The sequence below is a fragment of the Electrophorus electricus genome, chromosome 9, assembly GCF_041902795.1.
Source record: "Electrophorus electricus isolate QZ-2024a chromosome 9, ASM4190279v1, whole genome shotgun sequence".
Taxonomy (NCBI): Eukaryota; Metazoa; Chordata; class Actinopteri; order Gymnotiformes; family Gymnotidae; genus Electrophorus; species Electrophorus electricus.
Genome location: NC_137505.1, coordinates 13,689,426 through 13,761,514, shown reverse-complemented (window position 1 = coordinate 13,761,514; position 72,089 = coordinate 13,689,426). Strand labels below are relative to the sequence as shown.

Genomic DNA, 72,089 nt, shown 5'->3' with positions numbered 1-72,089 from the left:
ACTTGTAGCTCACCTTTAAGAGCAGATAGAGCTTTGTGCTGACACCACCAGTCTTTGGTTTGATTAACAGGGAGCGTGTTCACTCTGAGATGTGTTGCTCTGGATTATGGTATTTGCTTTAAAGGTATACTTATTTCTCTTCCTCCCTCAGGTTAGTCCTCCTCCTCTTCAGCCTTCAAAATAGATTCTCTCAGGAGTAAGGTTGAACTGCTGCAGCTGCCGCTGGCTCTATCCTCTAAATCTATCTCAGAGCGCAAAACTCAACTGCGCAGAGCAACAGAACGTTCCAGGGGCGGAGCTGGGGTCCACAAACCCCAGGCACTGGCCCCAGACATGGACAACGAGTCACAGTACTCAGGCTACTCCTACAAGTCCTCCCATTCCCGTAGCTCTCGCAAGCACAGGTGCGTATGCCATTTCCCGACATTCTTCCCTTTTGCCTAAATGTGGGCGGTCATTGATGTTTTGTCTAGAACATACAAATGTGAATGTACACTACTGCAAACACTGAGGGTACCACCGTATCGTTATTTAACGATTATCCATTTTATGTTGCTTTATGTACCAACTTGGAGTATACTGTGTATATAAATGTTTATATACATCTGTGTGCGCATGTGTGTGTGGTGGTGTTTCAGGGATCGGAGAGACAGGCACCGCTCTAAGAGCAGGGACAGCAGAGGGGACAAATCGGTCACTATCCAGGCTCCTGGAGAGGCCCTGCTGGATACAGAGTCCACACGTGGAGATGATCGAGTCCGTGTTTTCACTTCATACCTCCTCCAGCCTGGAAAACCATTCCACTATAGCTTCAGACCATAAAAAGTCTATAGTGCTTCAAAATATGAATGATTGACTTTTTTTTTTTTTTTTTTTTTTTTACTGAAATGTTGGACTGGGCATCTCATGTCTCCTCATGCAGTGTCAGAAATTTTGCTCTAAAATCTCGCAGTACACATATACGCAACACGCGTATAAAAACAACCAATAGGGAACAGCCTGCCATAGCTCACATGCCAACTACAAATAACAGCGGTATAGTGAAATGAGCATGAAGTATGTGGGACACAAAAATATTTTGTGCAGTTGTGGCAGCAGATAGAATGCCTTTTTGATTTCACATTTGTTGTGACAAAAGCACAATATCTTAATGATCTAGCATGATAGTTTCCAGAAAATCTGTATCATGTAGTCCAATATTGAGAACAACTATTGATGGAGCACTGTGCCATGGAGTTTGGTCAAGGTTTCAGATGCATCGTCTTGTACAGTTTGAAATGCAAAACAATGTTTAAGACTGCTGGAATTGCACAGTGCAAAGGCAGGTTGGGGTGAGTACCAATGTTAGCTGGCATGCTTTTGTTGTAGACTTGATGGCCAATTCATTGTCTTTTTTCCAAGTCAAGCTTCCACACATTCACACTTGACACTGTAACCTCATCAGCATGGTATGTTACTCTACAAGTCAAGTTTTCAAAACCAGGTGAATGACATCTCAAAACTATTCTTGAACGTCCTTTTTCAGATTTGAATTCCTTACTGAGAAGTTTGAAAGAACTTAGGAGTTGTTGTTGAGTTACGAAAAAATGTGTCTGGATTGTGAATGGCCATCATAACTTGCGTTATTCATCGGAGCCTTGCTCACTAAAGCTGTTATTTTAACTAAGCCTACTCGCTGGTTGAGTTACCTAGAGAGGCAAGCTTGTTAAGGTTTAATTTCCGAAGTTTGGGCCCTGCTGTCGGCTTGTATGTCAACACGTAGCCCCCAGGAGAGAGAGTTTCGCCTGGTTTGGGTTCCTACGTGACAGCAAGGATTGTATTTTGCACTCGAAAACTGGAATCAGATTGTGAGCTAAGAAAGGGGGAGAGAGACAATTACTCATGCATGTGAGCACACAGCTAGACAACATGGAAAAAAGACACCCAACATGCAGCAGGAGTGGCTAAAGCCATACAGAAAACATGAGTACATGAGAAAGTGTTTTTCATGAATATAGTGGAGTGTTCTGATAACAATTTGGTTTGTTTATTTCATAGAGCTTCAAATATTGCATTGATGGAACCATATAGACATTTAGGAGGAATTTGCCATACTTGCCATATGTCCACCACTCTGCACCTGTTGCAGAGAGCTTCAAAGCCTATTATAATTAGATCACAGATCGCCTCATGAAAATACCTTTACCCCAAAACATTTTATTACCTCAGGTGGAACAGTGTGTATAGGCCTAGACCTCTTTAGATGTAACTTAGAACCGCCGGTGACCGCTGTATGCGTTTCTTTGGTTGTACAAGCTCCACTGGAGGACTCGATGAATAGTTGATGATGGAAGAGGGGTATATCAGATTCACCCCTTCTGCCTCCATGTGACAAATTAACACACTGCATAAACTTTTAGAAATAAATCAGTCTTTTAACAAATGGTAAACATTCTCTAGAAAAGATTATCTTGTAACAATTCATTGAGTATATGAACTGTTTTTGTGTCCTTATATCTATAAATGAAAAGTAATAAAACATTATAGATGATAAATAAATTACATAAAATGTATAAAAGTTCACAAATAAGAAAGTACCTGAGTCTGCACTTTTCTCCACAGATTCAAGAAACTCGTGAAAGTTGGAAGCTATAGAAACACATAGTACAGAATTCTAGACTGACTGAGGTGTGAGCAGAAAGATCGCCATGATGTCCTTATATCTAAAGCACTCAAAGCATTGATGTTATGTAAATAAACTGTGATCCGATTGGTTCAATCTAAGTAAATAGATTCACCTACTTTGAAGTTAAAGTTTTTCTCAAAAGGTTAGAACTGGTTGACTATACTTTGCCGTGTTCTGTAATAGAAAATGTAAACATTTATATCTAAAATATTGCACGACAGAAATCAATTCAAGACTAACCTCTAATGACTGCTAGATGGGGGAAGATATTAAGTAATAAATGAGTCCAGATCCTCCTGCCCGACAATACGGTGAGACTCTGTTTTTACGTGTGATGGAAAATGATACGAAACTATGTATTATGTGATTCATATAAAATCACACTGATCCTTTTGTTCTTAAATTAATAATGCTGTTTGCACATTTGTATCCGCCTGTTGCTGATTAAGTTGAACATGTATCAGGAACTGTTAACATCAAGGTCAACTTGACACACAACCCACACTGTTTGGAGACAGTTTGGGTTGGTTTGTGGAAAAAACCAAGCTGAGAGCTGATTGGCTTATAGCCACAGCAACAAAGGAAAGAAGAGCTGCTTAAGAAAAGATGATTGGTTAAAGACAGCACAGGAGTAGTATAACTAGCCACGGTTTTGTATACTCGGGGCTCCCTACCTGAGGAGAGCCAAACATTTATTTTATTCTTTTTCTTATTAAATTACTCTCTTAATCACATCTGACTTGCTGTTTGTTCAAAATTCCACAACATATGTCATTACTACGCCGCACAAAAAAGACCGCCATATTTGTACTTCCACAATGTGAAAAGGCGTCATTTTCTATGCAAACGAATGAATAAACACCATGCCATGCCTTGCTGTATCCCCTCTTTGCACCGCTGGACAGACACACTCATGACACTGTACTCATCAAAAGCAGCACCAGAGACGCACTGAGTCATATCCCGCTACACACCTCTCAGGCCAGCTTGTTTGCACGTTTTGTCATAAAACTCAAAATGTCATTTGTTGCCATTATATATAAAATTACCTATTTAAAAAAAACAAATAAATCAAAAAGTACTTGTGGCTAGAGAGACACGTGGCTAATCACCTACAAGAAATAATGTCAGTGATGTTTGGGGCAGGTGTTTCAAACTTGCCCAGACTCTTGAGAAGCACCTAAACGCTCACACAAGGGTGTCCGCTTGCCATAGTGCTGCAAATACTGCAGGAAGGGCTTTGGTGAAACAGGCCACATGGAGGAGCAGAAGACAATCCACACAACTGAAGAAGCCCATAGCTGCCCAGTATGTCAGAATCCACACGCGAGAAGAACCCTGTAGCTGCCCAGTATGTCAGAAGCAATTTGTGCAGCTGGGTAATGAACCATATTTGTACCCATTCGTATGTTGGGAGCAAATCAGTTGAAGACTTGAACAGTATGTTAACAATCAGTTAAAATTACTGTTGATGACAAGAAAACAATGGCTAATATGTTCCTTCACAGCTATGTCATTGGTTGATCTATTTTTGTCAGATTTAGTGCTTGTTTGGGCAAGTGTGTTAAAGTCTTCCTTTGTTTTTGGTTTTGTTCCTTTTCATATAGTTGTTTATTCCTTTTTGTCTAGTGATATCCATTATCCATTTAAAATCTGTCAAATTAAACAAATGTGAAACGAATTCCATAGTATTCAGATTTGATTGCAAAAGAGACCAACCACTCCCCGTATTTTGAATTTTGCATATACAGTATATGTGCAGTTCCAGCCTAGTCCACTGATCCAAAATCTGGCCCAGATGTATCTGTTGACTGCAAATTTGAATGATTTCTGTGCTCTGCAGCAAAGGAGCGTTTGGTTACTATCTGATGGATTAAAATAGGCTTGTTGGTAGCAAAGACATCACTAAAGTGTACAGAGCAAAGGTACTCCAGGACCAGGATGGGTAAGTAGCAGCTTGATCAGTGGAATCTTCTGTGAGACGTAACAGGACGTCGGTCTTAAATGTAATGTTAGATCAAATGAAAAACTTTAGTGGATTGAAATACAGATAAATAAATCCACTAAAAGTGCATCTGCATCATTGGTTAAAAAGTTGTTCTGCTAGTTGTCTGATTTTGTTCCAGTAATCTAATGTTTCCTGGCACTAGGTGGTTCAAGATTATATTGGTGTTTGCTTTATTTCTGTGTTTTTTTTAACCATAGTCTGCTTGTTTATACTGTCTAACAAATGCAATACTGAGTAGTGAAACACTGACACAATCCCTTTTGGAAGTCAGACATTTGTAATAATTTCAATAATCTACAGTTGTAAGTCAAGAGGGCAGCACCATTTTAAAGTCTAGTTTCCTTTCTCTGTCTCACTTTCTGGAATTTTTCCGTCTGTGTTTTTATTAAAAATAAAAATGGATAGGGTATTAAAACTCCCTTTCACTGACGTCTCTTCCACTGAACTTGTAGAGAAAGTGATGATATGAAGATGATTATGTTTATCACATTCACTCAGAGATCATTGTCTGAGGGTCATGTTGTACAGTTCACGATGCCCCGGGTTGCAATCAGGAGGTTTAACAGTGATGTGCCAAACAGTTGTCTGTGGTGTTCTATATGATCTAAAAGTCAGACTTACCATTTATCAGTCAAATCAATTAAAGAACATTCATGATCAACAATTTGTGGGTGGCCATGATACTAACAGCGTGGTGGAAATTCCACAAGATATCAAACTCCACACTAACATAAACATAACACTGCTTTCATGTCACTTCCACAAGTAGCCCAAACATAAGATATAGAAAGCAGGTAAGAGCGGAGCAGTCAATGTGCCTAATATGACTGCAAAAGCCTGGCAGGACAGGAGGTATTCCTGCTTCTGCTAATCAGCAAAAGGAAGCTCCTGGCAAAGTGACGTGGACTGCAAAAAAATCACCAGGAAGGTCAAGCTACAAATGCCAGAGAGGAGCAGGGAGCACCAAAAGTTCCATAGCATCCTGCGGAAAGAGTACCACATAAGCATGGAAACAGTACAGCAACCCATGGTATGAGCATGGACAGATGAGGAAGAGCTGCTAGAACAGTACGTCCCCAATAAGCAGGCAGGATGTGGATCCGTCTCACTATTTCATCGGCAGAAATGCAGGAGCAGGTGATAATACTCCTGGGCCCAGCACTCTTCAACCTGGGTACTTTAAGGAGAACACGGCAGCCTCCCAAAAGTGATACAAAGTCCCAAAATGGCTATTACCTGTGCTGAATAACAGTATGAAGGACAAATCTACCCCTGTCCAAAGTTTAATTGATTTAACTGAATGCCAACTATACTACCACCATCAATCTGTGTAAGGTGTACTTGCAAGTGCCTTTAGCACCAAAAGCAAAAGAACTCAGTGTTTTCAACACATTTCATCCAAGCATCATCATGTGAAATGTTGTTCTTTTCGGAAATTCTTCATCTAAATATGGTTGTGTTGCTAATGAGATCATATTATTTGTTACTCTTTAAACCTTATTATTCCTTTAAGATTCAAAGTCTACTGTGTTAGGAAACCTATGTGAGAATATAAAATCAGCAGTTTCTGCATGCTTGTGTGATGAATACAGAAAGTGATCTCTTATACCTGCGGAATTAAGGCTTCAAATGTCTTGGTGTTCAGACGATATGGAGAGGCTCTGGGAATCTGGAAGGATAAACGTTTGTTTCATTTTCAGGGACTGTTGATCATTTATTTGTCCATTCATTTATTACACTATTAAGGGATTATTAATGTGCACTGGGAGAACAGTATAAAGTTATCAGTCTTCTAACTAAATAGCCTGGTCTTGTAAGGTAACCACATGCACACCTTTCCCTCAGTGATGGCAAGGAGTGGTTTAAACTCACCATGTCATCTGTGATTCTGAGTGTGAGTGCTCCTGCATTTTTGTACACAAAGCCTGCTGAGTTGGCAGTGAAGGCAGAGATGCCCATATACAGCATGTTGCTTTCATCAGGTGGCAGTGAAAATGGTGTCGGGGCAAAAGCGGGTTTCTTGTGCACTCCAATGTTGTAAAACTCCCCCTATATAGAGAGCAATGCAGAGATTAACTTATTCTTTTACAGCTCCTGGGTCTTGATTCTTCGTTCAGATTAAACTGTTTTATCAGTGTAACCTTTGTGTAACCTTTTTTTCCTACAAAAGCCCAACAGTGCTTTCTGGATACACTTAGGCACAGTTTTGCAAGTGCTCCTGTTATTCCCTGTTAATTCAGATCTTTGGCTCAGAAAGGCTTTCTTATGATCATTATGGTCATTATTCTTATGCTTTGACAACTTGTGCCTTTTTTAACTTGTGCCTGAAAACCCCTTTACCTATGCCAATGATAAAACACTGATGAACTCCTGCAAACAAGTTGTAGTTTTTTAATTAGTGCATTAATCTTAGTTTGGGATCTTTAATGACCATCTTAATCTGTGTATATTATTTGATTGTTGGTTCTTTCCTAGCTGAATGTAACTTCCTCTCACAGTAGTATACAACTTCCAAGCTTATCAAAGGATAGTGTTGTAGTCAGGACCATTAAAAAAACATTCAAGCAAAGACCAAGATTTTGTAGTGTTGGAATCTGAGACAAGAATGAGACTTATTTAACAATGATTTTACTTTAATTATACCACTCACTGATAATGTATTGTAAATTGTCATTGTCATAAATTGTCATAAATAATTGTCATTATAAAGGCAGTTGAATATAAACAAATATAAAGCAAAAAGGTTCATATGGCCATTTTTATTATTAAATTAAAACATAGTAATACTTAAATAATTGCTATCTGCCCTTGGGTCAATCATGGAAAGGATTAACTAGATGTGTTCTGTAATGTGTTAAATCCTCTTGATAAATGCATAGCTTTAGCTATATCATAAAATATATGATGAGTCTTTTTCTCATTATTACTTGTGTACAACAAAAGTTTGTGTGACAAGCAGCAACATGTATATTTACCAATTTATGAAAATGGGAGTATGCGCAGTGGGAGAGTAAATATCTTTTAAAATGACTCTCAATTAATGGCAATGCATTTACAATAAGTCTCTTATGCACCAGTACTTGTGAATGTACACACACAAACCTCACCGTTTGGGTCTTCCCCAAGTCCCCTGTCCTGTTCGCACTACTAGCTAAGAGCAACCAGCTAACTTGATAGCAGTGTGACTCAATAATAATAATAATAATAATAATAATAATAGTAATGATAATAATAATAGTAATAATAGTAATAATAATAATAGTAATAATAATAATAATAATAATAATAATATGGCGCTTCCATGCACATCAGCAAGCAAATAGGAACACTAGCACTTGCATGAAATTAAGCATATTAGCATTTCAGAAGGCAGATTATTTAGCCTGCTAAAATAGCAGGTGTGGCAGCAAATGTCTGTTCAAAACACTATGTCACAGGTATCAGTATCATGTATTTGCTATAGTATGATTGTTCATGTTTGTAAATTTAAAGCTTACAAATGCTGTATTTACAGTGTATTGCAGGTTATTAAAATGTGGCAGTAATTATTAGGATATAGAGAATTGTAGTGTTTAAACAAATCATTATGTTAGAAGTATGTTTAGGGAAGAATACACCCTGACCCACCCAGAGTCACCCACTTACCTTACATTATTGATCATAAACTTGAATAGCTACAATACTGTCTGCTAATCATGCAGTTTGAAGTTTGCAAAGTGTGTACCCAGACAAAATCTGTGTTAAAACTTTCCTTTAACACCAGGTCATACATGAGTCAGACATGATTCTGAATAAATGAATGAATGAAAAAATGAAAAGCCTTATTTCATTTCAAACTGCACTTCAGGAACACTGAGCTCAAGTTCTGAGGAAACTTCCCTGCATATTTTCAGGGGTTTTCTGCCTCACCATGCCTGAATCACCTCATAAGGAGCTTGATAATGAGGAGACAGGGTGACTGAGGCAGTGAACACTCCTCACTGAGCATACTGGCTTCCAAGAGCTGGAGCTGGGAAGACCTATAGGTCTGTGACACACACTCCCACCCAGTCCTGATACTAAGAAGGTGGAACCTACAGGCTAATATGCAGCTGCCTGTGCATCAATAGGCGTCTGGGGTGTCCATCACTCAGGGAGGCGTGGCTGAAGGCGTGGCCTTGCAGACTGAGAGCTGGCTGAGGTAATCTGTAAAGGAGAGAGTAGTCACCAATAATCATGGAAATGTAGCCACAACTGTACAGTATATTTCACAGCCATGTATATTACATATCACAGACCAGGCTTACCAGAATAAATATTCCACACATACAGCTCATATATATCTGTGTGTGTGTGTGTGTGTGTGTGTGTGTGTGTGTGTGTGTGTGTGTGTGTGTGTGTGTGTGTGTGCGTGTGTGCGTGTAAAAACATGCTCCTGTTTTAGTCTCAACACAGACAGATATACATGTAGGAGTAGCAAACTGAAGTAAGAGCTCACCTTCACCAGTACATAGTCTCCAGCTTTAACAGTGACAGGTACGAATTGATGTGCGTAGACAACTACACAGGGTGGCCGGAAGCGTGGCCAACAAAACGGGAAGACAGTGCTTCAGTGGTAAAGTTCCTGGTGAACCAGTACATTCCTCACCATGGGTTTCAGAGAAAGGTGAGATCAGATAATGGCACTCATTTTACAGCGCGCAATTTGCAGGAGTTAGAGAAAACGCTGGGTCTGAAACATTCATTTGGGGCAGTGTGTCATCCTCAGTCTCAAGGTAAGGTGGAAAGGATGAATGTAAATGTGAAAAACAAAGTGGCCAAAATCTGTGCACAGACAAAATTAAATTGGGTTGATGCCTTACCTTTGGCATTAATGCAAATTAGATGTTCAGTAAATGCAACAACTGGTTTTACCCCTTTTGAATTGCAGACAGGTTGAGGATTTCCAGGACCCCAGGGACCCTTAACAATAAATGAGAAAAGAAAAACATCTCACACACACATCATACTTTAATGAATTGAAAAGTATCGTTTCAGCTTTCTCCACGCAGGAGGGGGACCGGACGGGGAGCAGACAAACCCAGACGATACCCGTTACGGACTGGGGGCTGCTGAGAGTCATCAAGAGAAAATGGAGTGAGCCGAGGTGGACAGGTCCATTCCAGGTGACAGAAAGAACCAGCCACGCCGTACGCCTGAAGGGTAAAGGGGAAACGTGGTTTCATCTGAGCCAGTGCGCCGCCGCAGAGTCACCGCAGAGGAGTCTGCAAGAGACAGCGAGGGACCTTGCTGAAACATCACCTAACTCACCTGACCCGGAAGGGGCAGAATAATCCCCGGGAGCAAAAGGGTCAAGGTAGTCCACCCTTAGACCCCGAAGTAAGAAGAACAGAACACCAGTGATGACTTCTGGACAATTGTGTTGTTTGATTATTTGTTGGTGTATTGTGTTGTGTGTTTCCATTTACAGTTTGGTCACGCTTGAGTTAAATAATAGCATGGCAGTAGGAAAGGATTAAAACATTAACAACAAGACGGTGAAGAAGAATGGGGGTAGAGATTGGTGGATGTGTAGCATGTGCAGCCGCAAGACCCAGACTTATAACCACCCCGGCACCCCTATTCCCACAAAAAGACCCCAAGGGTTATGCGTGCATGATTGGCCTGACTAAGGAAAGAAACCCTAAGAATTGTGACACTTTGAGCGTTATTTTCCCCCCCATCAGTAACAGAACCAGGACAGGACTATTTTCACCCAAAAAGGGGGAGGGGAACTACACGTGCTTCGTTAGAAGTTCAAGCACACCTCAAGTACGCTTGGGGCACATCCCGGCGGAATGGTGTAACCGCACGGTCACTGGGAACGAGTTTGTGGGTTCATGGGCACGAGCAGGATTGTATGATTATTGTGGCAGGATGACTTTGGTTGTTAACATGCCAGAGAACTCGGAGGGGACATGCGCCATGGTCAGGTTAGCAGCTCCTTTATTACTGATAGGCAAAACCAGACCAGACAGCAGGGGGATTTGAGAATATTCCGATACTTTCTGCATTATTCCCCATTACTCCAAATAAAAATGTGGATCGGATTAACTATGTACATTATAATGTCCTCAGGCTAGCCAACCTGACTAGGGATGCAGTGGAAGGACTTAGAGATCAGCTGGGACCAACCTCACTGATGGCGGTGCAAAATCGTATGGCATTAGACATGTTGTTGGCGGAAAAGGGGGGTGTCTGCGCTATGCTTGAGGATGTGTGTTGTACATTCATTGCTAATAATACCGCTCCGGATGGGTCAGTTAGTAGAGCATTGGATGGTTTGAAGACCCTATCAGAGGAAATGCATGAGAATTCAGGCATAAACAACCAGTTGGAATCCTGGATGGTGAGCCGGTTCGGTCAGTGGAAAGACTTAATTGTGTCATTGATGGTTTCATTAGCCGTGGGATACTACGAGCTGTCAATGAGGTCGTCAGGGAGACGGAGCACCGGCGACTGCTCAGCCGTTATCAGCGCAGGCTAGACTTGTCCCCTCTGGAGAGGCAGGCCAGTCCTGTCGCTGCTCAGTTCAAGGTACGGCCTTACTATGTATCCACCATCTGCCTTCCAAACAGCTTCTCTGGTCTTGGAGCACCTGATCCAGAGTATGAATTATTAACTATATTCTTTTTCTATGTAGAATCTGGACCTGACCACTAAGAAAATGATCCACGAAGGACCGTTGACTTGGAAAGTTAGTAAAGATAAAGCTATAGGTAAGAGATCATCACAGCTGAACAAATCACATTTTTGTTTTTCCTCTTGCAAATGATTACTTGACAGGTCCATTCTCACTCTGTGTGTGTGTGTGTGTGTGTGTGTGTGTGTGTGTGTGTGTGTGTGTGTGTGTGTGTTTCAGACATTCATGCTCTGCTTCTCTCAGACCTGTTGGTGCTACTCCAAAGGGGTTCAGGTGACCGTTTGATCTTGCGATGTCCTGCGCGCTCACTGGGTGGGGTTTGGGGTAGGAACACGGACCTCAAAACCCCCTTTTGCCCCGTTGTTCGCTTGGATTCATCTCTTGTCAGATCTGTGGCTACAGGTATATTTGTAGTTATTCTTACAGCTATGAATAGCCAGAATAGATGAATGGGTCTGGAATAACTATGTCTTTATTTTATTTTTAAAAAATTAAGAAGCCAGTTACAAATTGCATTTGGGTTAGTTTGAATACATTGTTTGACAACCTGCTCTTCTCTATCAGATAACAAGGCCTTGTATGTGATCAGTACATCAGAGAGACAGATATACGAGCTGGTGGCTGGGACTTCCTCTGAGAAAAACACGTGAGTTTGTTTTTTGTCTCTCTCTGACCCACCATCTTCTCATCAAGGTCAACCAGTCAGCACTGCTGTGTCTGTTTTGTGATAACATTTATGGTGTCAGGCCATTTATGTTCAGATGATTTTAACAACATTGTGCTATTGTAGAAATTGGGACCTGATGGCTTTAGCGATGTTTCCACAGATGGAAGAACCTGTTAGAAAAGACCATCTCCTCGGCCTCTGGAGGCATTGAAGCCACCGAGCAAGGATCAACAGCTCCGTAAGTACTCAGGATTTTGAAAGTTTTCTAATGCTGCTGTAATGCTGTTAAGAGAAGGCAGAATTTCAAAGATGCACTTACAATGATTGGACTCCTGACATCTCCTCTAGGTCTGCGGTTCTACGGTTGCATGGTAATCAAGTCGGTCGTCTAGGTAAGCCCATGTTTGTTTTTGTTTGTATACAATGTCATAGGATTTGCTCTCTGTGGTACTTATGGCTGATGCCTTTGGTCCCTAGATGGCTCCCTAACAGAAGAGTCTGGTTCTATAGAGAGAGATTCACAGAGTGATGATGAAAATGTTCTCACACCTACTATCCCAACTGACCAATCAGAAGCCTACATGCATACTGGTGGGCAGGGTTATGTGGGAGGACAAGCTAAAGTGGCTGATGCTGCTCTTCAAGATGGTAAGAACTTGTTACACTCCGTTACACAGTCATTGTTGCACTATGATAGTTAAACAGTATATTTCTGGTGGTGGTGGTGGTGTTTTTATAAATAGAATTTTAGCAGGCTCAGATATTTACCAACTTTTTTGCACCCTTTGTGTTCTGCCAGTCAGGACACTAAGACTGTTGATCCTTGGATCCTTGGATCCTTTAGAGGCTGCCAGTCAGAAGCAGAAAGTGACATCATTGTCCTCACAGCAAGAAGGGCAAGAGATGCCTTGCCAGTCACCAAAAGGCCGTTCACACCTGGAGATGCTGAGGCATGAAACGAGGCCCTGCCAATCACGAGCAAGGATACGGCAGCGCATGATAAAAAATGTAGATGGAATCTTTCAAAGAATGGAGGGACTGATGAAAAAGCTGCATCAGCTTAGGGTAAAGTGGATATATTACTCACTCTCTCTCAAACACACACACACACACACACACACACACACACACACACACACACTATCATTGCAGCTAGCTAGCACTTTCATGTTATGTTTTAAAAGAATGGCTTTGTGCACTTGTGAGATCCTGGTTAACTCCTTGTTTTCATTTTCATAGGAGATTGAAGCACTGTAGACTGCTCACAATGGTGAGAAAAAGTTACCTGTCAGTCAGTTCAGATGACTGGGTCTTCAGATGATCCATGGGTCTTCCTCCATTATCAGGACACCATCTATTTATCTTGGGTCGAGCGATGGTAAGTGTGTCAAAGAAGCTATTTTTAAATACTGGGCCTAAATCTGTTTAATGCTGTACCACAATTCTTTTTGATTGTACCAAAAAAAAAGATCTAGTCTGGAATCACTGGGATAATTTGGGTTGGGTTGAGTTTAAATGGAGCCCACTGTTATCACTCATAATCCGGTTTCAGTTGTGAACTGTCTTTTGTGATGTTTCTTTAACCCAGTCCCCCACTGCGAGTAAGCCTGAAAGGCTGGGCCAGGCCAGCACTGAAAGCATGCCTAGACTGCTCATGCAGTCCTCCACCAACGAGCTGCTCACATGCCTGGGTGTGTTCTTGTGCCGGCGTTGCTGCCTGCTGAAGGACCTGACTGCTGACGAGCCTGTGCAGTGGCTGCGCATTGTGGACCGCTACGTGACACTGACAGAATGGCAGGAGAAAAGCTTCCTCATTCCAAGCACCGTGGTCTTTCTCTACATGCTGTGCCGCGACATCATTTCAGCTGAGGTGGCCACCAAGGAGGAGCTGCAGGCCGTGCTGCTCACATGCTTGTATGTGTCTTGCTCCTACATGTGTGAGGAGATCAGCTACCCAGCCAAAGCTTTCCTGGTGGAGGAAAACAAAGGGGCCTTCTGGGCCCGATCCCTGGACATTGCTAACCGCATGAGTGGCAAGATGCTGCAGATTAACAATGACCCGCAGTATTTTTGGCAGGTCTTCACTGACCTGAAGAACATGATGGTTCATTAAAGGATTAAAGAATAAAATATTTTATTAATTAAACATTTTGTTAAAATTTAATTTAATTTTAGTTAAAAAAAACAAACACATAACTGCAAAGTCAGTTGTTATAATGTGTGATGTAATTTCTCCCCACCTAGCGTTATTACATCTCCTAATCTTACCAAAAATGTGCCACTTGATTTAGTTATGTTAACTTGATATCAAAGATGTCAAAAGCAGCTTTTAATGTCAGCTGATGCTTGTTGGCATAAGCATTTATAAATGTTCAAGTATGTTTATGTCAATTGTCATTAAGGGCTTATGTGGGAGTCATCTAGCACTCTGAACAGTGCCCTTCAGTAATGTTACCCAAATTTCTTATCTGCACCATCAAATGAGCTCCACTAGACCTAATCTGCCATATGACAGCACTCAAACACTGCCAGTTTGAAGTGGTTCTGCTGTGCCCCACAACTCTAGATATGTCTCCCTATTCTGAGGGAAAACGTTTATTTTCACAAAATGAATTCTATACTCAGCTCAGCAGTGAGAATACTGTGAAGTAAGAACTGAAGCCTGAACCAGGCCTAAAAGCTATTTAACTTTGTGGCTCAAGGTGAAGATGCACTGACATGCAAAACAGCTCTCTGATGTATTGTGGTTGGGTGGAATGAGTCTTTGATAACTAAGATTGTAACTAAGATTGAAACTGCTCACTGCACTACAACAAGTACACAAGGTGCAATGAACTTGCTATGAGAATGATCTCAGTAAGTAACTCAACAAGGATAGGCTCATCATGATGCATTAGCTAACATTCGGCACTCATACACAAGGGTGAATGTTCAATTTTCATTCAAGCATCTCATGGTCACAGTCTGTAGCGTGTACAAAAGGAATCTAAAGGAAAGGTGTGAGCAAGTGCATCTTCCACTGATAAGAGATGTAAATTAAGACTCGAATTGTAACGTTAGAAAAAAGTACAATTCTATCAATTTATTTAAGATGCCACACCTTAAACATTTAAAGTTATTGTTATTTACAGTAAATTTATTATAATGCAAAATAATTTTAAAATGTTATTACAGTGACATCTCATGAACTATTACACAATTATTTTACAAGGGACAGACTGATTGACTAAATTTAAAATTAAGAAAAGCTTAAACCAATTTTAAACAATACAGAAACTCTACATATAGAATATAAAAAGTTAATAACAACAATCACAATAATAATAAGAATAATAGTAATATTGCAAACAAGGATGACAATAACAATCACAATAGTAATAATAAAGTCAGTGTCTTCGGCTTTTCTTCTTAGGCTGTTCAGGCATGGGTTCTCCACTCATGTCCACTTCAAAGTGCGGCACGAAGCTGTTGAAAATTGGAGTAGAGAAGCTCTCAGTCACGTCGAACTGTCCATCAGGCTTCACTTCCTCTCGCAGAGTCAGACAGAAGAGCGCTTCCCACAGGCGCTGCTTGATCCTGCGGCCCAGTACAAGGCTGTAGGGCTTGGCCTGTCTGGAGGGACTTTAAGTTGAAGTTCAAGTTCAAGAGGTTTTATTGTCATTTCAGCTATATACAAGTACACAACAAAAACGAGACAATGTTCCTCCAGGACCATGGTGCAACCTGAAAACAACAGTGCAACAGACAACATGCTACACAAGTGCAAACAGTCCAATAAACTGCAAAATGTCATTAAATAAACATTAAATAAACAATAATAAATATAGGACAGGACAAATACAAAATAGAAAATGAGTAGACAGTGCAATTTAGTCCAGTACACAGTACTGGGCATATGTAAAGCGAGTTGTGCATAGCATTCAGTGATATTCTACCCTGAACATAGCAGTCACCAGTAGCAGCCAGAACAGTTCAGAGTACAGTGCTGGTTTAGTACAGTACTCTAGCAGCAAGTAGGATAATGTGCAAGACTGCAACAGGAGTGCATAGTTTATTTGTGTGACGTTTGACTTCAGCACTAGTCCAATGCAAAACAATGTGTGAGTGTGTGTATAGATATGTATGTATGTATGTATGTATGTACGTGTGTGTGTGTGTGTGTGTGTGTGTGTGTGAGTGTGAGTGACTGTCTATAAGCATGTATAAAAGTGCCCATTTTGGAATCTGAATTGGAATTGGAGTTAGCCAGAGTTCAGGAGTCTAATGGCTTCTGGGAAGAAGCTGTTGCACAGTCTGGAGGTGCGGGACTGGATGCTGCGGTACTTTCTTCCAGATGGCAAAAGGGTGAACAGTTCATGTGAGGGGTGTGTGGGGTCTTTCACAATGTTGGTGGCTTTCCGGATGCAGCGTGTTAGGTAGATGTTGGTGATGGAGGGAAGAGAGACCTCAATGATCTTCTCAGCTGTTCTCACTATTCTTTGGAGGGTCTTGCGGTCAAAGGTGGTGCAGTTCCCAAACCAGGTAATGATGCAGCTGCTTTTGGCCAATGTTTTTTTAAAAAGAGATAAGGAGATACCAGAACAAAATAGAAAAGCAAATAATAGAGGAAGATGGCATGGGATGGAGGGATGGAGGGATGATAAAAGACGGGTAGTAACGGATAATTTATTCTATTCTCTCAGCTATTCTCTTTAACTAATTCTGAAGTCTGCATCTTTATTTTCTATTTGAATGTTAACTTTACGACTAGCTGATTGGGGTTTAGGAACGACACTAGCGTTGATTTTGATTCGAGCCACAGTTCTAGTAATAAGCAGTGTTACAACTCTACATGCAAAGTCACTGAACAGTTGACTGTTAATTCTGTAGTAAGCATAATGCAAAAAATACAACAACATATTTTGTTGTGATTGAAAAAATTACGTCCTAAATACATGCGTTGTAAATACATTGACATTAGTATTTTTAATTAATTTCTAACATTCAGAGACATTCAGAGGTGTTTCTATTAGGCCCAGAGTCAGCTAGGTCTCCACTCTCTAATTACTCAATGAACCTCAATGGTTTCCAAATCACATCTTCTCTAACAGTTAAAGATCTTGGAGTTATGGATCCCAGTCTCTCGTTCGAAGCTCACGTAAATAAATAATGTTTCTAGGACCCCCTTTCTCCACCTTAGAAACATTTCAAAGATTAGGAACATGCTCTCCACACATAACGCAGAAAAGGTAGTCCATGCATTTATTACTTCAATATTGGACTACTGTAATCCCTTACTATCTAGCTGTGCTATTAAGTGCCTAAAGTGCCTAGCGAGTTCAAAATGCAGCAGCCATAGTTCTTAATAGAGCTAGAAAATTTGATCACATCAATCATATCTTAGCTACTTTACTTTGGCTCCCAGTAAAATTTCGTATTGATTATAAACTACTTTTAATAATTCCAAATGTGCATTAGACTTTACAGTAACCTAAGACAACCCTTTTGCATGAAGGGAACTGGTAACTATGCTCACCCTCCATAATGTGCAAAAGATATTTAAAGTGTAGGACAGTCGAAGCATTATGTGTGCGTGTGCGTGATGTTATTAACATGACAGTAAAAGCTCACCATTTTTAAACGGGGGCTGATGGACTTTCCATTTATGCAAGACTTATGTCAAGAGTACATGTCAAAAATTAGAGACGAAATGAGGTGCTAAATGCTGCAATTAGGCATACAGCAGTCAAAGGCAATTTGGAAACACACTTAGAAAACAAAGATCATGATCTTTGATCATGATCAAACTTTCAAAAAGCTTCTCAACGTGACGAGAATGTGAGGTTTAGGTTCATCTATAGTGTTACAGTATCAATGTGAAATATGGCTATTGAGGTTAGCATCACGTAAGAGTGTATATGTGTGAAACATCTTCGTCGCCATAAATGTTGTGTTGTTACATAATTAAGCAGTCCATCCAGTTTCATTTACTTGATTTATTAGCAACCTGTGTCCACTGTCTAACTCAAGTATTTTTTTTTTTATTTCCTCCATGTTGTTTATAATAGGCCTACAGTAAGAAATCATTTTAAAGGTGATCGCCATTTCTCCCACTGTACACTGTTGAAGCATACAAGTTTTTATTCAGTGAGAGATATGTCCTTTATGGGTGACATGCTACATTTGTTACTGTTTTCACTTAAACAAGGAAAATCATACTCAAAACAGATATATAAGTGGACAGTCAGGGTGAAATAAGTAACATTCTCCTTTTAATGTTATATTTTAAAAAAAATATTAAAGGTCCTAAGTATGTCAGTGTTTTAGTTAGTCTTTTGGCCAATGTTTTTTTTTAAAAGAGATAAGAAGATACCAGAACAAAATAGAAAAGCAAATAATAGCATGGGATGGAGGGATGGAGGGATGATAAAAGACAGGGGTAGTAACGGATAATTTATTCTATTCTCTCAGCTATTCTCTTTAACTAATTCTGAAGTCTGCATCTTTATTTTCTATTTGAATGTTAACTTTACGACTAGCTGATTGGGGATTTAGGAACGACACTAGCGTTGATTTTGATTCTAGCCACAGTTCTTGTAATAAGCAGTGTTACAACTCTACATGCAAAGTCACTGAACAGTTGACTGTTAATTCTGTAGTAAGCATAATGCAAAAAAATACAACAACATATTTTGTTGTGATTGAAAAAATTACGTCCTAAATGCATGCGTTATAAATACATTGACATTAGTATTTTTAATTAATTTCTAACATTCAGAGACATTCAGAGGTGTTTCTATTAAGCCCAGAGTCAGCTAGGTCTCCACTCTCTAATTACTCAATGAACCTCAATGGTCTCCCAATCACATCTTCTCTAACAGTTAAAGATCTTGGAGTTATGGATCCCAGTCTCTCGTTCGAAACTCACGTAAATAAATAATGCTTCTAGGACCGCCTTTCTCCATTTTTAAATTGACTTTATTAAGAAAATTCAATTCAATTCAATACAAACACTCCATCACAAAAACCTCACAAACAATATCTACCAGAGGGAACAGACTACCTTCACTCTATACATTAATAATTAACAACACAATTTACATCTGAAAATTAGGTATACATCATCCATTTATATGTCCAAAAGAGTCCAGGGAATTTTTCCTCTCATATCAAACGTCTTCAACCTTTTTAACTCACACACAATCTGTTTAAAAACTATTTCTGCAGGTATTATACATTGCTCAATAATCATCTTACATCGTGTTTTCCAAATCTTCGAATTTGTCACACAAACAATCATCCAACAAAGGTCCTTCACATTCTCAGTCAAATGCTCATTAAAAACTCCATACCTAATACTTTTCCTGTTACGATCCCATTTAATCCCAATACGTTTAATTTTCTTCCAAATTTCAATAGTCCTTGTGCACTGCAGTAATAAATGTTCTATCGTTTCATCGGCTATGCAATTATACATCGGACATTCCTTTGTTGTAACAAAACAACTCCATTTGACAATACACCGTACAGGCAGTCTTCCAACAGATATAAGCCATGCAGTATCTCGAACATTTTCCGAGATACTTTTAGACTGCACATTTTTAACACAGGTTTCACATTCTGTCACTGTCAGACCCTTATAATTGACATTCCCCCAAAATCACAGTCTTGTATTGTTTTATCTATCATTTTATTTGGGGACTTATTCCAATCAATATTAAGCTGCCTATATTTAAACAAAAAATCTCCATATAGTAATTTAAAATAAGGAGCATGTTTCCTTGACTTGCCTCTTTTCTTTCCACTGATTTACATCTCCTACCCAAATTGCTTTCCAAAATATAGCTTTCGTTACATTTTTGCAAAAGGCATTTTCTAATTTCCGAGCTAACTCAACTCCCCCTAATCCGCCTTTATCTTTCGACTTGTACATAATTTCCCGTTTTGTCACTTCTCTGTTATTTCCCCAAATAAAACAAACACACATTTTATTCAACCTTTTAATACATTTCTCATCCGGAGGGAAAACCGTAGCCAAAAACAACAATTTCGACAAAACAAAGGTCTTAACCTCCTGTATTCTAGTCTTATAGTTTGACACCCTCCATTTTCCCAATTCTAGTTTAATTTCACACTCCTTCTTCTCCCGCTACATCTACCATTTACTACCATCAAACCTAAAATTTTAATTTCATTTTTTATTTCTACATCTGTTGGTACAGGTTGCCCATCTCCTTTCCATACCCCTTCACTTTTACTTTCATTTAATTTCGCTCCAGCCACAACTTCATACATTTCAAAGTGTCTCTTAACTATATGAAACTCATTTTGATTCTTGACATAAGGCGTCACATCATCTGCGTACGCAGATATTTTCCATCTTTCCATAACTAACATTTGAACACCTTGTAATTGCTGATCATTTTTAATTTTATATAATAGTGGGCTAATAGCGATGACATATAATGCAGCACTCAATGGGCATCCTTGTTTAACCCCTCTATGTATTTCAAAATCTTCAGTTAACACACCATTAACATTAATTTGTACTTTTGATTTACTATACAATAATTTAATAATATTTACAAACCTCTCTGGAAAACCATACTGTTCCAATGTACACCATAAGTAGTCTCTAGAAATATAATCTAAGGCCTTTTTCTGATCCTTTACTATTATATTAAAATCCCTCTCAGACCCTTCAGTAACCAAACTCCTTATTACTCTTAAACTATCCCACATGTATCTTCCTCTTATCGCACATATCTGTTCCAACTCTATGATAGCATTCAATATTTCTGACATCCTATTAACAATTATTTTTGCACAAATTTTGTACTCCAAGTTCAATAGGGTTAACCTGTCTCCAATTATCCAACTTACAAGGATCTCCTTTTTTATATATTAATGATATCACACTATGATAAAATGAATCATGCAATTGCCCCCCATCTAATGCTTCATTAAAAACATCAGCTAGAAGATCAGCAATTTCACTAACGCAAACCTTATGAAATTCAGCAGGTAAACCATCGGCTCCTGGAGTCTTGCGTATGTTTAATTCCTCTATTGCTCTGATAACTTCTTTTTTCCTAATTAATTCTTCCAACTCCTGCAGCTCCTCCCCTTGAATTCTAAAATAATCACTTGGAATGTAAACCTAGCCGAGGTCCACAACGAGGTGCAATTTGTAAAAGGACTTTTTTATTTCTCTCAGAGATAGAAATCTGGAGAAATAAATATATAAATGTATTACCCCCCATCAGAGGACCTTTAGAGCTTTATTATTAAAAATAAGACAGACAGATGAACAAACGCAAAATGTATATAGAATATTTTTAAGCATTCGCCATCTGCACCATTACAGGAATGATGTGCGTGTGTGTATGTATGTATATATATATAAAAAATAAGACAGACAGATGAACAAACGCAAAATGTATATAGAATATTTTTAAGCATTCGCCATCTGCACCATTACAGGAATGATGTGCGTGTGTGTATGTATGTATATATATATATATATATATATATATATATATATATATATATATATATATATATATATATATATGTGGTTATGTGCGAGTACATGTATGTTGGATTAGAGTGTGATATTTATCGTTTATTGATTCGCTCTGTATGGATTTGATCAAAGGTGTCCAGTCTAGATTATTGGTTCTGTTATTGATTAATTCTGAGAATTATTCTATAGATATATAGTCTATCAATAGATTTTTCTATTGGGTGACACTAACATTATTTTTTGTTTTCCAGTTCATGAGTATGTTTTTTTTTGTTTGCTGTTTTTTTGCAATAATATTTTTATTATATCAATATAATAATGTTATACATAGTATCCTGTCATATTGGTTGATGATATGTCTCCTAGGAGACATAAAGATGGTGTTGGATGGATATGGTTATTTAAAGCATGGTATATGTTGGTGATGACGACTTGCCAAAATTGCTTGATTGGTGTGCTCTGCCATTGTGCGTGAATGTAATCGTCAGCTGTGTTTTGAGTAAAGTATGTACAGATTGCTGAGCTTGTGAAACCAATTTTAAACATCCAATGTGTAGTATAATGTACTCTGTATTATTTTGTACTGAATGCATTGTAGGTTAGTGTTGCTGTCACGTGGTAATTATTATTACACATTTTAATCCAAACTGCAGCGTCGGGGGCTGGTAATAAATCTTCTTCCCATTGTCTCGATGGGAGGGTAACTGTGAGATTTGATTTCACTATTATTTTGTATATCTTAGATAATAGGTTTTTTGTATTAAGAATGTTTGTTTATAAATTCTGATATGGATGTAGGTATCGGAATTGATTTTTGAACACATAGGTGATTTTAGCTGATGGTATTGTAGGAACTGGGTGCTTTCTATTCCGTATTTTGGGGCTAGTTGTGGGCGTGACATGAAAGAAGTCTTATGATAAATATGTTTAAGGTGTGTAATGCCCTTTTCTATCCAAGATGTAAAGTTTAATATTTTTGTTCATGGTAAAGTCTGGATTGTTCCAAATGGGAGAATGACTAGCTTGTGTGAGTGTGGAGTTTGATATCTTGTGGAATTTCCACCAGACTGTTAGTTTCATGGCCACCTTCAAACTGTCGAAACATGGAAATTTTTTAATATGAGTCTGGGCACATTTGAAAAACCTGCCGCAAACATTACTGACATTATATCTTGTTTATGTGATTGACTGTGTTCGTCTAGCCACAAGTACTTTTTGATTTATTTATTTTTTAATTTGGTAATTTTATATATAACAGCAACAACTGACATCTTAAGTTTTATGACAAAATGTGCAAACAAGCTGGCCTGAGAGGTTTGTAGTGGGATATGACTCAGTGCATCTCTGGTGCTGCTTTTGATGAGTACAGTGTCATAAGTGTGTCTGTCCAGCAGTGCAAAGAGGGGATACAGCTTCTTCTCCCAGAGGTTTCCAATAAATATGTAGATATGTTAGTATGTAATAGAAAGACAGCTGCCCAGCCTCATAGTCTAGGTACATGCCTGCATTCCTGGGCAATTGTGTCAGGGGCAGAGGGGTCTCAGGCTTGGTGCAGGTGTACAACTTCGGGGTGTTCCTCCAGAGCACCCAGAAACCCTCACAGTGGCTTTCGCAACTTGCTCAGACTCAAATCTGAATATCGGCGTCCGAAAGGTCTTAGAGAAGAACAAAAAACACAATACATTTGATTAAATCGTTCCAGTATAAATATGGTTATCAAACATGCTTTTAAAAATATACTTCCATGGAGATGGTGCCCTACAGGGTGGTGTTGGAACAGTGTGTACAGGCTTAGTGTCATGTTGTGGCCCCGCCCCCTCCTCAAACATATTGGTGTGTGTGTGTTCGTCTGTGTTGCCACACCCTCTCGTGTCGTTCGCCTGTTCTCTGTTATGTGTAATCGGCTTGGGTGTATATATGTCTCGTGTGTCATAGTACGTGTGTTGGTGTTTGAGATGTGCATAGTGTTTGAGCTTTGTTGTATGTTTTGCATGTTTGCAAAAATAAAAGTGCGATTCATCGTGCCTCGTCCCCGCATCCTGCTTATCCTTGCAACGTCACAACTAGACCACTTTAGATGTAACTTAGAACCTCCAGTGACCTCTGTATGTGTTTCTTTAGTTGTATGAGCTCCACTGGAGGACTCTGAATAGTTGACAATGGAAGAGGGCTATATCAGATTCACCCCTTCTGCCTCGGTGTGACAGATTAACACACTGCATTAACGTTTAGCAATAAAAAACATATGATAAACACAGTTTAGAAAATATTACCTTGTAACAATTCATTCAGTATATGAACTGTTTTCTGTGTCCTTATGTCTATAAATTAAAAGTAATAAAAAATTTAAATGATAAATAAATTACAATAAATGTATAAATGTTCACAAATAAGAAACTACATTGGTCTGCACTTTTCTCCACAGATTCAAGGAACTCATGAAAGTTGGAAGCTATAGAAACACATAATACAGAATTATAGACTGACTGATGTGTGAGCAGAAAGATCACTGTGATGTTCTCATATCTAAAGCACTCAAAGCATTGATGTTATGTAAATGAACTGTGATCTGATTGGTTTAAGGAAATAGATTCACCTACTTTGAAGTTCAAGTTTTTATCAAAAGGTTAGAACTGGTTAACTATACTTTGTCTGTTCTGCAACAGGAAATTTAAACATTTATATCCAAAGTATTACGCGATAGAAATCAATTTAAGACTACCCGTTATTGACCGCTAGATGGGGGAAGATACGAAGAAATAATTGAGTCCAGATGCTCCTGCCCGACTTTACGGTGAGACTCTGCTTTTACGTCATTAAAACGTTAAAGAAAAAAGGCCGCCATATTTGTAGTTCCACAACGTGAAAAGGCGTCATTTTGTATGCCAAAGAATGAATAAACACCATGCCATGCCTTGAAGACGACGAAATTGCAATCTATTTAGCTAGCCATAAGAATAAGAATAGCTGTTTGATTTACATAATCACAAATATATTGCATGTACATACATCTACATTTCAGCCGATCAAAATGTTTCACGTACTTATAACCGCAACTTTATGTTACAGCGGTCATATCAGAGATTTACCAATATAAAACGCAACAGGTGTCGTGTTCTGTAATAGAACATTTTAACATTCATATCCATATTACACTGCAGAAATCAATTCAAGACTGTAGAGTCGTCGTACCAAATGACGTAAACTCAATATAAACCGCTGACTTAATTTAATGAACAGTATTAAGATAATGAGTGAGTACAGCGAGTCTTGTCTTACTGATGCCTGTTCTAACTGAACATAGGCAGACTCCTGCATGCTGACTGGTCTAGTCACCAAACACCTGCAGCTATGGCAGCTCGTAGCAGGCAGTTACCCCTGCCATAGAATTAAAAAGATTCAATTTCAGCAAATGTTAGCGCATTTGACAATGGGACAGAGACAGAGCAGGACGAAAATCCACCCTCTGTCGACTGAACATGTGCGGCGGAGGATGAGCAATGACTGGCCCATTAGACCAATCTTGAAGCGTGTCGAATTCTGCATAGAAAGTGACCAAAGCTGGAGGTTCTCTGCACGAAGATCAGGCACTAGCAGGCAAACCGAGCATTGCAAAGGCCATATTTGAAATTCCCACAATGCTTTTCTCACCGGGCGTATGTCGGGGCAATAACATTGTCAGTTGGTCCTAGCAGACAATTATCAGCATGACAAGAGTCTTTCATATCAATAAATTCTGACAAAACTTTGAAAGCGATAAGCAGTGGTTAGCTCGAAAGTTATTCATAAACAAGCATGTTGAAAATTACGAAGCAAGAGACTTAGATCAGCTGTTGTCTCTATCGATGGTCTGAGTGAACCATGTGTTCTTAGCATGCAGGTAGGGTCTAACGCCTTCTGTGCTGAGTTGCTGTTTCCAGATTTTAAAAATAGAACTCATTGTTAAACGGCATCTGTAATAGTTAAGGAAAGTGCGTTATAAGTATAAAGTGTTACAGTAAGTGTTTTGGCCCCTGACTGCCATTAGGACAAGCCAAGACAACCGCTCACTACGTTAGCTTATCTACTTGTTAAATCAGCCTGAAATTAAGATACAGCTAAAAGTGTTGATTTTTATACTAACATTTTAACAACTTCAGCCAAAGTATTCAGAATGTAAATGTTTGGTCTAGCAGGTATGGCCCACAACTGATGCAGAGAGTGCATGACATGGCAGAGGGGATTCATGTTGGCAAAATGCCCTCCTACGAATTAGTCCCAAATACTGAAGCAAAAAAGAGGCCGAATTCATCTGATGGAAGTAAGTCTAAAAGGGCTTCTTGATGATGTTACCCTGGTGACTTGCATTCTTTCCAGATGCTCAACAACCACTAAAAGTAGTGCATTGCTAAAAACTACTACTTGTGCTGGAGGTGTTGAAAATATGGTTTCCTTGTCATTGTCAGTTTGATTTTATAAGGTTCTACGTGGGTATCGATAGGAGCTGAAACTGTGCATGTGTTGCCCCTCTGAGGAGATGAGCCAATGAGGAAGATGCCCGTGTTCAAATTTGGCTCTAGACCACGCTTTGAGCTGGTGCACTTTGTCAGCGGTTGAAGTTGCAGCAGCATTGGCGGAGTGGGACGCAATGGGGAGAAGGAGAGCGAGAAGGATCTCAGGAGTGAGAAGCTGAACAGCGGCAAGCAGCGGGAGGCTGGAGACAAAGCCTCTCCTCTCCCTTCTCTGACACAAACACAGTCACGTGTTATATACTCACATAATCCAAAATCCAGCATCTTTTATTTGCTGTTAGCTGGCGAAGAGTAATCAGTATAGTCAGATTCCTTTAATGTAAACACTTGGGAAAATTCCTGCCATGATACCACTTTGGACACAGGGAAGATTTGATAGTAAATATTCTGGCAGGGACAGGCCATGACGACTAAGGAAAGTTTATAATGAAGGTTAATTACACCATTCCATAAAATATAGATTCAGTTAAAATGATCAAACTTTTAAGTCATTCACTTTTATTTTTATGTAGCTAACCCTTTCTTACCGACTTAGTACAATGACAGGAGTTAATCAGAAACGCTCTCATTGGCATTTCTGCTTGAATTGGCTTGACTTGGAAATGGTTGGCTGGAAAATTCCTGCCATGAGATCACTTTGGACACAGGGAAGATCTAATAGTACATATTATGACAGGGTGAGGTCATGACTGCTTAGAAAAGTTTATAATGAAGGTCATGAAAGGTCAGTTTTGACTAATTGCAAAAAACACCATGTAAACATTAGAATGGGAAAGTCAAGCGGTCTGAGCGAAGCGAACTGCGAACGAGGCATGGAACAGACTAGCCAGGACCAATATTTTGAAAGTGATCAGAAGAGGATGACATCAAGAATCATTCTGATGATCAAGTGGCGCACGGTCAAGCAAATTGCAGCCAGATACAATGCTGTTGCTCCAACTAACATGTCTGAAGGCACACCATGGGTCCTCTGAAATCAGTAGATGTTTGAACAGAAGGGCTTACCTATGTATTGTGACCAAGTGCATCCCTTCATGCAGCTGCTTAAACTATGGCAGAAGGACACTTTCAACAAGACAAGAAACCCTGCCGCAAGGGTTGTATAATCACGGATTTGTTCCAGTATCAAGACAGCAAATTTTCAATGTTTCCCTGGCCTTCACAGTCCCCAGATCTTAATCCTATAGAACATCCCTGGGTAAAGGTATAACAGGCAGTTTAGAACATGTCAGTCCCTCCATGTAATTTGAGAGAAAATATCCTAGGAAGATTGGACCAAAAGGAAAAGCACATTTGGTAAATATGGGAAAAAGAAAAACGAAAAGACAAGATCCCTGCCAGAATATTCACGCAGCTTGTGCTATTGTTCACTTGCTGCTGTCGGAAGGGTGTTAAGAGAAGGAACACGACCTCAGAGGATGACTTCTTTAAGGGTAAGTTCTGACCACAGCCACCACTTGGATGAACTGTGTGTGTGTGTGTCTGAGAGAGAGAGATCTACGTAGAAGTGTTCTAAGTATCTATACAACGCTAATAAGACATTTTCTGTTACTTTTTAAACAGATACTAGAAGAAAGTATTTAATGAAGAATTACTTGACTACTGAGGGAACTGAATCAGCCATAGTAAGTAAAGTAGAACCAAGACAAATGATTTAAAGCCAAACTGAGGCAGGGGACAAAAGCCACAAAAAATGGAAAAACGGCTATGGTGAACAGTGATGCTAATTGAATGCTTGTACTTAAGTACACTGAATGTCTCTGAATATAAATTACAAATGCATTTCAACAAATGTTCGAGAAATTAATTAAAAACACTAATGTAAATGTATTTAGAATATATTTAGGACACATACATTTAGCATATGCAATCTTTGTCAGTTACAGGAAAAAAAAATACTGTTGGTGGGTTTTTTGTTTGTTTGTTTTACATTCTCCTTACTATAGAATTAACAGTCGACTGTTCGGTGACTTTGCATGCTGAGTTGTAACACTGATTATTAGTATAATTGTGGCGAGAATCAAAATCAACACTAGCTAAAATGACTGAGCGCATTGGAATTTATTATTCCAATAGCACAATTTGAATGGGTCTACGGTACCTTAGTGTGTCAGGTCCTGTTATTTCTGTTGAACATTTGATGTTTGGGGGCACATTTTTACATCATTAGGCCTGCAGGCTATGTGATAACGGCTATGCGATAAAAATTGTATTTGTTTCCTTTCCAGTCCAATACAAATTATAAATTACAAATGTATCAAAATGTAATTAAAGTCATATTTCAATTAAATGTATTTAAATACTGTTCAACAATATTTCTACTCATATCTACAGGTGGAACCTAAAGATATGAATTTCAATGAGAGGGATAAATGTATTGAGGACCTGGAAGCCATGTTTGCTAAAGTGAGAAAGTCTGCAGTGGAGCAGAGCAATCCTAACGCTTGTTTTCCATAAATTCTCACAATGCTATGAACTATGGATTTCAAGTAGATGTAATTAAATATTGCTTAACACTGTTTCTCTTCATAGTTGGAGGTGAAACTGAATTCTTTTATAAAGATGGAATATGGTTCCTGTGAACATGATATGGGCCAACTGATTGAGGAGATGGAATCCACAGTTGCTAGAGTGAGAAAGTCTGCAATGCAGCAGAGCAATCCTAACACTTGTTTTCCATAAATACTAACAATGCAATTAAATATGCATTTCAAGTAGATGTAATTAAATATTGCTTACCTTGTCCCTTATTCCCTTATGCAACAGGAATCGAAAAGAAAGGTGTGAGCAAGTACACCCTCCACTGACAAGCTCCTGTTTTTTAAGTGTAAATGGATTCTGTGACTTGAACAAGTCTGCTCCTTCTCTCATCCAATATAGAAATTGCTCACCGAACTACAGTAAGTGAACAAGGTGTAATGAACTTGCTGTGAGAATGATCTCAGTAATTAACTCAAAAATGATAGGCCCAGAAGTGTTGATTTTTTTTTAAGTAGGAAGGATTTTGATATTTCAAGCTTGCCAGCAGAACTAGCTAGCCTAACCTGGGATGACAGCCAATGCACAGCATCACAGCTGGGGGAAACGGATGTGAAATGTCAGTTTAATTGGCAAGGCTCAAGGAAACAGGGTCCTGTCCCTTGACTGAGGTTGATCTAGAGGTATTTCAAGAAACTTCTCAAGCACACTTTAGTGGCAAAGAACAATATTTTCACTTGAACAGGGACCTCAGATTAAAAGTCTGATGCTCTACTGACTGAGCTATTCAGGATAGAAGCAATATCAGAAACATTACAAGTGTAATGTACATGTATGCAAAGAAAATTGAGTTCATGTGTATCGCATTAAGATGTCAATCTGCCTATGGAACATAACACCTCTTACGAGGCTCGATTTTTGCTCTCAAGCTGCGATGGTTTTGTCATGTTGTCTAAGAGAAGAGGCTTTGGTCGGTGGAGTGAGTCTTTGATAACTAAGATTGTAACTAAGATTGAAACTGCTCACCGCACTACATCGAGTACACAAGGTGTAATGAACTTGCTATGAGAATGATCTCAGTAAGTAACTCAAAAAGGATAGGCTCATCATGATGCATTAGCTAACAGTCGGCACTCATACACAAGTGAATGTTCAACATTCATTCAAGCATCTCGAGGTCACAGTCTGTAGTGTGTACAAAAGGAATCTAAAGGAAAGGTTTGAGCAAGTGCATCCTCCACTGATAAGAGATATAACTTTAGACTCCAATTGTAACATTAGAAAAAAGATGTACATACAGTCCATTTGTTTAAAATGTTCTTTGATGTGAAGCTCATATTATTTTGCCCCCACTTACGCAGAACTTGATTGTTGGAAGAATACAACAGGGGAACTTTCAGTTGTACTTCACATGACTGACACTGTGTAGACTTTAACTAATGTACAGTTGTGTAGCTTTAGAGTTGTGTACAATTAGAGCAAGTGACCTAAGCAACATGTATTGCATACACAGTTTGCCTTAACAAACCTATCACTTCATCATGGTCAGAATATTTGTTATAGATACATGTAATGCTTCAGCATTGCTACTAGTTCTAATACACTCAAACTAGTGCACCAGAGTGGGTGATGGTAATGGTACTGTTAGAAGCAAACCTATATGACTGGGGTTGGGCTTCCACACACTGTCCCTTTCTCCCAATTCACAGAGCGGAAACGACTCGTTTTCAGCCTGTTTTTTTTTTTTTTTTACACAACCAATTTCCAACCTCTATAGATATTGCTTGGAATTCAACAGACACCTGTTGCTACTGCACCTTTAAGACGGATGTAAGATAAATGAGCTCCTTTATGATTGGCTGCCCTGTATTGTGCTTCATTCAAAAGGTACTCAGAGCTGAAATACCTGAGAAAGGCAATTTAAGTGGGTGTGCTAAACCTCTATAGGCTGAATAGGCAGAGATAGGTAAATAAAGTGTTCTTGTGACATTAGAAATACAAATTTCAAAAGGGGCATTTTTGGCAGCTTAACTGACATAGTTAAGAATTTTAACATTTAAAATATATATATTAAAAGGAGAATGTTACTTATTTCACTCTGACTGTAAAACAGTGCATATTGTGTTAAATGGGATTTCCATCCCATGTTTTTAAGGCTGCCTTATGTATAAATAAATATGCAAGAATGCAGAGCATGAATAGGTCGGTCTTCCATTCTGTATCACATACCTACCCTTGATAACACCGTGGTAACTGGAAAAAAAACCAACCCTTTTTACTCAGTTGTCACTACTTCCAATAGACTTCACGCTAATCTCATAGAAGTCCACCCCTTTCCGTGTCCTCCGGAAACAGCACTTCCGTTGTGTTGTGACAGGATTTGTTCCTGAAGTTGTATGCGTTTTCTAAATTTGCACCGCATTTCTAAAGTGTGTTACCACTTTGATGAATATGCTTTGTGTATTTGCAGCACGATGGGTTTTCCAGGACACCGTAATTTATGCATGTTTAATTCCATCTTTTATTCACGTACTAAGCCCAACTCTATAGGCTAATATTTATAAAACCGAGATAACCATAGAAACGTCTTCATCTGTGCTTGATACTTTCACGGAAAAACGGAACTGCTGCTTGTCAAGCTTGTTTCATCAGGTTTTATATCATCGTCATGACGTGTTTGAATTGATCCCAGGCATATGCAGTCCTCATCAAAATCCATTCAAGTCCTAGGCTGTGAGTAAGGTAGCTAGCTATGTTCTCTCTCTGGTCACAGTTGGCAAATAAATTATGCATATAGATTGTGGGGAAAACACTTTAGCACGTGTTCTCCAAAGAAGTGTCTTAATATGAGCTATCTAGCTAGTTCCAATGTCAACTGTAATCATAACACTGGGTTTCTCTCTGTGCTCAGGTGTCTTATTTGCATGCCAGTAACATGTTAGCGATATTGAAGTAGTGTGATTTTTTATGTTGCCCGTGATGAAAGGTGACAGCGAATAAAAATCCAAACATTTTTTTTGTTCAGGTCTTTTTAACGGTCATAACCCACACATATTTATCTAACAAAAAAATCAGGTTCCCTAAACTATCCCACATGTCATACTGAAGAAAAAAAAATCACTTGTTGCTAAGAGATAGTAGAAGCACAGTAATCCGCTACCTGTAAAAATAACTGAACGTTACAACTCTGGCTTTGAATACATTCTTATGGATTCTATTTACAGTGTGGTTATACAATAAAATAAGTTGTACATTAAAATAATTGTAATTATTTACAGGTGCACACGTTTGCCAGAGCGCAAGACTAATTGCGTCTTAAAGTAACAATGCTTATAGATGTATGTCTAGAGAAATTAGGGCGCAAATGTAAATTTGTAGCCAGTTATCTATGATAAAACGTAACCTGTCATATTTGGAACATTTCTCCTTACCACAGGGCGAGACAGTGAGGATTTTAGGAAAAAACATTACGCTACCTGAATTTACCAAACTATACTGCGGAAGTTAAAGAATCTTAACGTTTGAAACGCTTACACACACACACGTAAATAATATTTATTTTCAAGAGGGTGACAACGTATGAGAACTGAGAACTTGCATCAGTAATGACAAAATAATACATATTCAGAACATCTAAGAGTCAAAACTCCGTTTTAAAACAAAACAATGAGGTGCGCTGTATCGCGAATATCAGTTAAAGGACCTGTAAAAACCATATTTGATATTTTACTTAATTCTCTAATCGAGTAGATCACAGATTCGAACAGGATGGGCTGTGTTTGCTCGTGTATGAAGGTATGTATGTTTTTTCCTACACTTTGGGAACGATTTTAAATACGATAATCTGAAAAGGATTAAGATTTATTGTGCATGTCACGGAACGCTTCCACTGGTCACGTGGTATGGCCCGCCGCGTGCACTGGGAGTTCTTCGTTGACTGTCTCGTGCGTAACCTTGGCTATGTTGTTCAGCACACACCTGCATCGGTTTACTCTTGTCATGTTTGTATGTATTTAAACCCTTGTTAGTGTGTGCCTTATTGTCAGTCGTTGATCATTGTCACGGTCACAGTTTGTGTTATACGTGAGTGCCGGTGTCTGTATCGTATGTTAATAATCCTTAATAAACGTCTCCGTGGAGCGAGTCTGTACGTCCTGTTCCTTGACCAGCGGCACTCGGGCCGTTACAGTGCGTAACTAATTAGCATTTTCCTGTAAAAAAAAAAATAGCGCAAATGCAGATGATTAAAAAGTTTTGTTTTGTTTTTTTTAAATCAAAATGAGATTCTTGTAAGAATACCGAGATATCGCTAAGTCGCGATAATACTGCATATACAAATCAATACGTTTCTACAATGCTTTTCTACAGAAAAAGAAGAAGGAGAAAACGAATAGAAGTTGGTGGAGACACATAATCTCATCCTCCAAAGTGTCTGACTCCTGCGTGGCATTAGACGGTCACGCCGCGAATGTGACCACCTCCACTTCTTGCCCCTCTTCCTCTGAGGGGTCCCTGATCTTCAGTACTGCTTCTTCCTTTTCACCTGTGGACATATCCCACAATGCCTCTTCTACCCAGTCGTGCCTTCCTGGTCAAGCCTCCTCCTCCTCCTCCTCCTCCTCATATGAGTCGCTCAGGACTACAGCAGTGATTGTTCCTGGTTAGAGCTCAGCAGATTTGATCATGTTGTTCAAATGCATAGTCTGTTTTTGGTTAAGGACATTTACTCCAAGTTTCTGTTCTCTATACAGAGGCTGCAGATAAAGATGTGGACTCCGTGCGCATTGAGAGGTGGGTACATTATCAAAATTCATCTTCGTGGCAGAGAAAAGTGTGGCATGGTGGTTACCCAATGGCACTGCCATTGTAACTTCCTTAGGGCATAAAACGAGAAAAAACATCATTGTATTTTTCATTCTTCACACCTTTATCTGTCTAAGGGTTGTTATGTGAACATTTTGTGCATAACTGGCCACTCTGTATTCATCTCTCCCTTCTTTTCTGTCTCTCAGGTTTCCGGCTGTTCTGATGCAGGCAGACACTCGTGTTCAGCCGCGGAATTTATTGCGACAGCTGCTGCACGTCCTCAGGAGTAAAAGGATGCGTCAGATTGGTCAGGGTGAGGGCCAAGGCCACACCCCCATCCATTCCGCTGTCGAACACCTCAACATTCGGCAGCTCGGGTAAAGACGAGAATACACACCGCGTTTTACTACACAGCCTATTAAGAGTAGATGATTTTACAGTTTACACAGGTGAAGCTCAGTCTTTTTCTCCTATACAAATACAAACATATTGTAATTAAATGAGCAGTAAGTCATTTAGCAGTTCTTCTTCACATTATGAAACAGCCATTATACTGACATGTAGTGGCCTGGATGTTTCAGAGCTTGTGCACTAAATCTATTTTTAACATGGATGACCTGTTAGGTTTCCCAACATTGGGAACAGCTGCTATATGAATGCCACTCTGCAGTGCCTACTGAGTATCTCCTGCTTCTGGAGACCCATCAGAGCTCAGTCATCCTGCTTGACGGATCCTTCTAGTTGCCAGATGCTCAGGTACCCGTTCAGAACCAGAGGCTTCACATGGGTCTAAATGAACTGTTTAATCATGAGTGCTTAAGGAGGTGCTGTGATGCTCAGAGATATAAACCACTTGGTCTCCCTGTTGCTGTGTGTAGATGTTTTTCAGATCTGCAGCAGGCCCAGCTCACCACTCGCAGCACAAAGCAGAAGGTGCAGCTCCTGGGAGCCCTGCTTGAGTGTGTTTCAGCCCGCTGCCCTGCATTCGAAGAGGACTATGAACAGGTCCAGCTAAATGGCCCCCTCAGCCATTCAGAACACATCAGAACCTCACGCAGTACCCTGCAGGAACTGCACACGGCCACCTTTGTTTTCTCACCGTGCTGCTGTTGAAGTCCAGGAGCAAATCCTCCTCTGATGTTCTCCTGTGCTGTCCTCCACAGGATGCTCATGAGTTCCTGATGCTCTGCTTACTGCAGCTGAAAGAGGAGGGAGAGAGACTCAGGGCCTCTTTCTTCTCTTACATCTGCCCTGTGGCAAACTTTGAGTTTCATATCAAGTCTGTGCTCACATGTACCAGGTAATTAGGTATCACTGTTGCATATCTCCTTTGTGTTAATGGACTGGTCTTAACCAGTCTTAACGTGTTTGTTTAAAGTACATTTTCTCACCGAGAGTAGGCGCTTTCTCCGGACATCTCTGTTTAAAGTATTCATGAAAGTTTCATAACATACATAACTTAAATATGAACATTTAAAATGCTCACAAGTTCAGCTTGTATTCATTACATAGCTTTCAAATCTCAGAGTGTGTGTGAGTTTGGGAAAACAACAGACATGGACTGAGCATTCTAAATGTTTTCTGCTCTGATGCTTCACATTAGATAAGATGTTATCTACTTGTAAAACTGAGCAAATTAGCATGTGATAACTCACACACTGTATAAGGGATGCAGGAGATTATTTCTGTGCAAATGTTGTAACATTTCTGTTCTCCATTTTGTGAAAGCTGTGGAAAGCAGAGCTGCAGAGTGGATGTCTACAACCACCTCTCTGTAAATCTGAGCCCTGCTACGACCGACAGCCTACACACTTACTTTAAGGTCGGTCACCTCACACACCCTCTTTGGATAAGGCTTCATTACCCTGTTGTAAAGGAGAGAATACAGTTATGACATGCTACCATTTTGATTTTATCACTCTCAATGAAAGGGTCTCTTTCTTTTTTCAGCCAACACTACTGGAGCGTTTTTGTGAGTGTGAAGCAGGCTGCGAGGCAACTGAAGAGGTGGAGTTTTTCACACTGCCACGGTGAGTCTCGTCTGACGTAGATGACCTTAAAGAATGAGTTTTAAACCAGTCCAACACACACACCCTCCTCCACTCACACACACTTCCAGTCCTTAAGTCACTTTTCCTCTTGGAACAGTATTTTCGTCCTCCACCTTAAGCGGTTTGACATGCTGGGCCAAAAGCTCTCAGACGTGATGGACGTCCCGTCCGAGCTGGATCTCTCTGCCCTTCCTGGGGTGGCTTCTCTCAGGCAGCAGTCGAGGTGAGCTCGTACCATCAACCCGTGCCCACATACTTCTCTGTCCACCCATTCCCATTTAGCTACAAAATGCCGACTGAATGGCTTTGTGGTTTGTCCTCAGTGGAGCAGCGGGAACCCAGGACAAACCGCAAGAAATGCAAAATGATAAACTGGGGGAAAACTCCAGTCCCCAGCCAGGTAGAGCTGTGCCATTTTCTTACAGTGGAGTGATAATATGGCTGTGTATTAGTATCTGCCATAATGACTAAGTTCTTTTAACCCATCAGTAGTAAATGAGAGAGGAGAAGGACAGGGAGCTAGAGGACAGCAAGTAAGCCTACCGGTGAGGAGAGAGAGAGACCAAAAAGAAGAGAGATACAGGCTGAGAGAGACACAGAGACAGAATGAGAGAGAATGAAAGAGGCCTGTTAATACAGAGATGGCGTTCGATCCGTGATGCGTTTTCAGTTAATCGTATGAAAAAAAAGATGTATTTGTTTGTTGCAGGAATGTGCACCCACTGGCACCTACAGACTCCAGGCGGTGGTTTCTCATTTAGGTGACAGCATGGACCATGGTGAGTAATCTGACATTATTTATACACGTGCAGTAGAAACTATTAAATGACTAAGGACCACCGACTACTCCGACAGGCCACTATATCAGTGACACAGCTGAGGGAGAAGGACAGAGCTGGTTGTCATTCAGTGACTTAAAAGTATCAAGAAGCACTGAGCCAGCCATCCTGAAGAGCAGGACAAAAACAGCCTACCTGATTTTCTACGTGCACAGGTAGAATCTCACCTTTCAGACTTGGGAATGTAGGTACCTCAGTCTAGGAGCACTCTAACAGAAACAAGTTTTACAAGCTTTTATATGTAGGGAGTAAATTAGCCTTTACTGTGCCCTGGGACTGCAGGTCTCTTGTGCATGACAGGTGAGTGAGGCCTACTCCCAGCACCGGTTGGCAGGTGCTAACCTTCTTTCTCAGTCCTTTCACCCTTCCCTCTCTGTAAAAGAATTTAAAAAATTTTAACACATTAAAATGAGCCATTTTTTATTCTCCACAAAATAGTAAATGCCCCCTCTGGCGTTCTTGTTAAAACACTTTTTCCATATTTTTAACCCATAGATGTATAACATGAATAATACTATACTTGTCAAGTCAACATATTTAGATGAGGTGTCCTAGTGTCAGTTATTGTCTTCTAATCGCTATTGGAGATGTACAAGTCCCCATTCTTTATCCCCAACATTGTTCATACTAAAAGATTAATTTCTTTTCCAAGTAGCACATGGCAGTGATTAAACACCTATTTACATGGACGTCACTTCCATCGCCACATATGAGAACACTACCAGGGTGCTTCACTGACGGAGGAAGAGCTTCAGTCCTTTTTGAGAAATAACCAACTTGTATTTTAATTTGCAGATGTTAGGAGTGAACCAGCATCTGTCTATAGTTCTTTTAATTGTGAGCACACATATTTAAACCCTTATTTTGTTGTTGTTTGTCAGTGTTTGACCCCATGTATGCTGCTTTGTTGTGTTTTAAGACTGCCTGTTATGTTCTAAGTAGTGTTAATGCTTAATGTTCTTCGTGTTTGGTTTTGTCTTGTTCTGTATGATAATAAACGTCTGTGGCATCTGAACCGCAGCTCATCTTTGCATCCGGCTTCACGTCACAGGAACACCGACCGTTGAAGGTTGCCTCGAGCCAAGGGAAAGAAGAAAAAGGGGAAACCCAACCCATGCAGGAGAATCCTCCATACTTGTGGGAACACTCCCTGTCATCACATCGGGGGAGAGTATCTCTGGAGGATTTTGGGGGGGCCCTGGTGGTGGTCCAGGATCAGATGCTGCAGAGTCCTGCCTACCTTCACTGGATTACCGGGACCCGTACGATTACGACTACCAATATCCAGGGTCAGACTCTGCAGGGTCCTACTATCCCCCCACGGACTACCAGGAGGACTATGAGGATTACAGCAGGAGTGAGGAGTATGTTGACGTCGGCCTCAGGTCAGACACCGAATCCGACTGCTCTGAGGATCCATCAGTGGAGGTGGAGGAGGCCCGCCATGAGGATCCTTCCTGTGGTTTATAGACCGGGTCAGAGGACTCTGAAAGCGACGAGCCTCCGATGTTATTGCTTAATGTTCTTCGTGTTTGGTTTCATTTTGTTTTGTGTGTTAATAAACATGTGTCTCATGTGAACCACGGCTCGTCTTTGCATCCTGCCTTGTCTCCCACGTCACAGAACAGCAATTCATCTACATTTCTCACAGATAAAGCTATCGCTAACGGCGAAGAATAAACATGTTGCAAAAAAGCAGTAAGAGCTAGTATGCAGAAACAGTGGTGTTAGCGCGAAACAGATTCAAAAACAGGAGTCTCCTTATGAAGGAAGGAGGTTCTTATGAACCTCTGTATTTTGACAGCAAGTATTGACCATGTGCCATTAAAACCATGCCAGGTATGGTATTAATCCACAAAATAGCACATCAAATCTAATTATTTGGCTAGTACAGGGTTATGCAATATTCCCTCAACTCAGCAAAATGCAACAGCTTGAATTACTTAACTGATTAATAATAATAAAAAATCTTTCCTGACTATAAAAATATAGCTGACCCATTCGAAAGATTAAACATCCAGTGAGTGTGTATCCTGGCATGTTAAGGTAAAAGGCATCTCCGACTGGAATACATTTAAGCGGTTTCGGGCGCCATCTGGTGGCGACTTGGAGTCCTTATCACGCTCTCATTTCTTTTGTATGGCGGGACAAGTGTTTTGTTATCCTACCTATCGAACAGTTCTACCTAGATTTAATGCACTTATGTACATTAGCATTAGTCCAGGCTTCTGGTGTTTATTTTGGATGCATATATTATAATTAGGCTACTGTGGACATTTGTATTTTGTATAGCTACAGCACCTGTACTTCACACGCGTGTAGTAATCGGATCTAGAAAGTTGCCAGCCCTATTAAAATATTAGGTTTATAGTATAACAGTTTAATTAAACAGACAAAGTGTTAATCACAATCATTTGCATGATGATTAATCTTGAACCAAAAATCTCACCGGGTGCTGTAGTTCTCTTTCCAGACACACACCCAATAAAACTGTGCTTGATCATTTCTTATTGATAGCCACTGACTATAGGATCAATAGAATAGTACAACCAAATAACCTTTAATGTTTTGCTTTACTGTAATACAATTTAGAATTGCGATGTTACCCTTTTAAGAAGAACTGAACACATTGTGACAAGAGCAACTGGATGAAGCTTTATTGACATGCTGGTCAAGGACTCACATCCAATATGTTTAAAATACATTAATTGAGGCCAAGTGCAGCATAAAAAAATATTTTAACTTCACACAGAACCAAAACAATCAACATTAAAATATATAAAATATATAATGTATAAAAATATGGGTATTTAAAAAAAAAAACAAAAAAAACTAACCCTAACCCTAACCAAACCCTAATCATAACCCTAAACCAGTAGCACAGACGTGTGTCCCAATTTGTCTGGGACAGCAAGAGAGAGGGAGAATGATAGATAGATAGATAGATAGATAGATAGATAGATAGATAGATAGATAGATAGATAGATAGATAGATAGATAGATAGATAGATAGATAGATAGATAGATAGATAGATAGATAGATAGATAGATAGATAGATAGATAGATAGAGAGAGAGAGAGAGAGAGAGAGAGCTACTTGAAAAGAAATGTGAGCTATGTCCTATTTTCCTTTCTTTACTGCAACACTGTCATGGGACCCAACGTTAAGTCCTTTCTTTGGTTCCACTTTCTCACTGTTCACTTTACTATGTTATGAGATGCTATGAAGCGAAAAATAAAACATGCCACGACTACTGTACGCATAATGAAGCACAAATAGAACATGAAAGTCCAAGCTAATGTGATCTTTGGTGTCATCTGCTGCTGCCTCTTGCCGTAGTTGTGACAAGTCACCACAAGAGGTCTCTGTTAAAGCGAACACAAAAACACAAGACAGGTCTTCTGTGCCCTACGCCCTTAATTCTACTTGCTCTAGACACAAAAGCAAATGTTAGAAACCGGTTCAAAGTGACCAGTCCTTCAGGTTCAATCTTCTCCAAGTAACCCACTGCCATCCATCCTCTGTAGTCGGATCCGGGGAAGTCAAGAGACACTGACACCAAGGTAGTGAATCAAGAGCGCTCCACTTTATCGAGGAAAGCACAGAGTATATATGTGTCCTAAATCTACTATCTAAATATACAGGATGACGGGGAAAAGTGAGGCATGTTCTAAGGGTCTATGTAGAAAGGAAAGAAACAAGGTTAGTAAAGATTAGATGTTCTCTGCATGAACGAGCCACTAGCTGTTCCCGTGCCCGTCATGAGCCACTGCTGTCCTTAAAGAGAGACAGGGAGAGAGAGAAAGAGAAAGGGAGCGGTAAAGAAGACAAGAAGAGGGAGCGGATGACCTCGGGCGACCAGCTCGCGGTCAAACCGCCATGTCATGGCTGATAGGCAGAGACCTTGCGTTGAGTGCCTGAAGACAGAAAGGCTCCAGTATCTAACACGCCCCTCTTTGATTCCAAAGGAATCACATATCAGTATATAGACCTTTCTCATACGCAGGCACCAAGGCAACATTAGCATGATTAATCACGGAGGTAGAAATGAGAGTTATGAAAGAAGACAGGAGTGACAATAAACAGGGTCCACAAACAAGAATCAACACAATAATCAGGAGTATGGGAAAACATATGTTTATGAGCCAAGATCCCCAAGGGCCGACAAGCTCAGTTAACCAACTGAACCAAGAATCATCGGCGGGTGGAGGCTCAGCAATAGCGGTCTTCATGTGCAAAATGATGTCAGTAATGCTGTTATAGTAACTAGGGATGTCAAAGCAACACGTTTCATTAATGACCTTGCAGATGCCTCCCTCCTTTGCCAAGAGGAGATCTAGGGCTAGGCGGTTCTGCATGACAGCGGTACGGATCTTATTTACCTTATCATTGAGTAATGCCATGGCGTTTTCACTCCTATTGGCTAAATTAAGTACCTGCCATGCCAAACCGTTAATTTTATTAAGGGCTGCAGTAGTTCCTCCTCCCAGGAACAAACTCCCACCCGCGTTCATTCCAGGATTAGTCCATGGGTTGGCCAGTACATACCCACCATACCTATTAGGGGTGCCATTAATTACAGACCTTTTAGCTCTGTCAGATGTCAACTGCGAACATGTATATATGACCAGAGATGGGATAGTTAATGCTGGGGTACAACATCCTTTTCAGGGAAATTGATGACAGGTATGACTAACAATCAAAGTGGGTAGGCTGGAGTATTCCATCCTACCGCATACCCACATGATAGCTGCAGATATGCCAGTGCCCAGGATCGCAGGGCAAAGAGACGGTGTGCCTGTTATATTATTTATTGTGCATCTGCCCAGTCCCGTGCCTAATGTCCATACCTCATTTATACACAGCGTGTGACCAAAAAATGGACAATCAGGCAAGCCTGCAGAACATAGACAGGTGCTACCTTTCACAGGTAATACTGCTAGGGTCATATTTCTGAAATGGGGGTAATACCATTTACAAATGCCAATGTCACAGTCTGTCCTGTGGTTTGGCCATGAACGACCAAACAGGGCCCATGCGGGGAGATTACCACTGGCAGCTGCTGCCTTAGATACATTTCGTATAAACCGTACTCCCATATTGATCTGACAGTCGGATGAATTATGATTAAGTGCTGCTGCCATAACATCATCTACCAGGACTGGTACCCAGGGTGTATGGAATGCTTGACAAACCAGACAGTCCTTTCCTGGCTCCACCTCTCCTACCGCTACCAGGGAGACCACACAAGCTAATTTACCATTACACTGTTGTTGATGACTCTGAAAGCCCACTATCCCCCATTTTGTACTTTTTGAGACTGAAAATAATGCCAATATTATCAAATGAATGGGGCCCATTATTCCTATAGTAAGGTTTTGCAAGAACCTTTCAGGAAAGGACCAAAGAGTCAGCAAAAGGATGTTAATAGGCAGAAAGGATATCTATCAAGTTATAATACCAATGCTAAAGTGTATTGACATACAGGGACAAGGAGTACTTCCTTGGTGTGTGGTGCAGCCAAGGGCCAGTCCCTCAGCATGAAATCATATAACAAATTTTGTACTATATGTGAATGTGTTTAGGTGCATTTTGCTTGTCGGACGCGTCAGCTACTGGTGATTTCTTCAGCCGGCTGGTGTGTATCCACTGTGCTGATCCCGATGTAAGCACAGCGGTTCGGGTCACTGCGATCACGGTTGTTGGGGGTCCATACGCAGCTTTACCAGCTTTCCAAGGGTTCAGTGATTTGACCAAAACAGTGTCACCTGGAATAAATGCATGAGTAGGCTTGTCTGCGGGAAGAGGGAGAGAGCAAGCGACATTACCATGCACACTGTTCAATTTCTCAGTCAACATTTGGGTGTAGTCCACCAAGATCACGTCCATGTCACCTGAATGAGAAACACCTGGGTTACATCTGACCCATGGGATGGTAAATGGTCTACCAAAAGTTACATCAAACGGTGACAATTTATTGGTGGCACTGGGCGTCATTCTGATCTCACATAACACCACTGGCAGTAGATGTATCCACTTCTTTCCTGTTTCCATCATAGCCTTTGTTAACCTTTCTTTCAAGGTATGTTTCATTCTCTCAACAATGCCAGATGACTGAGGATGATAAGGGATGTGAAATTTCCAGTCAATAGTTAGGTAGGTGCATAGTTTCTGAGTTACCTTGGAAATGAAACAGGGTCCCTAACCTGAATCTATTACCCAAGGCACACAGTACCTCCGTATTATCTCCTTGGCTAGGATTTTAACCTAAGAACAAGGAAATGCCTCAGTCCACTTGGAAAACCTGTCTACAATCACCAGCAGGTACTTCAACTGACTACAAGGTGGCATGTGCGTAGTCTATCTGTAGATACTGAAAGGGATATTCAGGAGCCGGCAAGGCATCATGTTTGGTTTGTGTTTTACCCTGGAGGCTTCTAGCACAGGTTAAAACACAAGCCAAACATGATCTAATGGCAAATGTACAATTTTGCAAAAGGTGCGGTATCAGAATTCTGTCTTGTATGTGAGATTTGTTTATAGATCTGGGAAATGTCAAAGTATATATGTCCATACCATGCCTGTTCAAACACAGAAAATATGTGTAAATATAATAGATAAATGCATTTATTATAAGAATTTTAACAGAGTTCAGTACTTAGATTTTGCATTTCTGATGAGAGAATCATTATCAAATAAAACCAAGACGAACAGCTGGGAAAGAATCGTGAGGATCCCTGTTTTCTGTGCACACTGTTTGCACAGAGCAGTGCGAGCCACTGCAATCGAGACTGGTTCTCCTTCTCCAGAAAGTTGATTATTTCAATGATCAGCAGCATATCATTTTCTAATTTAAGGCATATGTTTTGAACAGTTTGCATACTTTTAAGGCATGCACACTGGATTTGAAAATTAAGTGAACTGTCTTTGATGTAGTGTGAATGAGAAATAAAATGGATCATTAAGAATACATTGGTCAAGGAATGTGCACTGATGGAACCCACAGTCCCTCGCTCACCCTTGGCCAAAACGAGTCGAGGAAGAGCAAACCCATTCCTGGTTCGGTACGTCCACTTAACAGATAATTTAGTGGTTTTACTTTTTGGCTACTCTACCCACCTCTGTCTGTATTGCAGTTTGGGTTGTTTGTCTGTCTAAATGTCCGCTTAGCTACTATAGCTAGAGCTTTTCTAATTTTATGATGAACGGTCTGTCTGCTGTAGTTTTATATAGTTATGGAATGCATTGACGTTCCACCTGTTTTCTCACACAAGGCTTTATGTCAAGCATAAGCGACTGCTTTTCATGCTATTTAGATTTTGCTATTTTAAAGGTACAAGACAAGTAATATAAGTGATTAAACCAAATTTCATCACCATACCCGCCCTTTCTCGTCTGCCCACACTTGGTGACGTATTTCGATGTGGTACGTCCACGCTGCAGGTGCGTATAACGTTCCTAAGTGCGGGCAGTTTGAGACGAACAGCTCTACTTAGCAGAGAAGAGTCGATCCACAGTAGCGCCCCTCTCTCTGCGTCTACCTCTGTTCACTCACTAGAGAGAATCTGCTTTTGATTTTGATTTTGAACAATTGAATTTGATAATTTTGACCATTAACACTTTGTGCGCTGTGTGAGTGAAAACAATGTATTCTGTGCTTTCTAACTTTCACAGCAGTTGTCGGTTATGTGTTGATTCTGTCAGATGCCGTCACGGTTATAAAATCATTTTAGCGGTGCCGAGCCGCAGGTTGAATATTTGGAAATGACTTGGATAACACGTAAGCTACGTAACACGTAACACGTAAGCTGTTAATGGGTGCGTTTCAGTCCCTGTCATTTTCGTCCCGTTGTGGAAACCAATATATGTAAAAGAATTACCAAAAAAAAGGACTTATTGCTTGAAGCAGTGAAGCGGAGATGGGTTTTATGTTATGAGCAAATTTTTTGGCCCTTAACTCAAAAGAGAGTTCCATTTTTTGATGATAATTTATTGTAACACCATGAAAGGTAGCAGCGACCCTTTTGGTCAGCTGCAACATATAAAATCAAGACATAACCTGTGCATACATATGGGTGTGCTTTCTGTGCCTTCTTGTTATGAGTAAAGTAACCTAAATAGTAAAGAAAACAGGGCTCTCAGCAGACATTAGTGTTTTCTGGAAATTTGCTTGCTACCTTACAGCTTGTTTTCTTAGAAAGAAACATTTGACGGTGGAGTATCAGTTTTTGAAATATGGGTTACCTCTTGAAAAGTAGAGTTTTAAAGTACCTTGTTAATGGCTATAAATGAACAGTTTAAATGCATAAAAAGAGCAGCTGACGTGTTGCTTGCCATATGGGCTAGTTATCTCACCTTCATACGTACTGCTAACCTGACTGGTTACTTATCTTAGTTTGCCTTCTGCAACAGTCACCATTTTGTGGGGTCAGATATTTGTTAGCTAATAAGTTACTTCCATATACCCACCAACACATTCTACAGGTCAACACATTCCTGCTGCCCCTTTTGTGTATGTGTCATGACTGTTTATTTAATGATGTTTAAGTTGTTTGTGACCTAATTATTAACCACTAATAAAATCAGTTTAAACCATTCATAAACTTTTTGTATTCAATGCAGTAAGATTTAGCCTTTGGAACTAATGGTTTAGGGATATGCATACCCAGCTGCTTGCCTGTTGAAATTTACCTGTAAAGGTGTGCTGCCATTCTGATTGCTTTCTTGCCTGTTTTCTGTCCTTCATGAGTGTTGGTCTGCATACTGACAGTCTTTCTGAACTGACTGCCATTCACATGTATAACTGTCTGCCTTCTGATCCTCAAGCCTGCCTGCTTACATGTTAGATTGCTGTCTGTCCACCAAACTGTAAAAATGATTTATGCTTTTGACTTCATATCGCCTTTTCAGAACAAAGTATTCCAGGAGAGTCCTAAGAAAACTTGGACCAGGACAAATGGAGAAACAGAAGCGTCTTTTTGGCAGGAAGATGTAAGGCCTTTGCACTACAATGTTAAAAAATCTTAGAATAACAATATGAATTTTAAATGATTCTTATTTATACAGCATATTCCTTATAGAACCCAAAATCTCAAGGTGCTTTACACTGAAATGAACGAACAGTATTCAGCAATAAAACATTGATCAAATAAAAGTTAAAAGTCACAAAATATAAATGTAGAAAATGAAATTAATTTAAACAGAATTTAAATTAACCCGGCTAAACAAGCTGAACAATTAGACTAAGCTAAACAAGCCACTCTTTAATCTGTATTAAACACCAATAGATACTATAAATACTTTCTGGACTATTCCAAAGTATCGGAACGATGAAACATGAAACAGATTAAACATGTTTCATCAGCCTTGTTATTTTAAAAGATTAGGAAGTAATGTTAAAGGAATTAGTCTTATTTTCCTTATAATGTGCTAAAGTAGAATAAAATCATTTTGATTGTATTGTGCAATTAACAAAATACAACATGGACCTGAGCTCTATGAGTGATTCATCCATTAAATAGAGAATAAGAATAACAATCTATAAACTTAGACACAAGCTCTCTCAAAATAATTTGATCATGGATTTTAGTTCAGGCTGTTGATGTTTGAAGAATGACAAACGAACAACATTTCCTTATATATTTTTGTTGTTTCCATAGTAAAATTCCTTCACCTCCAAAAGTGGCACGGGCTTCTTCAGTATTTAAAAAGGTGAGTTTAAAATGGCCAAATTTGTTATTCATCAGAAAATCGAATTGTTGCTAATAAGTGAGATGTCAGCACAGTTGTTATGTTATCCTGATATTTAATTTCTTTTTATTCAACCTCTTCTATGGTTCTCAAAACAAGAGCAAGTCAAAAAGCACAAGACAAGACGAGAATAAACCTGTGAGGAATGACAGCAAAATGCTCCTTGATAGAGCCAAAAAAATCATCCCAGACTTGGAGAAGCTGGATATTGCACCAATCTTGACCCATTTTGTGATGGATCTGACTCATGAGTATGCCATTTTTAAACCTTTTCTTCTTCTTCTTCTTCTTCTTCTTCTTCTTCTTCTTCTTCTTCTTCTTCTTTTTCTTCTTCTGCTTTTTCAATTTATAATTTTTATTTTTGGTATACTTTTGAATGTATGAGATTTTTAGAATAAATATTAATTATAGTTCTAAAGAATGCTTTTATTCACATTCTTTTAGGCAGTGGACATCTATCCGGAAAGCAATCCCTAGTCCAGTAAGTCATACTACATTGCTTACACATCAACATATTTTAAATGGGATTCATATTAATTCTAAACCAAACAACCAAAACCATTTTGGAGCAATTTTCAATGTTCGCTTTTCTATGTTATCTCTCCTTTCTTTCACAGGAGACAAAGGTCATGATCTCTCATATGGGTTCATTCATTGCCGACATTGTCAGTGAAGTAACTGTGATGGGTCTTCTTTCATCTCTGGAAGAAATGTTAGATGTTGATCTAAGATCAGTGTTGCTTTCAAATTCCAAGAAGGAAACTGCAGATTTGCTGAATGCTTTCCGTACCAGATCTTGTGAGATAAATCATTCAGCTTCAGTCCACGTGAAGGAGGGGACAGCTCATATAGACTCTCTAAGCAGAGATGTTAGGACTGCAGTTATTGATACGCATCGCAGTTGCCTGGATGACCATGAGAGAGACCAAATTGTGATGAAATTCCACTCGACCATGGAAGATACAAATTCAGAAGCAATGAGTGAGCTTCTGATAGGAGATACTGAGAGTTTGACATCGTTATCCTCAGATGTCCATGACGATGGTACATCTAGACCTATAAGTACCATTCCTATAGCTGGCTCTCCAGTTTCGGATATGCTTCAGCGCTTTGATGATGAGATGGAGGAATTTGCTGAACTGTCGCAAGACATCAATCCCCACATAAAAGGAAGGACACATTTTTTGTCCCGTCATTTAATAAATCCTGACCTTGAAGGGGTCTCATCTTGTGAGCTCTGTGGTATGGTCATGCCAATCTACCTAGAGCAGGATGACTTGAAATCATCACAGGCATCATCAGAGCTATGCACAGATAGTATGAACACCTCCTCCGACGTCATGGCAAGCCAAGTTATGGAGTTGGTTGTCCCACCCTCTGTGAAGAAGGCTCAAGAGTCCCCCAGTGTACACAATGACTGGTCTTCCCTGTTCAGCATCGATATACATAGCTCTCCATCACTACAGTCTGAGATGTCTGCTAGGTCACCATGTACTGAGCCTGCTCTGGACAATCAGAGCAAAACCATGAAAGCCCAGAAGGGGAGATTGCATTTTCTATTCCCCTTCAGTAAGGTCTCAAAGGACTTAAAGGTAAAACATTTGACTTATTTCTTATTTAGATTTTGTTACATTATTCATTTTTAAAGTAGTGCATATTTGAATTTCATTTCACACTGAATGTGTATATATCACTTTGCATAAATGACATAATTTGTTCTAAATTATATTCTGTTGCATTATTACTGGTTTGTATCTGTACTTTTAGTTATAAATGTACTTATGCTCTGATATTTTTCTACTAAATCATTGTTTTGTTTTTGTTAGAAACTCAAAAAGAAAAGCAAGGAGCACCCTAACACTGTAGCTGCTGCTGCAACTACAGGTAAGAACATATTGCTAGAAACACATATGACAATTTAGTTGTTAGACAGAATATCACAGTTATATCCATTTTTTAAAAATCAATAACTTTTTTGTCTTATGATAGGTAGTGAAGATGTTTCCCCCATCTCGTCACGTTTCACGAGGATGTTATCGTTCTTTACAAGGCAACGCTCAAATCATCAATAAAGCCTGAAACATCAATTTGCTGAAAATGTGCAAAAATGGCCGGTTTTTGATTACATTTACATTTACATTTACAGCATTTAGCAGATGCTCTTATCCAGAGCGTCTTACAAAAGTGCTTTGTCCTTTACTCATAGAATATATCCTAGTACAGTACAGTAGGTTAGAGTCCAACATACCAGTGAACTAGAATACTGTAGAATACAGGGATCAATGCTGATACCTAGAAGTACAAAACACATAAGGTCTATCTTAAACAATGATAAGTGCAATAAACAATAAGTGATAGAGATGTAATGTGGCCATAATTATCATATTTTTACATTTGATATTGTTTTGCAATACAGCAGAAGTTCAAATTTGGTTATGCTGCTGTGTTGGTTACAGATCATCACAGACTGGTCCCAAACAACAAACAACAAATTAGGGCATAGTTCACAACATAATCTACAAATAGTTTTAACGAAAATAAAGCATCTGCAAGTCCTAAAATGTGTTTTATATTTCTGTTGAAACATGAATCATATTAATTGCCAGCCCTTTTAAAGTTTCAGATATTTTTTTTTACTACAATAATCAACTTCAATAATCCATCTGATGTTCAATGCAGGAATCCCTCCTGTCTGTCGCTGTTCCTCTTCCTCTCACAGGTAAGGGTACCAGTTGACTTTCCTCCGGCCGAGCGAGTAGGCTGCGGGCCGGTGGTGAAGAACGGAGCCGCTTCCTGACCTATCGTAGGATGACATCACAGACTGCTGGAACTGTGGCAGGAGCCAAGGCAAAAAAAAAATGGCAACAAGATATCGATAGGCATGTCAATATTCCCAGCACCCAGGTGAACTACTGCCTACCATGGGACTGTTGGAAACCTATTAAGATAGTATTGAGATTTTTATTTTTATTTTTTTACAAATCTATAAACTAAAAACAACATTATCTACTGACATACAACAATGTACAAAACAAGACACAACATATAAGAATTTGAATTTTAAAACATGTAATACGTATCGATCTTCTTTCAGCCCTACAAAAGACTTCTTGATGAATCAGAAAAGAAGATCGACGGCCGTGGCCCGACGACGGAGGTGGTCGTATCAGTGGTGTTGGTTCGGGCGGGCTGAGGACTCACACAGTGGCATGCCCTTGAGGTAATAAGGAGTGTTTACAGGCAAAAGAGACCGAACAATGCATTAGACATATTAATAACATAAAACATAAGGGAGTATAAAGATTCTGTGTCCTTTCAGATTGATTTGCGTACAGGGCAGAGGCATCTGCAGGCTTAAGCAAAGGATCCTAGGTAGGCTTTGGTGGACCTCAGGGTAAGATATATGACCTCTCCACCAGGCTCAAGACCATATAGAAAAACAATCTTCTTTAGGATAAGGTCAAGAGAAGCCTTCTCTTGGAATGTGTTGGAACATATTGATTAATGTATGGTTTGTATCTAATAGTGCCGAATGCAAATAACAATATGTAAAAGTAGATTTGGTGAATACATTGTAACATTGGTAGTGGGATGGACAATTCTTTGTGCAAGAATGATGTTATTGGTTCATTTTTCTGCGGTTGCATTTAATATCACTATCCTTATGTATTTATATATCGCTTTTTACTGCAGATGTTGTCACAAAGCAGTTTTACAAATGTCCAAGTCCAAGCCCCCAGTGAGCAAGTCAAGGGCGACAGTGGCGAGGAAGAACTCCCTAGAGCATGAGGAAGAAACCTTGAGAGCAACCAAGACCCAAAGGGGAAGCCCATCCTCCTTTGCCTGGCAACGCTCACCACAATAATATCAATTTTAAGAGAGAAATAAATAAAAAATGAAAAAATAAGCAGTTAATGTCCAGTCCAATTTGCTAGAGGCCCTAGTCTTGACGCGATGGTGTGCATGTGTCCAAAGCCCAACCCACAAGAGAGCATCCATTAAGGGCAAGGGAGAAGCAGTTGGCTAGGGTGGAGCTGTGGTGGCCTACAGCAGGGCACATCAGGGGGTGGTGGGAAGAGCCATGGCAGCTGAGACGGGTTGAGGCTCAGTAACATCATGACATCAGGAGTAGGTGTACCTCGGCAGAAAGAGAGACTAGATTATTAGGCATGTCCAGGTACAAGGGTGTGTAAATTATGGAACTATAATGTGCAAAGATGGGCCCTGGCAGATCTAGCTATGGCAGCACAGCTAAAAGGAAAGAGCCAGAAGGAAACACAGGCACGAGGGCACCCTGGAACATCAGCACTCCGCCGCTCTCAGTCAACACACTCGAGTGACAAAAGAGAGGTGAAGTGACAGCATCATAACATCCCAGTTTATCATAACTCTCAAAACCCATGGACCCCCAAGATGGGAAGTAGTTAATAAAATACCTGACTGTACAGATACTAAAAAGAAATCTAGGATTATTTTTGTTATTTTCTATTGGGCTCAAGAGATAAGCTGTTCGAGCAGTAATAAGTGTTTTTCTATAGGTGAGTAGGCTCTCCTTCCATGCAAGCTGGAAGACTACGAGCTTAGTGCGGTGCCATTTATGTTCTATTCTTTGAGTGTTTTGTTTTAAATTGCGAATGAGATCATTATACCAAGGTACTACATTTTTGTAGCTAATTTTTTTATTCTTAAATGGAGCAACATCATTAGGTGCACAGCAGAATACTGATTCTAAGCATTCAGTAATTTGATCAAGTTCCGTTGGGTTTGAGGGAATCCTAGGCGCAAATTATTAGTCTGGGAGATTCCCAATAAATCCAGGTGCAGTGGACGATGTGATCGTGTGTCTGGTATGATAGCGAGGCGAGGTTACGATAGTGTGGCTCATGCATAGTTTAAATGAAATTAGGGAATGGCCTGAGATGGCACCTGACTGGGGTAGTATAACTACCTTCTCCATGTCTACACCGTATGGCAGTACTAAGTCAAGCGTATGTTTACATTTACATTTACAGCATTTAGCAGTACGCTGTTATCCAGAGCGACTTACAAAAGTGCTTTGTCATTTACTCATAGAATATATCCTAGTACAGTACAGTAGGTTAGAGTCCAACATACCAGTGAACTAGAATACTGGGATCAATGCTGATACCTAGAAGTACAAAACACATAAGGTCTATTTTAAACAATGATAAGTGCAATAAACAATAAGTGATAGAGTTTGTTAATCAACATCATTGTAATAAACAATACCCTACAATAAGTACTAATTTAGTCAGTCAATATGAGAGCAGGGTAAGTATGTCCACCAGAGTGTGTGGGTTCTCTTTGTACATTGAAACCAATTGATTCTAATATAGAACTAAAGGCCAAGTTCAGAGGGTGTTGGGCACTATCAAAGTGAATATTGAAATCACCAACAATAATGGCACTTTCTACTAGAGCAGATCCCTCTCAGTATCTACAGCTAGACAAAACGCACCTGCCACCTTGTGGTCAGTTGAAGTATTTGCTAGTGATTCTAGACAGGTTTTCCAAGTGGACTGAGGCGTTTCCTTGTTCTAAGGAAGATGCCCGCGCTGTGGTTAAAATCCTAGCCAAGGAGATAATACCGAGGTACGGTGCGCCTTGGGTAATAGATTCAGATCAGGGACCCTGTTTCATTTCTATGGTAACTCAGAAACTATGCACCTACCTAACTATTGACTGGAAGTTTCACATCCCTTACCATCCTCAGTCATCTGGCATTGTTGACAAAATGAATTATACATTGAAACAAAGGCCATGATGGAAAACAGGAAAGAAATGGATAGATCTTGTCCTTCCTAGGTCTTCCTAAGTTCAAGACTGTTAACTCAATACACACTTTAAAACACTCAATACACAATTTAATTTTTTAATAATACTTGTTCAGGTTCCACTATTGTTCTCCAAACCATACATTATTCAATGTATGCATATTAATATTCAATACTTACACCAACCGGTTCTTGGTACCATTATGTTCAACCTGAGCTACTTGCATTTTATTTAAAAGGCGATCCTCTTCCATATCACCGGATGCCCATATTGCTTTTATTACCTCAATCTACTGCCAGCAGTGTTGTGTGAGATCAGAATGATGCCCAGTGCCACCACCAAATTGTCACTATTTGAGGTCGTTTTTGGTAGACCATTTACCACCCCATGGGTCAGAGGTAACCCAGGTGTTTCTCAGTCAGGTGACACAGCCATAGCTGATGACTGACAGACAAATCCTCTAAGACTTGGCTTGCGTTGCTTTGGTGTTACAGGAAAGGTTTGAAGCCCTTGTTTTTGTCTGTCTGGCATTCAGATTTCCTGAGCAGCCATGTTGTGGTTCCTAATTAGGAACATGTTCCAGCCTACTCCATGCAAGCTGGAGCACTGGATCCACTCTTTAAATGTGCCTTTTTAAGGTGACGGCTTATAAAAGTCATCTCTGATTATTTTTTTTGTTGTTAGTTTTTTAATCTGTCAAGTCTGTAATTTTCCAGATTTATATCCATTAAAAAAACAGATGCTCTAAAGGGAGGGGGTGGACTCCTTCAGTGGTACAGCAGAAGTTGATAACTTCAAAATCATTTACAGCAGCTTCAACCTTGCCTGAGTGATTTAAGTAATTAGTGAAACTGGCACAGCACCACCAACTGTTTATTAAAGAAAACGTGTATGACACATGATTATCTTAATTCTTTTAATTAAAACAGTCCCTTGCAAGGCATATTATTCAATTATGTTCAAAGAGGTACATAGAGCATGCTGGCAAAACTGAACCGTTGAAGATACTACAGGAAATAAGAAATTTCCATAATGTGAATGAAACATTTATTAAATGTATTGAATATTGCACATCTCAGAGCCTCCAGAGGTGGAAAAGACCAGGCCAGGTGAGCCATAGGTTGAATTGGAGCCCGAATCCAAGGGCCAGGGCGTCCCCGCCAGACGCATGACGCTCGAATTTGATCTTCTTGAAGCAATTAACTAGAGTTAATTGAAAGCGGAAGAGGATGCCTGGAGCTGCGATGCCATACCTTTAGGGAAAGATGAAAAAAGGAACACGAATCAAATAAATGAGACTGTTTGTTCTTCGAGGCTCAATGGGATGTGCCATAATAACCTTCAATTACTATATTGGTGTACAAGCTGAAATTCAACTTGATTACAATAGCCGCAAGCCATGCAGATCTAGTTATGGGCTTTATTCAAAATTAAAACTAAAACAGAAGTAGATTTTAAAAAACACAACCACAATTCTGTGATTTATCTAACGCCAGCTAGTTAACTTCATAACTTACTCTCTGTTCATTTTCCCACCCTTAATCTTGCAGAAAGAAGGCTCAAGAAAATCAAGCGGATGTAAATCACAATCATCCATGTTGTTTTGCCTCCACATCACCCTGACAGCGCTTTATTTAAATAATCTAGCTGTGCTGTATCGACAGGTATGAGAAGATTCCCACAGAATATCAATTTACTACTCTATGGATTCTTCATGACTTGGCAGTAAGGTAATAATAACAGGCAGGTGTAGCATCTAAAAGTGGAAAGTCCAAGTGCACGTGTTATTAGCTAGCCAGTAGACAAGATAAAATACAAGGTCACAAATTTTAACCTGCCCTTTATATGGAAAATCTGCAATATTTTATATTTGCCACATCGTTAGTGGATAGGTAGCTAGCTATAGTAATTAACCTGCAAAATGTGTTCTTAATCTGTTGATTGCAACTGTCAAACATTTTTTAAAAATGTGTTGAATATTACCCACTCACAGCCTACAGAGGTGGAAAAGACCAGGCCAGGTGAACCACAGGACAAGTTAAACCCCGAATCCGAGGGCCAGGGCGTCCCCGCCCGAACCCGAGGGCCAGGGCTCCCGCCAGACGCATGACGCTCGAATTTGACCCTATTGAAGCAGACGAGCCCACTAGAGGTAACTTAAGCGGAAGAGGATGCCTGGAGCTGCGATGCCATACCTTTAGGGAAAGATGAAAAAAGGAACACGAATCAAACAAATGAGACTGTTTGTTTTTCGAGGCTGAATGGGATGTGCCATAATAACCTTCAATTACTATATTGGTGTCCAAGCTGAAATTCAACTTGATTACAATAGCCGCAAGCCATGCAGATCTAGTTATGGGCTTTATTCAAAATTAAAACTAAAACAGAAGTAGATTTTAAAAAACACAACCACAATTCTGTGATTTATCTAACGCCAGCTAGTTAACTTCATAACTTACTCTCTGTTGATTTTCCCACCCTTAATCTTGCAGAAAGAAGGCTCAAGAAAACCAAGCGGATGTAAATCACAATCTTCCATGTTGTTTTGCCTCCACATCACCCTGAAAGTGCTTTATTTAAATAATTTAGCTCTGCTCAATTTCAACTTGATTACAATAGCCGCAAGCCATGCAGATCTAGTTATGGGCTTTATTCAAAATTAAAGCTAAAATAGAAGTAGATTTTAAAAAACACTACCACTATAGTAATTAACCTGCAAAATGTGTTCTTAATCTGTTGATTGCAACTGTCAAACATTTTTAAAAATGTGTTGAATATTACCCAAGTCACAGCCTACAGAGGTGGAAAAGACCAGGCCAGGTGAACCATAGAACAAGTTGAACCCTGAATCCGAGGGCCAGGGCGACCCCGCCCGAACCCGAGGGCCAGGGCTCCCGCCAGACGCGTGATTCTCAAATTTGACCTTCTTGGAGAGGGAGATCCCACTGGAAGAAACTGAAGGGGAAGAGAATATACCTTTAGAGAAAGATGAAAACTGACCACTAACCAAACGAATGAGAGAGATTGTTCTTTGAGGCTGAATGTGATGTGTCATAATAACCATCAATTACTATAAAGGTGTCCAAGCTGAAATTCAATTTAATTACAATAGCTAGCCAGCAGCCAAGATAAAAGGTCACATGTCACAATTTTAAGCTTCCCTTTATACGAAAGAACTGCAGTATTTTAAATTTGCCACATCGTTGGCAGACAGGTACCTAGCCATAGTAGCTAATTATCCTAGCTAGTTCACACTTCATTCTCCCCCAAATGATCCCATTATCGACTGGTATCCGTGCTTAGACATGAAGACAGTTCAGCGACCGAGGACTGACACGCAGCTGTCACAGCTCTTTTAGAGCAATCCGATCGTTAGCGAGCCAATGCTAGATAATAACGTTAATCGCAGCTACAGTAAATAGTTGGCAGTTAATCTGCTAGTTAACTAACGTGCTCCATCGCCATGAAAATTAGAGTCTGTTACCGCAAGAGATGTGCATAAGTAATGTGTGAACTAGCTAAGTTAACCATCTCAAATAGACAGCTTGTCTGCTAGCTAACCTAGCTAGAGAGCCCAATGTTACCTGAGTCGTTGAATTCAAGTCCGACTTGACACTTTAGCCTTTCCCATTAGGCCTCATCGTCTTTTTAAACAAAATTAACATACTATTCATAAAATCCATATAGAGCAAGTTTTATGGATGATCTGCTCAGTGAAGCTGCATTATTTCTGTTATAATACGGACACGGCAGCATTTTCACGGCATGTTTTCTTAATCTGTTTATTGCAACTGTCAACACATACGAATGATTAATAATTAATGTAAACTGTTATGCAGCGAATTAAAGATACTATATTTTCCTGTTTCCCTAGAAATAATCCAAACTGCAGTGTCTGCTTATTTATGCTGAAGCACACTTAAGTGGGTATATTTTTTGTGGATTCCACATATACATTAAAAGGAAAATGTTGCCCAATCATGTCAGAAATAGCAAAACAAAAAAACACAGGCTCCGAGTTACTGAAAGAGAAGTACGCGATGAGGTCCTGGTAGAGCATAGGCACAGGTTGGTCATACGTGTTTATGAGGAGTTTAATTTAAGCAAAATCCTCATCACACACCCAAGAAGTCAAAGCCTGCAAAATCCCCAAGCAGCAAGACTGCATCAAGTTAGCACTGGCTGAAGCAAAAATAGTGCTGTGTCCTGCTCTGTGGCTCATCCACTCTACCAGTCTCTTAGTATTGGGCTTAGTGTGCTTAATTCATCTTGATGTCCTAACTGACATTCAAAAAGAAATGGATGTGAGAAGACAGTGTAGGAGTTCAAATTTGAATTGGCTTGAAATGTAGGTTGAAGTGCTCTTCTGCAGCTGAGCAGCTCATTTTCTGCTGAGCATCTTCACAGCCCTTACAAGGAGAGCATGAAAATGATGGAGGGGACAAGAAAAATCAGAATAATGCTTTAAGGACTGGACACATTTACAGCTTCTCACACTAAACAAAGTACTCCAAGGTAAAAAGTTCATCAAAGTAAAACATGTTTCATCCATCTTTCTGTGAACTGATATTTTAATGACTGACAGACAAATCCTCCAAGACTTGGCTTGGGATGCTTTGGTGTACAGGAGAGGTTTGAACCCCTTTCATTAAAGAAAACGTGTATGACTCAGGTGCTAGGGTATTATCAGAATGTAATTTATTCCAAATGTAAACACATGATTCTCTTAATTAGAGATTCCCTTATAAGGCATATTATTCAATAATGTTCATAGAGGTACAAAAAACAAAACAAAACAACAAAACCCTACTGAGTCTGGAAAAGAACATCTTTATCAATAAAAAGTATCAAATGACCTGAACACAGTTGTACCACCATTACAAACTCCTTGCTTGAGTCTGCATGTATACATGTATGATAGTAACATATCAGCCAATGAATGATGGACTCGAGTTTGTACTCGAGGAAAGAAAGAAATTTTCATAATGTCATAAAGAATCAAGTGTTTGGAAAACGTCTAGGAAAAGAAAGAAACATTTATTTAAATGTGCTGAATATTGCACAAGTCGCAACCCTTGAAAAACCAAGAAGAGTTCTCGGTCTGCTTAAGTACTATGTACTGCAAAAACACAAGTAGAATTGAATTTTCCACAAATACACATACAAGAACCATAGAAGAAAGCATAGTGTTGGTCTTATAGAACGAGAGACACAAAAACCTCAGCTACAATGATCAACAATTACACAATGAAGTTTGGATTCAACGGAATTTCGTTTTGAACTACGGTAGAGGGGCCTCTTTATCGGCTACTCGAATACTAGGCAACAACCTGATTCACCATTTGTGGATCACATTTGAGCAGTAACATGATTTGGTAGAACACTTGCATTTGAAACCATTTTTGTCTTCTTTTATAGGTGGAATCGGAGGCCAGTTTGGTGATGTTTTAAATCTACTTGAAGAATAACAAACAAACAAAAAGCCAACCCTAATGTAACATTTAAAAGAAGCACCAAAGTGGGCATCAGATTTACCATCAAACAGGGTCTTGCTGCTGTCGAAGCCTGTGCACTGCCGCTTGCAGATCTCCATGTTCTGCAAGCAAGATTTCACACTGCAGCGAGAGACAGACACACACACACACACACACACACACACACACACACACACACACACACACACACACACACACACACACACAGGTGGGGGGGGGGGGGGGGGTTACAGTACTAGCAGAGAAACTCTGATGCTATTTGGATTTCTAAATTAACACGGTGTTCCTTAAAATGTTTTTGAAACACTGACATGTAGATTGGAAGGCCTGGAGCAACTCACTGTGCACTCTGAGGGAAGTGGAGGAGGTGGGTCATGGTCAGAAACAGGTGGTTCACGGTCTTCACTGGCGTGATCCTTTTGTGAGCGTCTAGCGTGAGCATCTTCTTTAGTAGGTCGATGAACTCCCGCCGGTCGGCCTTCTCCGCCAAGACGTCGGTGCCTTTCAGACTGGTCATATTGACCTGCCAGAGACCCATGGGTGAGTGATATTATTCACCAGCAGAGGGCGGCAATGCACCCAATATGAACGAAGTTCTGCAGCAAATTTCTACGCACTGCTCTGCCCTTCGCAGATGCCGTTCTCCAGAGCGACTTACATGCGCTACTCATTATGACAGCAGAAACGCTCGACCTTTCAGCTAGCACCTTGTTCTACCTGCTCTATAATGTGAGCTGCGGGAGCCCTTTGTCACGTTCTTCAATTTCACATCGCAACACTAAAAGAAATGCGTATAGTTACGCGCACAAAAGCCCAAATAACCTGTATCATGTCGTCAAGGCAGTTTAAAATGTACTTCCGAGTCTCTTTGGACTTGATGCCACGCTCCGCCTCATGCTCCGAAGGTGTCTGGAGAAAGGAAAGAAAAAACAAACCATTCAGCTCCACCATTAAGTTACATGAAGTCATTAAGTTACGTCCCTTATAAAAAACACATGGCATTTGGCATTTTGACAGGCAAACCTTGAGTCTCCACAGGGGGTAGCAGTAGAAATAGTAGTGCGTCTTGGTCGCTGCGCTCAACATGCACTCTGCTGGTAGGCCCTGCGTCTCGGAGATGTAACGGATCTGCAGAGACACCATACGGCAAAAGGATTATGACTTTATTTTGAGTTAATCCTTTCATTTTCAAAGTGCATGTCTAAAAAAACAGGCCATAGAAACTCATTTATATTAATCCTAAAAATGAGCGGGCCGACAAAGCAGCTAAAAGGTCAAACTACACACACACACACACACACACATATCACTACAGCCACAAAACCACTACAGGTCTGCACCACTGATGCTGTACGGGCGTTAAGGCACAGCTCAAAGGACCATGTGCTTACCTGATCATATTCGGAGGCTCCGGGATACAGGGGCCAGCCCAGGAACAGCTCAGCAATGACACAGCCCAGGGACCACATATCGATGGCCTCACAGAATGGGAGACCCAGGATGATCTCAGGCGATCTGGACCAAAAACACAGAGATCGCCATCATGAAATCAGCCTCGGCTGATAATTCCGTGGGGGGGTGTTTGTGTTCCTAGACATTACACACCCACTATTCTAGTGTAACATGGAACCAACACTACAATGCACCAACACTACAATAATGTTCTGTTTTGCATTAAGTAAATACAGAGTACCAATGCAGTTAAACACCCGTTACTCAGTATATTACACTGTTAATTAACAGTGTAGCTACAATGTAATAGCGGTTTTGTACAGACTTGCTAAATACTGATATTACCAAAGCCTGCAGTTCAGCACATCCTAACTAATCTCAGACACCGAAGACGGTTCATTAGGTGTTTTGCTAAATAACAGCACTCACATGACCCAATAAAAATAAACCACTTATAAATCAATCGTGCTCCAGTTAACTGTAATGCTCATCATAGGCTTTTAATGTGTAGCAGGGTTATTACAACTGTCCACAACATGCAGCTCTACTCTCAAGCACACTAGAGTGCAACGAGTGCATACTTATTTCTAACATGCCTCAGCACGTGTCCCTCACCGGTAGTATCTGGACTGCAGGTAGCTGGGGGCCTTGGAGAAGTGGCTAGCTGAGCCGAAGTCGATGACCTTGACGCGGTACGGCTGCCTGATGGGGTCCACCAGCATGATGTTGTCGGGCTTGAGGTCGGTGTGGATCAAGCCCAGGCTCTTCAGTTTCATGAGCGCTTTGGCGACCTGCTGCAGCACGGGCCGGATGCATTTCAGCAGCAGTGGGCTGAACTTGCTGCGCTTGAGGAAGTCGTAGAGGCTCTGCCCCAGCATCTCGAACACCAGGCATATGTGCTTCTTGTGCTGGAAGCACTCGTACGCGCGCACGAAGTTGAACTCGTCGGCGTTCTCCCTGCTCAGCCGGCTCAGGATGCTCACCTGAGGAGGAGCAAAGGAGGGAAGACGGAATACGCGTTAAGCCGAAGCTACGTGGTCACAGCTTCAAAGTTTGATACTGCTGACAAATAGCCTACTTATTTTCAATAGCATCAAGCACTTTGTGTACTTCCCTTCAACCATTTACTTCTACAGGATTTGGGAGATGCAATTATGGAAGTGGTCCCTTGGAAATGAACCCATGAACTTGCTTTTGGTACTCAAACAATGCAGATTAATGCTCTTTCATAACAATAACATTTTTAATGCACATCCAAACAGGTATGGCTTACACAACTGAAGCTAAATCTTCTTTTTAGAGTAAGCTTCAAGCTGTCCGTGTGTTATCCGAACTAGTTCCTACTGAACTAGTGAAAATTAGAACTAGTGTGCCAAACAAGTATTTCTGTGCTACCCTGGCTGTATACAAATTCCACAGTGTGCGTTAGCACATCTGACACCAACAGAACATATGTTGTAAAAACTGAAACAAACAATAACAGAATCAGGGCTACAGCTGATTCTAGGCCATATCAATAGCTCATTTAAAGCAGGCACAACTTTCCCACCTCGTTCTGGCCCTGTCGAGCATAGGACGGATGACTTTTCAGGATCTTGATTGCGACTATTTCACTGGTGCCCCGCTTCCAGCACTTGGCGACCTGGCCAAAGGTTCCACGGCCCAGGGACTCCAAAACCTCGTAGCTGTTGGAGACGGAGCGGAGGATCTCGTTCTGCACCAGTTGGTACTCGCAATCGCTGCCCCTGGCCACACGCTTGGACAACCCAGGGGAGGAGAGCTCCTCCAGGATCTGTACACTGTTGCTGCTGTGTGCCTCCTCTCTCTTCCTCTTGAGGCTGCCCCGCTTCTGATAGCCGTCAGCACGCCGCGAGGTCAATGCCTCGTCTCCGCCCTGCCAGCTGGAAGAGGAGGAAGACGACGACGAAGCCTCGTCCGAGGCTCCAGAGGGGGAAAAGACCATGGCAGGTAAGCCATCGATTGAATTGAACCCCGGATCCGAGGGCCAGGGTGTCCCCGCCCGAATCCGAGGGCCAGGGCTCCCGCCCCGCGCAGGATTCTCAAATTTAACCTTCTTGGAGTGGGAGATCCCACTGAAGGAATCTGAAGGGCAAGAGAATATACCATTATGGAAAGATGAAAACAGGACTACTAACCAAATGAACGAGAGAGATTGTTTGTTCTTTGAGGCTGAATGTGATGTGCCATAATAACCATCAATTAGCTAAATTAGCTAAATCACAGAGCTTTGATTTTTTTTAAAACATCTACTGCTGTTTTAGTTTTAATTTTGAATATTTCTGTCTGAAGCAGAGCAGAGCCCTGATCGATGCCATTGTTTTTTGGGCAGGCTTTAGCAAGTGATTGCTTTCTCTTTACACGCTTCACAGAAAAGACAAGTTCTTTGTCTTGCGTTACTCAAAGGTGGTTCTGTGTGCTAAAACAACATCTTGACCTTTCAGCGATGCTGCCACACTGAAAAACAGAAGGCCAAGAAAAAAACAGCTTCTATTCTTAGACTCTCTGGCACTCTAAGTGCTTGCTGATACCTTGCTGACTGCAGTATTTCCTACACCTTTCCAACTGAGAGGCTCCTGAACTTGCAGCACCTCTGTCAATTAATCAATTGCATAACAAGAGTTCATCCGCTCTATAATTGAGGGAGATACCCCCTCTAATCATTAATGCTCATCATTACAAAGACCATTAGTGTAAGCTGATGAAAAATGTTTCAATGTATTTAAAAGGTAAAGAACAGAGTAGCAATGTAAAGATACCATTTATAATGCATTACATTTTAGTCTTTGACACAATCTCTTGCCCTGAAACAGTGTTTAGGGCGATTACAATGCTGTTTCAATATGTTTAAAAGGTAAAGAACAGAGTAGCAATGTAAAGATACCATTTATAATGCATTACATTTTAGTCTTTAACACAATCTCTTGCCCTGAAACAGTGTTTAGGGCGATTACAATGCTGTTTCAATATGTTTAAAAGGTAAAGAACAGAGTAGCAATGTAAAGATACCATTTATAATGCTTTACATTTTAGTCTAAAACACAATCTCTTGCCGTAAAACAGTGTTTAGGGCGATTAAAATGCTGTTTCAATGTTTAAAAGGTAAAGAACAGAGTAGCAATGTAAAGATTCCATTTATAATGCATTACATTTTAGTCTAAAACACAATCTCTTGCCGTAAAACAGTGTTTAGGGCGATTAAAATGCTGTTTCAATGTTTAAAAGGTAAAGAACAGAGTAGCAATGTAAAGATTCCATTTATAATGCATTACATTTTAGTCTAAAACACAATCTCTTGCCCTGAAACAGTGTTTAGCGCGATTACAATGCTTTGAAACGCTGTTTCAATGTGTTTAAAGGTAAAGAAGAGAGTTGCAATGTAAAGATTCTACTTATCATGAATTACATTTTAGTCTAAAACACAATCTGGGTTTGTGTGTATATAAATGATGTAATCTTACTGTTGTGGAACAAATTACTTCCATTTCCATTTTATAAGGCAAAAATATTAAATGTTGGAATTTATCATTACATATTCATATGAATATGACTTTAATTTGTATACATATTTGTTGACATTAGCTATTTTGATCAGTCATTTTTGTGTCTGGTTGTTCTAGCTCATATTTAGCACGTTGTCCTTGACCATGTCCCTCTGTGCACAGGGTGGTGGTGTTGGACCGTGTTACAGACACGCTGCTGTTTTCCTGCAAGGTGCTAGTGGTCGGATTTGTAGGTGAGAAATATTGAGTGAAGTCATGTGTATATTACCCATACTACACTTCATCACATTCTGACCATGATGGCACATGGCAACACACTTTAATAGGTAACTCTGAGGGTTTTTCTACATTCCCTGTAAGGTCTGCTGGCTTTCTTCTTCTTCTCTGGGAGAATCAGGCTGCCATATGACAATTTCCAGCTTCAGCTGCTGCATTATTACTGGTTGCCCGTTATTGTACGTATTGTAACCTCAGAAAAGCTCAAGTGCTGACACTTGCTTCTGTGTGAGAACAAAACATCAGCATATTCAGTACACTGAAGAAATGGTTCTTTCTTTTTTAGATTCCAAAATGCTTATTGACAGTGATTGTAAAGTCACTTTGTTTGTAAATAACCATGATTTACACATTTATTCTGGACAGCAGTTCCTCTCATAATACTGAAGGCCCAGCATGTATATCTACTACTGCTGTTTTTTTAGACGGTGATTGTGGGAGCTTATTTCATCGCGCAGGGCTTCTTTAGTGTACAGCATGTGTGTGGACACCCTTTTCCTATGCTTCTGTAAGCTGCACACACACACACACACACACACACACACACACACACACACACACACACACACACACACACACACACACACACACAGACACACACACTCTCTCTCTCTCTCTCTTCATTCCAGCAGTTCATAATGACATTGGGCACACACAGTCGAAAGCTTGTATGGTCTCGTCCCTTTACTTCAGGGAGAATAGAATTATAAAAAACATTATTAGCTCACATTTCACTCTCAAGCTACTACACATATGCCAATCATGAGGACTATATTGGTTTTATTTCCACTATGATGTTTCTGTCTCCTCTAGTGGAGGATCTGGAGCGTAACGACGGCACCGTGCAGAGACCATACCTCCGATTTACTCCTCCACATCAGCTGACTTTAAAAAAACATTTAAAGCTCTACACATCATGGATCACAGAATGTCTGTTATTAACGCTATACAAGAACTATACTAAAGCCATAGATCTAGACTAAGACTATAAAGTCATTTCACTTAGCTAAATAACTTTAATACATAATTTAAATCATGCAATGTGTAATAATATTTCTTGTTTTTGTTCAGGAGATGTGCAGACATTATCTGCTGTATTATTTTTGTGGCTGCCATTGTCACCTATATTCTTATTCGCTCCCTGGGTAAGAAACATTTCCAACTACACTTTCATGGGGAAAAAAAATCATTATAATTGTGGGCTCAAGCGGAAGGTCTTTTACCCATGTATGGCTTGTGAGATATCCTTCTAACGGAGGTTCTAACACAGCGTGGCTGCTTGGAGACTCTCATCATGTCATTTTGCCCCAGAACTCCACTGGGATGTTTTGTGGAGCTGGAGTCAATGTGTAAGTCCCTCACATACTGGATTAGTATTTATATCTTCACAGGAATACCAAAACAGCACACCCAGTATGTAAGGAACACCGTCAGTATTCTTTCGAATGGACTTTAGTGAGTCGGACTAGGGTTACAATGGAGCTGTGCAGGTGCAAATTATGTGGAAACATAAAACATCAACAAGACAAGATGGGTTAGACTTTAGCTTTAAGATTTTCATGATTGGCACTGCACAGCAACAAGTGGAACCAATCAAATCACTTGTGTTTAATGATTGTCTCTAAACCAAGGGGTCCAAACTCAGGTCTAGGAGTGTCACAACACTGCAGAGTTTATTGGTTACCCCAGTCAAATTCACCCTCGAAGAAAGAACACTTAGCTGGGTAGTGGTGTGACTCTCCAGCACTGAATCCTGATACACATACTCAAAAAATTGAATAAAAATTGTTTATTTAATTGGTTAATATTCATGTGTCAAGCTGCATTTGTTTCCTGCATCCTCTCGTGTTTCAGTGACAAACCAAACGTCCTCTACTTTGACCTTCTGAAGTGTGCCAGAGCAACGACAGAAATGGACGCCACTCTAGAGGGTCTCCAGTGTCCAACCACTCAAGTGAGATTTCCACACAAATGTCCTGTTGACATTGTACAGAAACCAAACACGTATGTCAGTAGCCTTTTAAAAATATGCACATGAGACTCATTTATTACAAAACAGTTTAGCATGTAGTATGTGAATGCCAGTTTGTAATTCTGGGGGCTTGGGTCTCTTTTCGCTGCTTGGTTTGGGAGCCTTTTGCTGTATCATGCAATGAACAATGTGTAAATAGTGTAGATAGAAATATAAAAAGCAACACTGTGTTTAGCTACTCAAATAAGATCTCCTTCACTCTGTGTGTTTGTGCGTTGGTTTGCAGGTCTGTGTTAAAAAATGCCCTTCAGAGTTCTGGAAGTTGCCCCCAGAGGCGTATGCCCCAAATGCCCTGCCTAAAGACTTCTATCAGCAGCAGTATTGTGACCCTAGACTTGACCTCGCCCAAACCACATTGGTAAAACCTCACACTGCAAATAAGCAATGTAACCAGCTTCATCTCTGAGAAATAAACCCTCACCTCACTCTTGACAGAACAGAATTTGTCGTATCAAAAGTCTTTGCAATATGCAACTCTTTGTACATGTAATTCATGCATTGGCTTAGCCACTCACGCATACATAGCATTTGTGCATACATAGCATTCTGCATGTTAATGACATTTTCACATGCATTTCCACTACAGAGTGTCCAAGACATCCTCAATCAAGAGCTTTGTCCATATTTCTACACCCCAAGTAAACCAGGTACAGACAGCAGGATTACACAACTACCTGTCTATTTGTCCATTCTGTTTTGTAACAGTTTGACTATGCTATGTACCAAAACATAACCAAACCACCAGGAAAGTACTTACACCTGCAGTGATAAGTCAGCAGGTTTAATTGTTAGTCATATTATTTTCTGTCTCTCCCTCCACCCAGAACTAGGGAGATGTCTGCCTAGCTTTGACTGGCAGGACGTTCCTCCAGACTTCTCTCTCCCTGGATTCGCTTCCGTTTATGAAACAGTCGAGCACATAAAGGGATATATTGAGTAATCCTTCACACACACTCACACACACATTTCACTCTCAAGCTACTACACATATGCCAATCATCAGGACTATATTGTTTTTATTTCCACTGTGATGTTTCTGTCTCCTCTAGTGGAGGGTCTGGAGCGTAACGACGGCACCGTGCAGAGACCAAACCACATGCCCAGGTCTCTGTGGCAAATCCTCCACAAGAGAGACAGCTTTCTCCCTTAATGAATAAACCATCCAGCATATATTTGAGTCTTTTTTCTGTTGTTGTAACTGTAAAACTGTTCTCAACAGCATTTCGACCACTGTTTTGTTCAAAAGACATCTGACGGGGCAGCCTCTGGATTGATCCAGTTTTGACCGAACGGCAGACACACACTGGATGTTCTGGCAAACATTTACATATCTGGCTGGACCTTAACCATGTTGCTCTGTTTATTTGATACGCCTCTCTTTCCATATACCGCACTGCTTATTGTGTAGGAGTAGGCTTGTTCCTAAATGTGGAGTATATGAGAGGCTTAAGGGGAAGTTGATATATTTAATTGAGTTTTAGTTCTTTGCCAACTGCTCTCATTATGTGTGAAAGATCACATTTCATGGGATGCTACAATATATTTTTTTAATTCATGAGTGTAATAATGTCACGATTGGCCACCCTCCTGGACTCCCTGTTTCCGTGGTTTCACGTCTTGCGCTGCAGGCCGCTCCCCCCTGCAGCGTTGGTCAAGACGGGTAGACGCTTACCTGGGATCTCGTCATTATCAAAATAAACGTGAGCCTGCTTCTTCCGGGAACGATGAGATGCCCGTGTACAGGCAGCCACGACCAAGGCACACAGCAGGGTTTAAATACATGACCTAGAAACGAGGGACAGGTGTACGCAATCAGTGTGAGGACAAAATGAAACCGTGGAACGGAACAAAACACAAGACATGGAAAACACGGAACATGGAAGGGACTGATCGTGACAATCAGCATAGATTATTTAACACAAAGATTCAGAACTGCTGGTGCTGTGTATTTAATCATCTAATATAGACACCAGTACCTCCACTAAAGCCTGCCATAATGATATCAACATCAAATGCAAAAAAAGTAATTTTGTTTCCAATAGTGAATCTAACACCAAAAAAAAATGCCAAACAAATAAAACGTGATGATGGACATGCGCCTCTTTAAAGGATTTTCTCAATAAATATATGTAGAATTTATGACTATAACAGAAAACAGCAAAGAGAAAAATGCAAGAATGCATATGGCAAAGGACGTATGGCAAGTATGGCAAATTCCTCCTAAATGTCTATATGGTTCCATCAATGCAATATTTGAAGCTCTATGAAATAAACAAACCAAATTGTTATCAGAACACTCCACTATATTCATGAAAAACACTTTCTCATGTACTCATGGTATAACTCATTTTTACTGTAGGAATTTGGAATAATAGGATGGCAAAATCCTGTTCATGCCTATTCTGTTCCATATATGCAATAGTTGAAGCACTATAAAATACACAATTCATATTGTTATCAAATCCTTCCAATATATTCTTGAAATACACTTTCTTGTGTATCCATACTATTACGTTCCAATGTTTTTACTTTAATTTGGAGTAAAAGGATGGCAAAATCCTCATAAACATGTATTCGTTCCACTATATAATCAGTTTTTGAAACTCTAGAAAACAAACTAGTCAAATTGTTATCAGATCCCTCCACAATATTCATGAAATCCACTTTCTCATGTACCCATGGTATGACTTTCAAGTGTTTTACTGTAGGAAGCTTGAGTAATAGGATGGCAAAATCCTCTTAAACATCTGTTCAGTTCAACATATATCACTACTCGAAGCTCTATAAAATACACAATTCAAATTGTTATAAAATCACTCCACTACGTACTTGAAATAAACTTCCTCCTGTACCCATGATATGACTTTCAGTCATTTTTACTGCAGGAATTTGGAATAATGGAGTAGCAAAATTCTGTTGAATGTCTATTCAGTTCCATATATGTAATAATTGAAGCTCTATAAATAAATCAAATCAAATTGTTATCAGATCACTCCACTAAATTCTTGATATACACCATCTTATGTACCTGTGGTATGACTTTCAGTCATTTTTACAGTAGGAATTTAGAGTAATAGGATGGCAATATCCTGTGAAATGTCTATTCAGTTCACTATATATCACTACATGAAGCTGAGTGAAATGCACAAATCAAATTGTTATCAAATCACTTCATTAAATTCTTGAAATACAGTTTCTCTTGTACTCATGAATGACTTTCAGTCATTTTTACTGTAGGAATTTGGAGTAATAGGATGGCAAAAGCCTGTTAAATATCTATTTGGTTCACTACATATCACTTTTCCTTGTACACATAATATAATGTTGAATATATTTACTGTAAAAATTTAAAGTATTGGGATGGCAAACTCATGTAAATTGCCTGTTTGGTTATATACATGCAACTTTAGAAAGTCTTTAAAATAAACAAATCAAATTGTTATCACATATCACTACTATACTCCTGAACTACTATACTATACTACTATTCTCATAGTCAGTGTAGACGTAGTTTAGGTAGGGGACGGGAGACGTTGTCACTTAGCCTCACAGGTTACATCTTGGCGATAAGCCTAAGGTTACATTATTATGTAAAGATTATTTTATTATTTGTGTAGCTTTTTTTGTACGTTAAAAGCACAGTAACCACGGACAGTTTAATCGTATAGGCCTAAATATTCGATACAGGACATGGAAAATTGAGCGCGAGCATCCCACAGCATGGAAAGCAGGTGCTCGTGAGCAAGCTGCCTATGTTGATGAGCTAAGAACCAGAACGTGCTGTGACTTCCAACGTCACAATGTGTCAATAACCTGGAATGATGCGTCATAAGAATAGATTATCGAATGCAAGATTATTTTTTACTGAAACATTACACATTGCGGACTCTGTGTGATGGCGCTTATCGAAAGTGCAAGGGAGTGTACTGTAGTCAGCATGCCAGATTATTGCGGTGAGTTTTGTTGTTGTTTTTTCCAGATATAGCCATATGCCAAAGATTTTATGAGAACCCATACATCAAATACAATGGTTAAAAAAGAAAGAATTGTACAAAACTAGCTTGTACATTTCATGTTAAAATAATAAATGCTCTTACGTACTTGGTAGGTCTACCTTATTTTAAAAACATTTATATAGTGTATGATCTGTAACTGTGTATCAGATGGAAAGCGTATGTGTGCAGAAGGTGTAATAAAAAAAAAGAAGTGTTGTAACGGCCCTGGTGTCGCTGGACAAGGAGCAGGACGGACAGACGTGTATTAACACACGATAAAGACACCGGCGCTCATATGCAACATAAACAGTGAACATAAAACACGAATACAGATAACGAACTATGTGAACACGAACATGGGCATTGACCGACTAAGATGCACACTCCCACAGCGGTTTAAACACACAGACGTTACAAGACTAAACCATGTGCAGTTGCGCGTTAATTACACAGGCGTGGTTACAAACAAGACTATGAACTCCCACTGCACGCGGCAGGCCGTACCACATGACTAGTGTGAAGGGGAGCGTTCCATAACAACTGTATATAAAATGTGTTAGACAAAATATAGCGTACCGGTCAAAGGTTCAGACACGCGTGACTGAATATATGTTTTTCATAGGTTTAAATTCATTCTAATGTAATGGTATATACTTAGAATTTATAGAATATATATATATATATATATATATATATATATATATATATATATATATATATATATATATATATATATATATATTCTTCAATTCTATCTTCTCAGGGGAACCTCCTCCGTATGAGCCCATTTTCAGGGGACCAGTTAACGAGGCGAGTCCGGCAATCTCTCAGTGCTTCTCCGATTTACTCCTCCACATCAGCTGACTTTAAAAAAACATTTAAAGCTCTACACATCATGGATCACAGAATGTCTGTTATTAACGCTATACAAGAACTATACTAAAGCCATAGATCTAGACTAAGACTATAAAGTCATTTCACTTAGCTAAATAACTTTAATACATAATTTAAATCATGCAATGTGTAATAATATTTCTTGTTTTTGTTCAGGAGATGTGCAGACATTATCTGCTGTATTATTTTTGTGGCTGCCATTGTCACCTATATTCTTATTCGCTCCCTGGGTAAGAAATATTTCCAACTACACTTTCATGGGGGAAAAAAATCATTATTATTGTGGGCTCAAGCGGAAGGTCTTTTACCCATGTATGGCTTGTGAGATATCCTTCTAACGGAGGTTCTAACACAGCGTGGCTGCTTGGAGACTCTCGTCATGTCGTGTTCCCCCAGAACTCCACTGGGATGTTTTGTGGAGCTGGAGTCAATGTGTAAGTCCCTCACATACTGGATTAGTATTTATATCTTCACAGGAATACCAAAACAGCACACCCAGTATGTAAGGAACACCGTCAGTATTCTTTCGAATGGACTTTAGTGAGTCGGACTAGGGTTACAATGGAGCTGTGCAGGTGCAAATCATGTGGAAACATGAAACATCAACAAGACAAGATGGGTTAGACTTTAGCTTTAAGATTTTCATGATTGGCACTGCACAGCAACAAGTGGAACCAATCAAATCACTTGTGTTTAATGATTGTCTCTAAACCAAGGGGTCCAAACTCAGGTCTAGGAGTGTCACAACACTGCAGAGTTTATTGGTTACCCCAGTCAAATTCACCCTCGAAGAAAGAACACTTAGCTGGGTAGTGGTGTGACTCTCCAGCACTGAATCCTGATACACATACTCAAAAAATTGAATAAAAATTGTTTATTTAATTGGTTAATATTCATGTGTCAAGCTGCATTTGTTTCCTGCATCCTCTCGTGTTTCAGTGACAAACCAAACGTCCTCTACTTTGACCTTCTGAAGTGTGCCAGAGCAACGACAGAAATGGACGCCACTCTAGAGGGTCTCCAGTGTCCAACCACTCAAGTGAGATTTCCACACAAATGTCCTGTTGACATTGTACAGAAACCAAACACGTATGTCAGTAGCCTTTTAGAAATATGCACATGAGACTCATTTATTACAAAACAGTTTAGCATGTAGTATGTGAATGCCAGTTTGTAAGTCTGGGGGCTTGGGTCTCCTTTTGCTGCTTGGTTTGGGAGCCTTTTGCTCTATCATGCAATGAACAATGTGTAAATAGTGTAGATAGAAATATAAAAAGCAACACTGTGTTTAGCTACTCAAATAAGATCTCCTTCACTCTGTGTGTTTGTGCGTTGGTTTGCAGGTCTGTGTTAAAAAATGCCCTTCAGAGTTCTGGAAGTTGCCCCCAGAGGCATATGCCCCAAATGCCCTGCCTAAAGACTTCTTTCAGCAGCAGTATTGTGACCCTAGACTTGACCTCGCCCAAACCACATTGGTAAAACCTCACACTGCAAATAAGCAATGTAACCAGCTTCATCTCTGAGAAATAAACCCTCACCTCACTCTTGACAGAACAGAATTTGTCGTATCAAAAGTCTTTGCAATATGCAACTCTTTGTACATGTAATTCATGCATTGGCTTAGCCACTCACGCATACATAGCATTTGTGCATACATAGCATTCTGCATGTTAATGACATTTTCACATGCATTTCCACTACAGAGTGTCCAAGACATCCTCAATCAAGAGCTTTGTCCATATTTCTACACCCCAAGTAAACCAGGTACAGACAGCAGGATTACACAACTACCTGTCTATTTGTCCATTCTGTTTTGTAACAGTTTGACTATGCTATGTACCAAAATATAACCAAACCACCAGGAAAGTACTTACACCTGCAGTGATAAGTCAGCAGGTTTAATTGTTAGTCATATTATTTTCTGTCTCTCCCTCCACCCAGAACTAGGGAGATGTCTGCCTAGCTTTGACTGGCAGGACGTTCCTCCAGACTTCTCTCTCCCTGGATTCGCTTCCGTTTATGAAACAGTCGAGCACATAAAGGGATATATTGAGTAATCCTTCACACACACTCACACACACATTTCACTCTCAAGCTACTACACATATGCCAATCATCAGGACTATATTGTTTTTATTTCCACTGTGATGTTTCTGTCTCCTCTAGTGGAGGGTCTGGAGCGTAACGACGGCACCGTGCAGAGACCATACCACATGCCCAGGTCTCTGTAGCAAATCCTCCACAAGAGAGACAGCTTTCTCCCTTAATGAATAAACCATCCAGCATATATTTGAGTCTTTTTTCTGTTGTTGTAACTGTAAAACTGTTCTCAACAGCATTTCGACCACTGTTTTGTTCAAAAGACATCTGACGGGGCGGCCTCTGGACTGATCCAGTTTTGACCGAACGGCAGACACACACTGGATGTTCTGGCAAACATTTACATATCTGGCTGGACCTTAACCATGTTGCTCTGTTTATTTGATACGCCTCTCTTTCCATATACCGCACTGCTTATTGTGTAGGAGTAGGCTTGTTCCTAAATGTGGAGTATATGAGAGGCTTAAGGGGAAGTTGATATATTTAATTGAGTTTTAGTTCGTTGCCAACTGCTCTCATTATGTGTGAAAGATCACATTTCATGGAATGCTACAATATATTTTTTTAATTCCTGAGTGTAATAATG

At 40.0% G+C, this 72,089-nt stretch overlaps 1 protein-coding gene across 1 annotated transcript; it reads right to left on the bottom strand.

Annotated features, from left to right (window-relative positions):
- Positions 1-53,884: 53,884 nt before the first annotated feature.
- On the bottom strand, positions 53,885-62,961 carry LOC145659189 (homeodomain-interacting protein kinase 1-like). Its single transcript, XM_081720334.1, has 10 exons — positions 62,957-62,961; positions 60,235-60,586; positions 59,301-59,668; positions 58,625-58,748; positions 58,257-58,361; positions 58,056-58,142; positions 57,575-57,756; positions 57,274-57,353; positions 54,520-54,693; positions 53,885-53,919 (listed from the first exon to the last, which is right to left on the bottom strand). The coding sequence occupies exons 1-10, from the start codon at positions 62,959-62,961 to the stop codon at positions 53,885-53,887; spliced, it is 1,512 nt and encodes a 503-aa protein (XP_081576460.1).
- Positions 62,962-72,089: the final 9,128 nt, after the last annotated feature.

Coding starts and splice junctions, on each gene's coding strand:
- LOC145659189 (XM_081720334.1), bottom strand. Junction 58,749..59,300: donor CTGCAGTCCAGATACTACCG/GTGAGGGACACG, acceptor TTTTTGGTCCAG/ATCGCCTGAGATCATCCTGG. Junction 58,143..58,256: donor ACCCCCTGTGGAGACTCAAG/GTTTGCCTGTCA, acceptor TCCTTTCTCCAG/ACACCTTCGGAGCATGAGGC.